This window comes from Podarcis muralis, chromosome 5, assembly GCF_964188315.1.
Source record: "Podarcis muralis chromosome 5, rPodMur119.hap1.1, whole genome shotgun sequence".
Lineage (NCBI taxonomy): Eukaryota > Metazoa > Chordata > Lepidosauria > Squamata > Lacertidae > Podarcis > Podarcis muralis.
In genome coordinates, this window is record NC_135659.1 from 100535461 (window position 1) to 100605452 (window position 69992).

The following is a 69992-nucleotide window of genomic DNA, read 5'->3' on the forward strand; positions in this document are numbered from 1 at the left end:
TATTGATTTTTATTTCTTTGGGGGGCAATTCTACCCCTGCCCTCCCTTGGCTACACCCATGGTGGAGCTCTGGTGGCAGAGACCCTCCTTCCTCTCCAAAATCCCTTCGGGTGTCTTCCTCTCTCATTGAAGTGCTGTTTCTCTCTGAACTGGCTCAAGTTGCAAATGGAAGATGTTCCTCCATCCCAAAGTAGTGCGCCAGGTGGTGACAGCCAAGGGTCCTGCACACCCCTGACCTGACTCTCTCCCCTGCTTTGCACAGAGATAAGATTCCCACCTTCGCACCTGTAATGTAATTTATTGGATTCCAGAGGAGCCAGACTTTGCTTTCTCAGAAGCGATAAAATTATTTTTGTTGTTTATTAATTGTTGTTGTTGTTTAGTCGTTTATTCGTGTCCGCCTCTTTGTGACCCCATGGACCAGAACACACGAGGCCCTCCTGTCTTCCACTGCCTCCCGCAGTTTGGTCAAACTCATGCTGGTAGCTTCGATAACACTGTCCCACCATCTCGTCCTCCGTCGTCCCCTTCTCCTTTTCCCTCCATCTTTCCCATCAGGGTCTTTTCCAGGGAGTCCTCTCTTCTCATGAGGTGGCCAAAGTATTTATTAATTACCTTCCATTAACGCTAAGGTCCGTGTGTGTGTGTGTGTGTGTGTGTGTGTGTAAGAGAGAGAGAGAGAGACTTCATGGTTGGTCAAGTAATAAAAAAGATTACTCCAGCTACTTCTGAAGTGAGAGGAAGAACAGTAGGTCCTCTGTGTGGAGAAGATGGAGAAATGCTATTGGGTGACAGATAGAAAGCAGAACGGCTCAACATTTACTTTACCTCTGTTTTTACCCAAAAGGAAGGTGATGTTCAACCTGGTGAGAACCAAATAAATGATGTAAGGAGAGAGCTGCAGCCCAGGATAGGAAAAGAGGTGGTGAGGGAACACCTAGCTACTTTAAATGAATTCAAAACTCGGGGGCCTGATGAGCTGCATCCAAGGGTACTGAAGGAGCTTTTGAGTGTAATCTCAGAGCCTTTGTCTATCGTCTCTGAGAATTCTTGGAGAACAGATGAGGTCCCTACAGACTGGAGGCAGGCAAATGTTCTCCCCATCCTCAAAAAGGCAAAAAAAGAAGACTCAGGGAACTACTAACTGGTGAGTTGACATCAATACCATGAAAGGTCCTAGAACAATAACAAAAAAGTCATGAACAGGCACATGAGCGGTGGATTCAGATTCAGTCTCAAGGAACGAGGCAGTTCCTTACTTGCTTGTGAAACACGGACCACTTATAAATGCCATCTCCAACTCCTTGAAAGATTCCCTCAACGGTGTCTCCGAAAAGTTTTACACATCACTTGCGAAGACAGGCAAACTAATATCAGTGTACTGGAAGAAGCAAAGATCACCAGTGTGGAAGCGATGATTCTTCAACATGAACTTCGTTGGACTGGTCATGTTGTGCGGATGCCTGATGATCATCTTCCAAAGCAACTACTCTATTCCGAACTTAAAAATGGAAAGCATAATGCTGGTGGTCAACAAAAGAGGTTTAAAGACTATCTCAAGGCAAATCTTAAAAAATGTAGTATAAACACCAACAATTGGGAAACACTGGCCTGCGAGCGCACCAGTTGGAGAATGGCCTTGACCAAAGGTGTCCTGGGCTTTGAAGACACTCGAACTCAGGATCCAAGGGAGAAACGTGCTAGGAGGAAGGCACACTTGTCAAATCCACACCGTGATCAATTCCCATCCAGAAACCAATTTCCCCACTGTGAAAGGGTGTGGGGATCCAGAATTGGCCTCCACAGTCAGTTACGGACTCATTGTTAAAATAGCATTTATGGAAGACAATCTTACTCGGCTACGAGTGATCACCAAAGAGAAAAAGGACTCTCCTTCTTAGGAGGTTTTCAAGTAGAGGTTGGATGGCCATCTGTCAAGGATTCTTCAGCTATGGTTTCTGCATTGTAGGGGGTTGGACTAGATGACCCTTGGGGTACCATCCAAGTCTGAAATTCTGTGATTCTATGATTCTACGCTGTGTAGAGTCCCCTGCCCAGCCAGTCTGCTGCCTTGCATTGTCCAGGATTGCTGAATTGGAAGATGGCGAAAGTGCTGGGCAGGACAGAGTTGGCACCTCTCCCCACACCCTCCTGCCCACAAGGTTTTGTAACAAACCATCCCAACAGCTGCAAAGATGTGGGTAACATGATTTCCACAGAGGTGCCTGAGTGAGGAGGACTGCTTGAAATGACACCCCCAAAGAAGAAGGGGCTTCTTGGCTTAAATTCTGCCAGCCAAGAATTCTGCCCACCCCGGACCTGGTCCTCTCCAGTGCTTTGCAAAGAGGCAACATTTCCATCCTTGCATCTCTGCCGTAGTTAATTTGATCCCAGAGGAACTAGGCTTTACTTTCTCAGGGGGAAAAATAAATATTGTTGTTTATTAATTACCTGCCCTGTGTGTGGAAGAGATAAAGAGAAATGAAATGGTTCTGGAGAAAGTTTGTAATGTTTTCCAAAAAATGTTTTTCTTTGAGATACAGTATTTCACATGGAACTATTTAGTGAGTTTGTAGAATACTTGAGTACAGTATGAGATATTATTTCACAGGATCATAGAATTGTTGCATTGGAAGGGAACCCAAGCATCAAGCTTCTGCAACCTTGGCCCTCCAGGTGTTTTTGGCCTGCAACTCCCATGATCCCTAGCTAGCAGGACCAGTGGTCAGGGATTATGGGAATTGTAGTCTCAAAACATAGAGGACCGAGGTTGAGGTAGCCTGATCTAGCCCAACCCCTTGGAATGCCAGAATCACAGATGACCACCCAACCGTTGAATGCCTCTTACTGGCAGAAATTTCATCTTAATGTTTAAGACAAGACAAGAATCTCCCTTCTTGTCATTTGAATCCATTATCCTCTGGAGCAGCAGAAAGCAAGCTGGCTCCATTTACTTGCATATATTCTGATCTGTAAATCTTACAGGCATCATCGTGATCCATGCCCCTAATTGCCCATCCGTTCTATGTTTGTTTGTTTTTTTGCATCTGCACATAGAACTCTGGGACAGATAGTACTTGTGAAAGTAGATGCCATAGAAAAAGCACAAACACAAAGACCTCTCTGACTCTCCAACGACAAGTCCTAGTTCGATGGCTCAAGCACATTCTCTCTCTGTTCTAGAGAAGCACCAGGAGCAGCAACTTGTTGTTCACATGGGGACTTGCTCTGCCTGAGCCGCACTTCTTGCGATTGGCACCAGCAAACCTTGCCAGATCTGGACAACAGGGGTGTGTGTGTAGGGCAGAGGTTCGCAGAGAACGTAAGAGCAAAAAGAGAACATCTCCTGGATCAGGCCAATGGCTCCTCTAACCCAGCATCCTCTGCCCACAATGACTAACGGGATGCCTGGGGGAACCAGGACGAGCTGGAAAAGTACTTTCCCCCAAAACCCAGAGTCCTTTCTGTTGGGGATAATTCAGATTGAAATTCCCAGGTGTCAGAAAAGGTTATTTATGTATGCTACAACTGCAGCCCAGGTTTGGTTAGCCCAAAAAAGGAAAACGAGTGAGGTTCCAACCAAAGAAGAATGGCAATTTAAATTGACAGAATATGCACAACTTACAGACTTAACAATTCTCTTATTCAATATGTTAAGAACATACATTTAAAGAAGATTGGAAAACGTTTATTGAATATATAGGAAATAATAGTGTGCACCTGAAAACATTGACAGCATTAAGATAAATCCAACAGTGTAAATAAGTTTTGATGGATGCAATAATGGAATACTGGATGGTTTAGTTTTTGTAAAATATGCAGGTATTTTTAATATGCAAAATGAACCATGGAACGGAAAGAAGGGAAGTCATTGATATTTTAAGTATGTTAAAATGAATATTTTAAATTGTAAAACAGAAAATTTAACAACAATTATGAAAAAAAGAAACATAGAAAGTTGCCTAATACTAAGCCAGACCATTGTTCCGCCCAGAGCTGACTCCAGGCTGTCAGAATTTGCAGGAGGGATTCCACCAACAAACCATCCCAACAGCTGCAAAGATGTAGATAACATTTCCACAGAAGATGGCTTGCTTGAAATGACACCGCCCTCCCCAAGGAAGAAGGGGCTTCTTGGCTTAGATTGGCAAAGTTGGATGTCCTTCCATTGGGTTCCCAGCTGTACTATCAGCAGAGAGAAAGGGATGGTGGAGCCCATGGGCGGAGCCAGGATTTATGTTAGGTGTGGGCAGAAACTCAGTTAGTTATTTTGCATTGATTTTTATTTAGGGGGGGGGGGAATTCCCAACCTGCCCTCCTTTGGCTACATCCATGGTGGAGCTCTGTTGGGAGAGACCCTACTTCCTCTCCAAAGCCCCTTTTTGGTGTCTTCCTCACTCACTGAAGTGCTCAGCCTATGTCCCTCTGAACTGGCTGGACCAGGGCAAATGGCAGTTGCTTGAAATGACGCCCCCTCCCCAAGGAAAAAGGGGCTTCTTGGCTTAGATTCTGCAAGCCAGGATGCCTTTCCCTGAGGTTCCTGTTGTACCATCAGCAGAGAGAAAGGGATGGTGGCGCTCTGGTTGGAGAGACCCTCCTTCCTCCACAAACCCCTTTCTGAGTCTCCCTCTCTGGGGTCTGTGAGACTCAGACCTGGCTGGACCAGGGCATGTTGAACTTGCCAGTGGAAGATGCTCCTCCATTCCACAGGAGGGGGCCAAGGGAGCCAAAGATCCTGCCCACCCCCGACCTGGCCCTCTCCAGTGCTTTGCCCAGAGGCAGCCTTTCCACCCTGGCATCTGCAGGGGTGCCAAGTGGAATGAGCTCTGCCCTGCATAATCCATCACGTGGCACGGGGCATGCACACCATCTGAATGCCAACGCTCATCGACTGCGGGGGGGGGGGTGTCATTCAAATATTTGGCTCCTATGTCCATCTTTAACATGATTTATTTGATCGCAGGGAAGTCAAACTTTTCTTTATCAGAAGAGATAGAATTGTTGTTGTTGTTTATTAATTACATTCTCTTAACCCTAAGGTCCCAGTGTGTTGTTTGTGGTGTGTGTGTGTGTGTGTGTGTGTGTGAGAGAGAGAGAGAGAGAGAGAGAGAAATGAATCTGGAGAAAGTTCATGCAGCTCTTATCAGTAGAAAGTTTTCCCAGTGTTTAGTTGGAATCTGGTCCTATCTTCTGAAGCAGCAAAGTGCAATTTCCTTGCATATATTCTTAGCCTTATATTCTGAGCTTTCACATGATTTGTATGTCTCTCGGGGCACATTCTTGGGGTTGCTATAGCAGGTTCCCCCCTGGTGGTGGATTGTTGAAAAACAATATGAAGCTGGATGGGGAGCGCAATGTGTGTGCTCTAAATATGGAACTGATTTTTGTATTTAGTATTTAGTATTTAGGAATGCGTAGGGACGCGGGTAGCGCTGTGGGTAAAAGCCTCAGCGCCTAGGGCTTGCTCGGTCCCAGCGCCTGCCAACCTAGCAGTTCGAAAGCACCCCTGGGTGCAAGTAGATAAATAGGGACCGCTTACCAGCGGGAAGGTAAACGGCGTTCCGTGTGCTGCGCTGGCTCACCAGATGCAGCTTTGTCACGCTGGCCACGTGACCCGGAAGTGTCTCCGGACAGCGCTGGCCCCCGGCCTCTTGAGATGGGCGCACAACCCTAGAGTCTGGCAAGACTGGCCCGTACGGGCAGGGGTACCTTTATTTAGGAATGCAGGAGGAAGAGAGCACAAGGGCTGGAGAAATAATAATAAATAACTCTTTCTTTGTGAGATCCTTTGGGGATAAGAAAAGTGGCCAATACCTCTTTCTTCAGCAGTGGTTCCCAAAGCATACCTGAAGGAGCGTATCCACCTCCATTGTTCAGCCTGGACACTGAGGTCCAGCGCCGAGAGCCTCCTGGCGGTTCCCTCACTGCGAGAATCAAAGCTACAGGGAACCAGGCAGAGGGCCTTCTCGGTGGTGGCACCCGCCCTGTGGAACGCCCTCCCCTCAGATGTCAAGGAAATAAACAACTATCTAAAGACATCTGAAGGCAGCCCTGTTTAGGGAAGTTTTTAATGTTTGATGTTTTATTGTGCTTTGAATATTCTGTTGGAGCTGCCAAGAGCGGCTGGGGAAACCCAGCCAGATGGGCAGGGTATAAATTATTATTATTATTATTATCATTATTATTATTATTATTATTATTAGTGCATGGCAGGGCCCCATCGTGGGGAATTAACTGGGGGTGGCAGGGGACACTGGAGGTGCAAATGATTATCAAACCTTGAAAAGCTGGCATCCTTGGATCAGGTTCATCCGTTTGGCTGATTTAATTAACCTATGTAGTTTGAACAAAAGCACAATTACATGTGCAACCTGAAAATTGCCACTATCCCTTCCTTTCCTTATTATCTTTTGTCTTCCCATTCTTTTCCCCATTCATAAAATAGCTGACCAATCAGGAGCCGTTATTTGCTCCGCCATCTGGTTACTCGCCCAATCAGAAGCACCATAGCTAACCCTAACAGGCTACTCGGGTACTGCAGGTGTCAGTGAAAAGTGTGAGCAAGCAATCGAAACCGGCTTCAGACTGGTATTTAGACTTCCTTTTGTTTTACTTCGGAACAAGAATGCAGGGTATTTTGAGTGACAGGCCGTCAGGTTTCTGCACAGATGTCACTCCTGTTCCATGACATGTTTATGACATATGTGTGACGTTTCCAACAAGGTGTTGTGGGTAACTTTGAGAAACCTCTTAAAGCGGGAGCATCTGTTGTTCGGGGCGTCTCTCTGCTTCCTTTACATTGTAGTTTGAGGTTTTGGTGCAACAATAAAGATCAGGCCTCCTGGCTGCTGTTTTGGTTCAGTATCTTGGCCGAAGCCTTTTGTTTGATGATCCAGCTCGAGCCTGGGGAACTCCCTGCTACACTGGTTACTGTTTGAATTTCAGGGCTATTATCTCCCTTAGTGGGCTGGCTCAAACGACTACTCTGAATATTGCTTTTTATATGGTGCGGTAAGGGGGAACTGGGGGTGAGTTTAAGGAACCAAGGGGGCAGTGACCAAAAAAGGTTTGAGAAACACTGATTATCCTCTTCCCTTCCAGGCCCCAGGCCCAAATCTCACCAGCCCAGCAGCTGAGGGGCTTTGAGAGATGCTCCCCCCCCCCTCTGGGGCAGCAGTGGATGTGGGGCTCCTCTTGAGGCCTCATGTCATGCAATGCAAGAACCAGACTCAGCACATGCCAGAAAGCTCAGGTTTTATTTGGGGATAGATGATCCCACAGCAGCCTCCCTAGAGATAGAAGGAGGGGGGCTTGGCAACACACTGATGTCTGCTCTGGGGTTGGGGTCTTCTCAGACAACGTGAGAATGTTGACCTATTCAGTCCTCCTCAGTTGACTTTCCTGCGGGTGGAAAAGAGAAAGAGTCAAGGGGGAGGCAGCCAAGTAATTGAGCACTGGCCCTTAGGGCAGGCAGCGGCATTGACAGAATCATACAATTGTAGAGTTGAAAGGGACCCCCAAGGGTCATCTAGCCCAACCCCCTTAAAGAAGGAACCACATTCCTCACAGACAGACAGCCAAACCCTGCTTATAAACCTCTAAAGAAGGAGATTTCACCACCTCCCAAGGGAGACCATTTCACTGTCGAAAAGCTCTCACTGCCAGAAGTCAGAATCTCCTTTCTTGTTACTTGAAGCCATTGGTAAACTCACCCATGGGTAGGGCAGGATAAGGCCAGCAGGGCAGCTGAGAGAGAACCCTGTGGACCTCCACAGTCTGCCCCCTGCCCTCCACATGCACACTTATAAATATTTAGAGACAGAGATAGATAGAGAGACAGAGAAGCGCAGACACAGATGGAGACAAGAATCTTACCTCTTTGCCCACAGACCATCATGCACTCCAGTTTGGTGGGAAACCGATTACCATTCCCCTTGCAGCCCCCATAGACAAATATCTCACACTTCCTGGTGGCTGAGTTGTAGTAGTAAAATTGTGAAAAAGCCTCACATGGACCAGGGTCCTTTGGCAGCTTGCAAACCTCTGAGGCCACAGAAGGGAGTGAAAGAGAAAGCAGAGAGGTTTTTCTTAGGGCAGGAAGGTGTCAAGAGTTTTTAATTCCAACTTTATGCATGCATTCCTCCATAAGAAGCCCCCCCCCCCCCGCTAGAGGGAAGGAATCACAGACCCTTCTCCTTCCAGGCAGAGAGGAATTGTGCCTGGGCTCTTTGGGCCAGCCCAGCTCAGGGACTGAATTTGGGGACCTCCTTGTGGCTGCTGGCTCAAATCTTTGCAGCCCTCTCGCCTCTCAACCCTTTGCCAAATGCTCCAACCCCAAACCCTCCTTCCAAGATATGCAAAAACATATGATTTTGGGCACAGACTAGGAGTCACCCTATGGCAAAGGTTGCTCATCACCAAACATGGAGCTAATACATGACTTCTCCTTATTCGGGGGATTTGCAAGGAGTGTCGTCCTCTTTTAATGAATCCTGAGGGCAACGCGTCAAATACACCGCAACTGCCAAACTGTCATTTCCACCTCCCAGAGAAGGACTTTGAAACTGGGGTGTCAGAATTTCTAAGGCAACCTTCATTCTTACAAGGCTCCCCACCGTTGGATTTTGAATCCAAAGTTTTGGCGTCCTATTTCAGACACCATCTCTTATCTTGAAATTTCAAATTGCTCCAATCACAAATGTCTATACAAAGATTATGGCACAAAGTGGTAATATTAAGAAGAACATAAGGTTCTGGATCAGGCCAATGGCCCATCTGGTCCAGCATCCTGTTCTCACAGGGCCAGCCAGATGCTTTTGGGAAATCAGCAAGCAGGATCCGGGCCCAAGAGCAGCCCTCTCCCTTCCTGTGGCTTCCAACACCCATATCCAGCCTCTGTCCAGCTAAGGAATCCCAACCGCTCCATCCCCTCAATTATATGAAACCTAAAGTCAAGAACAGAGCAGTGTACCCAGTCCTCCCAGAACTCTGGACCCCTTCTGGCCGGCTTCTTGGATGGGGCTGCCCGCCTTCCCAGAGGGGCTCTGCGGCCTTGCCTGGTGGTCAGAGTGTTGAACTAGGACCTGAGAGAGATGCGGGTTCAAATCCCCACTCAGCCATGAAGCTCACTGGGTGGACCTTGGGCCAGTGGCTTCCTCTGAGCTTAGCCTACCTCACGGGGTTGTTGTTGGGGTTAAATGAGGACGGGGAAGTTCAGCTCCTTGGAGGACAAGGGGATATATAAATGCAATCAATGAAGCCATGAATATGAAGTTCTGGTGGGTCCCAAACTTGGTACCTGGGCTGATTTTCCCGCAGGCTGCCTCACATGCCTCCTTTGTCTCAAAGTTGTTGCTGTTACCATCACAGCCACCATAGGTGAACAGGACGCACTTCTTCTCCGATGGGTTGTAGTAGTAACGGGGGAAGGCTGCTAAACATCGTCCGGTTTTGGGCGGCAGCTGGCACCTGTCACTGCGAACTGTTGGAGGCAGAACGGATGGAGGTCCATGGGGAGACGTTCTCAGTCTCCAGGGCACTTAGGTGCCCAGAGAAGAGAAGTAGGGAGGGTGGAAGGAGTCAGGGCCTTTGCCAGTACCTGAGTCCAGGCAGCCCCGGCTGCACATAGTGAAGCAGCACTTCTGGGTGAGAGGGCAGTCTCGGTCGTCTCTGCAGGTGTCATTGCAGGGGACAAAGGTATTCACCAGTTCCCTTTTGGGGCACACGCCAGGGTGCTCTGGAAAAAGGAGATGGAGAGAAGGGGACAGCAGTCAGTAGTGAGATGGAATTGTGTTTTGAATGCCAGGACTCACTCTGGAACGTGTGAGGATATCATCAAGAGGAAACAAACTCCTGAGCGTGTGCAGAGTTCATTTCCCCTCCTATGATCCTACCACTGGCAGCTGCCACCACCACACCGCTTGGCATGAGGGAGAGGAGACTCTTTGAGTGAGCCCCAGCACCTCTTCCTTGGCAGAGTCCTCTGCCAGCCATGCACATGTACACACAACTGCCCTCCCCACCAGGTCCCCATATCTCCCGCATCCAAGAGATACCTTCTTCAGCCGCTTGGCAAGTCTTCCCGCACCCATTGCTGCAGCACTTCTTGCGTGGCAAGTAGACTGAGCCACAGTCCTGGTCATTGTTGCAAGTCGCTAAGCAGTTTGTAGCCTGGCCTGGCTGGGGGCTCAGCCTGGGGCAGTATCCAGGGTAGACTGGGGATGAAAGGAGAACCTAAGAAGAGCATCTGCTGGATCAGGCCAGTGGCGCATCTGTTCTCACAGTGGCCAGGCAGATGAAGAACACTTTCTCCCCTCTGTGTTTGCCATGACCGGTATTCAGAAGCATTTATGGGGCCGTAAGCCAACACTGAGTGCACTCCCAACATTTGCTGATATTAGGCATATTTTCTTCAGCAGAAATCTTGTCTAGGACCGACAACTATCTGGCTGCACAAATTAAGTAAGAAGATGAACTAATAATTTAATTTGCAAATCATGGAATTGAGTGTTTACTTCAATCTTTACACAACTGAGGTAATTCAGCTTTGAATTTATGCATGTTTTTGGTTCTTTGTCAGTATTTCTGAACCGCACTGTGATCTTTGGATGAAGGGCTGTATAGACATTTCATAAATAAATAGGTCTGTTTTCATCTTTTAAAAAACCCCACATTAATACTTGCAGGGAAAGGAGCCAGTTCCTCTTTGCCTGGAATGAATGGGGTCCCCCTGACCTGACCTGCTTGCACACCTGAGAGCAGGTGAGTCTCTGGACTGAGGCTGTGCACAGCCTGCCTCCCACCTGTTGCTTGGACCCTGCTGGCAGTGCGCCAGGTGGAGGTCACCTGCCATGTCTGTACAAGCCACACCATGGTGGGTGGGATGCTGCACTGCAATGCCTCTTGCCTGACTATGAACTACAGCGTTAAAGCCTACATGGATCCAGGCAGGGCATGCACCAAAACCCTGTTTGCATGGGTGGCTGATCAAGAGCACATTTCAGTCAGAAGGTGAGGCAGATAGGAGGTTCCTGACTTCAATTCTCCCCCCAAAAAGAGGGGCTGATGCCCCTCTGCTTACCCTCACGTGGGAGCATGCACTGTTGCCCACAGCCGGTCTGGCAGCAGCGCTCGCTCCCTGGGCAGCTGTTGTCCCAGGAGCAGAACTGGCCGCACTGGGTGTCATTGTTTTGGATCAGAGTAGGACAGGTGCCAGGCTTCTCTGTAATGGAGAAAGAGAGAAAGAGGGAAAGAGAGAGAAATGGATTACTAAGCCCTTAATCAGTGCTGGAAAAGAAGGCATTTCAACTCCTCGCCGCTGTGAAAATCGAAAGCTCCTGCCGCTTAAAGAAAGAATGTAAGAGCAGCTTGCAGGATCAAGCTATTGTCTTCTCTATGCCAGCATCCTGTTCATATCTTCATCATTTCCTGGGAGATGGGCGGGGCTTGCTTCTAGGTACAAGGTGTGTCCTTAAGTCTCTCCTGCAGCTTACCTGAAAGTGGGTCTGGGCTGCAAAGGCAAGTGTTCCTCCTGCCCTGCCTCAGAAGCCCAGAAGGTGGCACCAAATCTGCACCCCTCAAGTCTGCTGCTCCCAAGGGGTGCTCCTCTTGGCCACAGCGGGGAAGGGGTGTCAGAAAAGGGCTGGCATTTCAGAGGCAATGGATTAGTGGACATCCTATGCCTCATCTTAATGTGGATTGGGAATCCCTTTTCATTAGTCACCTGCTCTTCACCCTCAGGCCCCAGGGAACATTACAACCTTAAAACAAAAGATTAAAAGCAGTTTGAAACAACTTACAACCACAAAAGTAAGGAGATTCTGATTCCCTGTTCTTTGAAAATCTGAACAGGAGAGCTGAATCATTGGCTTAGGGCAGTGGATTTCAAGCAGTGTGTTGTGGCACCCTGGGGTGCCTTGAATGATGGGCAACACTGGCCTCTGTCTCTCTTTCCTTCCCTCCCTCTTGCGTCTCTGCCTCCCAAAGGCTTGCACAGCTGTTTATTGCAGCAGCCCTGGCTATAAGCTCCACAGGCAAATGGCACCTATGGGGCTGACCGGGAGATGCTGGTTGCCAGGAACTGCGGCGGCCTCAGAGTAAGCAGGTGGGTGAGGGAGCCCAGCCAGGCAGTCCACCAGCCCTTGCTGTTGGGAATGGACAGACGAGTGGCAGGCTGGCCGGCCGACTGGCCGTCACTGCTTTGGTCTTTCTTGTGCTTGTGCTCTCGGGCAAGACCTGCCTGGGAGCTGAGTGCCCACTGCTGCTGCTGTTGCTGCTGCCTGCCAAGGTAAGGTGCTGGCCTCACGTTCACCTTCGACCAGTCTCCGTTGGGCCACTAAGGCTGAGTATATCCTCTTCCCAGGCTGTTGTGGGGCAGTGTGGGGAGGCAGGCACCTCTCTTTGGGGCAGGAGGGGCAGCTTAGAGACTGGGGCAGTGGCAGCGGCTGTCTGGAGGACTGCCAATGAGGGGGGAGAGGAGAGGAGGCTGAAGGAACACTCCACAAGAAAAGGCCAAAGCCAGGCTTTCTGTCACCCGGGTCAAAGACCCAGTCTGGCACGCGTGTACACACACACACACACACACACACACACACACACACACACTCAACCCATTTATTTATAGAAGCCCTGGCAAAGTCTCATTGCCAGGAGGGGGAGCAAATTATATAAGGAACACCTTGGCAAGAGGGGGAATCCCGTGGCACCTTGGCTGGTGGGAGGTGTCCAGTGGCACAGCAGAGTGGCAGAATGCCCCCCTCTCACCGAATTTCGGCATTCCCAGTGGGGGATGAAACCACACACCTTCTGCATGCAACTCAAGTGCTGTTCCCCTGAGCTTCCCCAGCTTCCTGAAGGAATTTTCATGACTGCACTTCTCTCAACAATTCCCAGAGAAATGCTTCTGAGACATGCGCCTGTAAGCAGAGAGGAGACAGGATCCCTTACCTGGAAGCCTCTGAACAGAGGCGGGTGTCAGCTCAGCCCAGAGGGCGAGGAGCCCCACAAGGATCACAAGAGCACTGGACTTCATGGTGGGTGAGGCTAAGTAGAGAGTCCACTGCCCTTCTTTATATTGCCCAGGATTGCAGAATCACAGCAAGCTCAGGAGGAGGGTGGAAGTGGTGAGCAGGACAGGGAGGAAACTCTTTCTCCCCCAGCAGGTTTTGTAACAAACGGTCCCAACGGCTGAAAGGTTGTGGGCAACCTTTCCACAGAGGTGCCTGAGTGAGGAGGATGGCTAGAAATGACAAGCCGAGGATCCTACACCCCCCCCCCCAAACTTGCTCTCTCCAGTTCTTTGCACAGAGCTAACATTTCCACCCTTGCACCTCTAACGTCATTTATTCGATCTCAGAGGAGCCTGACTTTGCCATCACAGAAGAGGTATAATTATAGTTATTGTTTGTAAATGACCTCTTGATTAATTACAGGTTGAAAAATTAAAGCAGAGTCTTATAAACAGTCTGAAACAACTTGCAATTATAAAAACAAGGTGGGTCCTAAAAACACACATCTCAAGTCCCCAAAAGCCAGGTAAAAGAGTTGCTTCTTCAACCAGCTCTGGAATCTGAGCCATGAAGATGCCATCTGCTGTGGAACCAGGTTCAAGCTCCTTGTATTGCTGGCAAAGCCCTGGACAACTTGGGTCCAGGATCCCTCAGGGATCACCTGAACCCTGATATTCCAGCTCGATCACTGAGATCATCTGCAGGAGCATCCTTGGTCATTCCTTGGGTTGCTGAGGCTTCTTTGACAACAACCAAGTTGTTATTGGCCCACTCCTGTGGAACTCCCTGCCACTAGAGACTCAGCAGGAGCCTTCTGTGCCAACATCTAAACACCTGCTGAAAACTTTTCTATTCTTCCAGGCCTGTACAGTCAATTGAGAATATTTTCCCCCACAATGGTCTGCTGGTGTTTGTTTCTAATTTGTTTTTTTGCTTTCAACTTTTCAACTTTTAATTATTATATTGCCTGGTTTTATGTCTTTATATTGATGTAAACCACTGTGAAACGTTTTATCAATCAATCTATCAACCAACCAACCAACCAACCAACCAACCAAACAAACAAACAGTACAGATTCAGATACAAAGAAACAGATCAAAATGCAACAGCATCAATAAAAAGGGACAACCCAAGCCAGGTAACTGCCAATCTACGTAGGTGTCCACCTGTCCCAGGAAGCAGACAGTGATCTCTGCTTGCCACAGGGGCATGGACACCCCATGTGGGGTCTTCCCTCCTCCTCTCAGCTTCCCACCACGTGTCTCACAGGAGGGAGGCTGGGTGCTGAGTCAGCCTGTGGTTGGTGGGGATGCCTCCCTCTAGCAAGCAGATCCAAACTTCAACCATGACGTCCCAGGGCCAGATCTGATCCCTGCCTGCCAGGACTCCTTCACCCAAGAGCAGGGAGAAAGCGATGTTTCCTCCCAGGAGAGGGAGAAACAGAAGCTGTTATCTGACCTGCTAGAAAGGAGTGGGAGAAACTTGGCCGAAGGATCCCTCATGAGGACGTTGTGAAAGGAGGATACAATGCCAGCTCAGTTGGTGGATGCTGGAAATCAGGACTCTTTCAGCTACCCATGAGGGGGTTCTCAACTTGGTGCCCACCAGACTCCACCTCCCATCAGCCCCAAGCCAGAACAGCCAAAAGATGCAGAGGCTCATGGGAATTGCAGCCAATTCAGAGGGAGGCTGCCTTAGAGAGTGTTTCCCATGGGGGCTTAGAAAGATGGAGATTGGGACAAGGGAGTCCAAGGAGACACTCACCTAGAGGCATCTGACCAGACACAGGTCCCAGCTCACCCCAGAAGGCAAGGAGCGCAACCAGGCAGAGGCCGATGGACTTCATGGCAAAGCAGGTCTGAGTCCCCTGCCTGCGCCCAGAAGGCTTTATATCCCATGCAGAAGAAACTGACAGCACATTTGGAAATCTCTCAGCTCCACCCAGAACGAACAGAAAGCAGAAAGGAATGGATTGGTTGGGAAAGGCTGGGGAATCTGAGTGACTGGAGATGAACCTTTCCAAGCCAGCACCCCATTCGTAGGCAGGCAGTGATGACTCTGTCCTAGGCGTGCCTCTTCTGTTATCAAAATGCAAAGGATCGCAGAAATGAGGAGCTGCCTCCAGGCGCTTCCAAGTGCCAGGGGAAGTGCAGCCAAAACCCAGAAGAGCTGATGCCAGCCTTGCGTCTGGGTGGGCTTGTGCCTGGGGCATTCAGAAAGAGGGCATCAGTCAGATGGAGGTGATGGACTATATGGAACTGGCAGAAATAACCGGCAGAATCCGAGACCAGGAAGAAGAGTCGGTGGAAGAAGTTTGGAAGAAATTTAAAGACTATCTACAGAAATATTGTAAAATTAATGAATGTTAGAATGATGTTGGATAAAAAGTTAAGTGGTTTTTAGCTATAACGATATAAGGAATATGAAAAAATGGATTATTAATAGGTAAAATTTAAGGTTACAATATTTTTAAGATTAAAGACTAGGATAAACAAAGAGGGAAAGGATTTGCTGAACTAGTAAATTGAATTGGAATACAAAAAAGGGAGGTGTGAGGAGGTCCGGGAAATAAGCAAATGAAGGATAAGTGATTGAAAGATGGAATTGTTTTTTAACTATTTTTATTTTGTATTTTTCTTTTTTCTTTTTTCATTTTGTAAAATTCTAATAAATATCTTTTAAAAAAAACAAAAAACAGAAAGAGGGCACCAGTCATGCCAAAGGTAAAGGGCCCCTTGGCTGCAGGAGGCAGGTGTATTCCCCTCTCCAGAGTGGATGTCATTGCCCACCTGAGCTGCTTTCATGAGAAGAGGAGGTTCCAGGTGAGGTGGGAACAGAGCAAAGTTACTGCTGGGGCTGACAAGCCTCACACCCCAAAGAACATAAGTAGTCCGCTGGATCAGGTCAATGGCGCATCTAATGCAGCATAAGGTAAAGGTAAAGGGACCCCTGACCATTAGGTCCAGTCGTGGCCGACTCTGGGGTCACGGCGCTCATCTCGCTTTATCGGCCGAGGGAGCCAGCGTACAGCTTCCAGGTCATGTGGCCAGCATGACCAAGCCGCTTCTGGCGAACCACTAGAACCTTCCCCAGAGAATCCAGGAATCCATCAGATTTCATAAGTCTCTGGAACACTGAATGGGTCTCCCACCCCTTCAGGGGGGGGATCATGACAGTGAGACCAAACTTCGTCAGGAAATGATCAGACCACAACAATGGGGCTAGTATGACACATGAACCCCAGTTTTCAGACCACCTTTTTCACACTCTCAGGCGAAAAACAAATCAAGATGCGCCACTTTGTGTTTTGGGTCTGTGACATCTGGAAACAGCCCCGTGTGGAGCTGGACTTCACAGAGTGTCCTCCACTAAAGGAACATTGAAGTCCTGCACAATCAACACCATGTGCCAGGCTGCCTTTACCAGGTTGGTCAACTCCAGCCCTCATCAGTCTCTTTGGCCAAACACTGGGTCAGGCCTTCAAAGATCATCCCAACTTGGAAAGGCTTTCTGGAGAGCAAAATGGTAAATCTGTGGACCTGTGATGGCCTGGGAATCTGATTCAGAAGCTGAACCTGAGGAGTCCCAGCCTGCACAGGAGTCCCCACCTCCAGGGCCAGCTGAGCCGGGGCAGGGGCTTGAATCTGAAGGGCCTGCACCTGTGCCGGTTCCTCAGGAGCAGACACCAGATGTATCCACTCTGGCTCTGGAGGTGACTGAGGACCCATTGCCTGCAGGTGCGCCTCTCCCAGCCCTGTCAGGGGAAGGGGAAGCTGCCCCTGGGTCCAGTAACCCTCCAGCCTCTCCTGAGCTGCAGAGGCTCAGGGCAGAGAGGCAGAGGGAACTAAGTTCTCTCAGGAGGAGTGCTTGCCTCCAGGCCAGGAGAGGTGAGTCACCTGAGGATCGGGGCCGCCCTATGCCTCGGGGCAGTTAAAAACCGGCCAGCCCCAGTCCCAAGTTGTGGGAGCAACATTGTTGGTTGCTTGTTCCTGCCTGAACCCTGTCCTGCTGTTCTGCCAGAGCTCCTGACCCGCCCTGGCTCCCTGCTTGCAAGCCTGTTCCTGACTTCACCCGACTCCCTGCCCTGCACCCAGCTTCAGCTACTACGGACTGCCTCCACGTTGCACCTTTGACCATGGACCGGACTTGGACCTTGCCTTTTGGGTAACCCACGGGACCAGCACAGTAGAGTTGGAAGGGACCCCAAGGGGCATCTAGTCCAACTGCCTCCAATGCAGAAATCAGAACTAACGAATCCCTGAAAGATGTCTTCTGCTAAAAAGCCTCCAATTTCGATGATAAATTTTGGAAGAGTTCCCTGCACAATTTAGTGGAAGAGTTCCCTGCAAAAGCAAGCCCAGCTGTGGGATTGTAAAGCCACTTGTGGAGGAGAAGACAGAGGCTGGAGAAAGGACTTTGAGGGGAAAGTGTCCTTTCCCCAACCTGGGCACCCCTTGAGGAGCTTGCCAAAGCTGCCACACCAGAGATTGGGTGTGAAGGGGGTAAAAGGTAAAGGGGCTCCTGACCATTAGGTCCAGTCGTGACCGACTGGGTTCTCTCAGGAGTGCTCACCTTAAGGCCAGGAGAGGCGGGTCACCTGTGGGCCAGGACAGCCCCTGTCCTCAGAGGAGATAAAGGCCAGTCAGCCCAGTCCCAGGTTGCGGGAGCAACGTTGTTGGAAACCTGTTCTTCCGGAGTTCCCGACCACGCCCGGCTTCTTGCTTTGGACCTTGGTGGACAGTCTCTTCTTGCTTCGCCCTTGGTGGACAGTCTCCAGACCCTCGACCCAGGACAGGACTCTGACCACCCCTCTCGGTAACCCCCCCCCCCGGGTCCAGCACAGGACCAATAGACCTAACTCTCTCCTTCTTCAGTGCTCCAGCCTAACTTGGTGCTTTATTGGACACCCAGGTGGACAGAGCTGAGTGAGAGCAATCACCTTCCCAGCTCATCTACCCAGGTCTTCGTAACACATGCCAAGTCAGGGCCCTCATCTACAACAATAGAATTACACAACTGTAGACCGTTGGGATCCCTTCCAACTCTATGATCCTATGGTTCTACTTCAAAGATTCCTGAGTAAGCCGAGCAGTCAAGGAGTAAGAGGTGAGGTCCTCTTGTGGATCTTGAACTGGTTAAGTTGTAGGAAGCTAAATAAATGGGCAGTTTTCCGAATGGGGAGGCATGCATAGATGGGTCAGCAAACTTTCTGTGAAAGGGAAAGGGTTCTGTGGAACTGGGAGAAGGAGGAGAAAGTGCTTACCTAGAGGGTGGCTGGAGGCAGGTGTCAGTTGACCCCAAAGAGCAAGGAGCCCCACGAGGAGAAGGCCACTCCACCACATGGTGAACAAGCTAGGTCTACTGGCCAGCCCATGACTCACTTATATCTCAGAAAACAGGTTCTCTGGGGAATTCCCAAAGAAGGAGGTGAAGGAAGAAGAAACAGAGGTCAGGACAGGAAGTGGGACAGAGAGGACATTCTTTTCTTTCTAAGAAGGTTTTGCAACAAACGATCACAAAGCAGCTAAAGCAACCTGAACTATTTAGTATCCTCAGCAATCTTGGCCACCTCACTGCTCATCCCATCTTTGGATTGTTTGTGAAAAAGTTGAAAAGCACAAGTCTCAATACCGGCTCTCGGGGAACTCTGCTTTCTATTACTCTCCACCTAGAGAGCTGTCTGGAGAGCAGTTCCTCCTCTGCTCCCCCAGGTTTCCTTATGATACACCTGTGAGCCTGCAAGAGCCCCTCCCATCCAGATCCCCAGATGGGATACACCTTCACGCCTTCCTCAGCCTCCAGCCTTCCCCGAGGGAAGAATGGTCCCTAAGGGTGATTCATGGCACCTTAAGGATGGAGGCAGCAAGTCTGGCTCAAGCAGAGGACGTGGCAGCTCTTATCAGCTGGCTCTACCTGTGCTCAGGCGTGCCAGGAAGCTCTGTAGTTAGAGCCCTCCTGGCACTTTTCCATTCTTATCTTGTGCAACAAAGAAGCATTTCCCAAAACTCTTTGGATAGTGCACTTCTGCTGATGCAGCTTAGAATAGCATTAGCCTTTTCCCCTTCCTGCGTCACAGTGTTGACTCATGTTAAGTTTGTGAGCTATTAAGACCCCTAGAACTGTTCCATGTGGTCAATGGAAACAAAAGCCAAAGAGAGATCTAGAACCAGGAGCAAGGTAGCATTTCTGCATTACAGGGGGTTGGAATAGATGACCCTCAGGTCCTTTCCAGCTCTATGCTTTTATGATTCCCCCTGTCCTGCTCTCTGCAGAGGTCATCCATCAGGCCTGAACCCAGGTTGGAATGGGTCCAAATATTCGGCATCATTCAAGAATGCTTGCAGCTGCCACTAGCACAGCCTTCTCTGGGAACTTCTCCATGAAGGACTTGCACCCTGGACTTTAAGAAGGCCAATTTCAAAAAACTGAAGGAGCTACTGGTTGAGACCCCATGGTCAGAAATATTCAGTGAGAAGGGAGTCCAAGAAGGATGGGAGTTTCTAAAAGGAGAAATATTGAAGGCAGACAATACTAACAAGAAAGGAAAGTGGGGGGCATCTAAGGAAACTGGTGTGGCTGCATAAGGAGCTTGCAGATGAGCTAAGAAGGGCATGTATGAGAAATGGAAGAAAGGGGAAATCACAAAGGAGGAGTAGACACAAGTAGCCAACAGTTGTAGGTTGAAGGTCAGGTGGGCTAAAATTCAGAATAAGCTCAGGATCAGTGGTTAAAAATAATAAAAAAGGGTTTCTTCGGCTACGTCTGAAGTAATAAATATTTTTTATTTATTTTCCAATATTGTTCCAATAGCAGCTCTGACTTCATGGTCCCAATTCCTCTGACTTCATGGTCCCAATCCATGGGGGTGGATGACTAAAGGGACAGAAGCAGCTGGCTCTGGGGCATTCCGGCCACAATTAATAATAATTTCAAGGGGTTGGACAAGATAACACTTTGGATCCCTTCCAACTCAGCAAGTCTATGATTCTGTGAAACGAATGTGCTTTGTTTTCCCAAGGAGGAGGAAGACCATTGATGGGAAGAGCGTTCTTCTGAGAAAAGGCACCTCCACTTCCCAGCTGGCAAGACCCATTTCGGGGAAAGGCTCCCCGGGCAGAACAAAACAGGCAGGCCTGGGATCTGCTGACAGGTGGAATGAAGTCTGCTCCCACCAAATCCTTCTGCCACCCCGTCTGGCCTGCTCAGCATTCCAGGATTCCCAAGTGCAGAACGGAGGACCACAAGGGCAGGCAGTGTAGGGCTGGAATGACTGGCCACTGGATCTTCTCCCCAACCCAAGTGCAGCTCCTGGGCAGTGTGGTTGGTTGCCTCAGGTTGGGTCTTGTAGAAACTCTGGCAGCTCCAAGGCAGCCACTTGCTCCAGCAGCCAAACTGAGCATTCTTGAGTCTCTGCCCCCCAGCAGATTATTCCGAGTTCTGCCCCCTTGAACAGTCCAACCCTCCCACCTAAAGGTGGGCCCTCCATGCCTTCCCACCTGCTGCCCCCTCTGGGCATTTGGCCAGTGAGGGGCTGTGGGAAGCACTTGGTTCCCAGGTTCAGTGGAAGGACCCTCCTGGCTCTGGCTTTGTAATGTGAACCTCACAGTGTTATTATTTTCTTTATGGGGTTGGTTCAAACCACTACTCTGAATGCTCCTTTTCACAGGGTAAACTCACTGGGGATGAGTTTATGGAACCAAGGGGGCAGTGACCCAAAAAGGTTTGAGAACCACTGATTATCCTCTTCAATTCAGCTTTGAGAGATGCTTCCCCCCCCCCCCAGTGGGGCAGCAGCAGATGTGGGGCTCCTCTTGAGGCCTCATGTCATGCGATGCAAGAACCAGACTCAGCACATGCCAGAAAGCTCAGGTTTTATTTGGGGATAGATGATCCCACAGCAGCCTCCCCAGAGATAGAAGGAGGGGGGCATGGCAACACACTGATGTCTGTTCTGGGGTTGGGGTCTTCTCAGACAAGGTGATCACGTTGAGGGACTCAGTCCTCCTTAGCGGGGTTTTCTGGGGGAAGAAAAGAAAAAGAGTCAGCCAAGTAATTGGGCATGTGCCCCTTAGGGCAGGCAGCAGCAATGATAGAATAATAGAATTGTAGAATTGTAGACCCCCAAGGGCCATCTAGTCCAACCCCCTGCAAGAAGGAATCTCATTTAAAGCATCCATGACAGATGGTCATCTAACCTCTGCTTATAAACCTCCAAGGAAGGAAAGTTCGCCATCTTCCACTGTTGAATGACTCTTACTTTCAGAAGGTTCTTCCTGATGTTTAGTTGTAATTTCCTTTCCTGTAAGTTGCAGACCTTGGTTGGAGTCCTACCATAGCTGTCAACTTTTCCCTTTTCTTGCAAGGAATCCTATTCGGAATAAGGGAATTTCCCTTAACAAAGGGAAACGCTGACAGCTATGAGTCCCACCCTCAAGAGCAGGAGAAAACAGGCTTGCTCCATCCCCCATTTGACAACCCTTTAGGTTTTTGAAGATGTCTATCATATCTCCTCTCAGTCTCCTCTTTCCCAGGCTAAACATTCCCAACTCCCCCAACTGTTTCTCGTGAGGCTTGGTTTGCAGACCCTCGATCATCTTGGCCGCCTTCCTCTGCACACCTTCCAGCTTGTCACTATCCTTCTGAAACTGAGGTGCCCAGAACTCAACACACAACTCCAAGTGAGCCTAGAGCAATACTATGACTTCCCTTGATCTGGACAATAGACTTCTGGTGAGGCATCATAGGATTGCATGAGCTTTCTTTGCTGTTGCATCACTCTTTTGACTCATGCTAAGCTTGTGGTCTATTAGGGCCCCTGTTTCCTTTTCACATGTACTGCGGTCAAGCCAGATGTCCCCCATCCCATGTGCTTCAAGTCTGGCTCCTCTTGAAGCTCCTCAAGCCCCCCTCCCTCCACTGGTGATATGGGGGAGATCCACCATCCTTAAGTTCGCCCATGCATAGGACAGGATGGTGCCAGCAGCCCAGCTGAGATAGACGCCTGTGGAGCCCCACAGTCTGCTCCCTGCCCACCACACACACACACACACACACACAGAATGAATCTTACCTAAGTTCCCGCAGACCATCATGCACTCCAGCATGGTACGAAACCGATTTCCATTCCCCCCGCAGAGCCCATAGACGAATATCTCGCACTTCCTGGTGGCTGAGTTGTAGTAGTAAAATTGTGAATAACCCAGACATGGGCCAGGGTCCTTTGGCAGCTTGCAGACCTCTGAGGCCACAGAAGGGGGAGAAAGAGGAAGCAGAGAGGTTTTTCTTAGGGCAGGAAGGTGTCAAGAGTTTTTAATTCCAACTTCATGTTCCCTGCATGCATTCCTCCATAGGAATAATGCAAAGCCCCTCCATAAAAGGCGAAGGAGTCATGGAGACTTCTCCTTCCAGGCAGAGCGGAATTGTGCCTTGGGCTATTTGGGCGAGTCCAGCTCAGGGACTGAATTTGAGGGACCTGCTTGTGGCAGCTGGTTCAGATCTCTGCAGCCCTCTTGCCTCTCAACCCTTTGCCAAAGCTCCCGCCCAAAGCTCTCCTTCCGAGGTCTGCAAAACACACCAATCCCGTAAAACCTCAATTTCAAGACATGACGAAGCTCATTGGGTGACTTGGGCCAGTGGCTTCTTCTCTTAGCCTCCCTCACAGTGTTGTTGTTGTGGGGATTAAAGGAAGAAGGGAGAGAACGACGCATGCAGCCATGAGCTCCATGGAAATGAAGGTGGGCGATAAACACAATCAACGAAGCCAATAAAATGAATTTCTGGTGGGTCCCACTTTCAGTACCTGGGCTGATTTTCCCGCAGGCTTCCTCGCAGGCCTCCTTTGACTCAAACATGTTGCGGTTGCCCGAGCAGCCACCGTAGATGAACTGGTTGCACTTCTTCTGTGACGGGTTGTAGTAGTAACGTATCAAGTGTGCGCTGCATATTCCATCTTCAGGCAGCAACTGGCATCTGTCACTGTGAACTGTTGGAGGCAGAATGAATGGAGGTCCATGAGGGGAACTTCTCAGGCTCCAGGGCACTTAAGTTGGCACTGTGGCTGCTGCCTCCACCAGTTGCCCAGAGAAGAGAGGGTGGGGGGAGAAGGGGTCAGGGGCTTTGCCAGTACCTGAGTCCAGGCAGCCCCGGCTGCACCCGGTGAAGCAGCACTTCTGGGTGAGAGGGCAGTCTCGGTCGTCTCTGCAGGTGTCATTGCAGGGGGCAAAGGTGCGCACCAGTTCCACTTTGGGGCACACGCCAGGGTGCTCTGGAAAAAAAGAGATGGGGAGATTGGGGGTGGGACTAATAATAATAATAATAATAATAATAATAATAATAATAATAATAATTTATTTATACCCTGCCCATCTGGCTGAGTTTCCCCAGCCACTCTGGGCAGCTCCCAATCGAGTGTTAAAAACAATACAGCATTAAATATTAAAAACTTCCCTAAACAGGGCTGCCTTCAGATGTCTTTTAAAGATAAGATAGCTGCTTATTTCCTTCACATCTGAAGGGAGGGTGTTCCACAGGGCAGGTGCCACTACCGAGAAGGCCCTCTGCCTGGTTCCCTGTAACCTGGCTTCTCACAGGGAGGGAACCGCAAGAAGGCCCTCAGCGCTGGACCTCAGTGTCCGGGCAGAACAATGGGGGTGGAGATGCTCCTTCAGGTATACAGGACCGAGGCCGTTTAGGGCTTTCAAGGTCAGGACCAACACTTTGAATTGTACTCGGAAGCGTACTGGGAGCCATTGTAGGTCTTTCAAGACCAGTGTTATGTGGTCTCGGCAGCTGCCCCCAGTCACCAGTCTAGGTGCCGCATTCTGGATTAGTTGCAGTTTCCGGGTCACCTTCAAAGGTAGCCCCACGTAGAGCGCGTTGCAGTAGTCCAAGCAGGAGATAACTAGATGACCCTTTGTAGCCCTTCCTACTTGACAGAGGCATGTGTCCAGCTTTACCTCTGGACAGGAAAGCCCATGGATGGCCCTACTAAGTCCCTCCATACTGCGCTGTGCAACATCACCCCCCTTAAGTCCAGGTTCTCTGACTTTCCCTGCTCACCCAACCACTCCATAAAAACACAAGAAGAGCCTTCTGGATCAGGCCAATGGCCCATTTTCTCCAGGGGCCAACTGGACGCTTCAATGGGAAGCCCACAAGAAGGACCCAAGCACGAGCCCTCTGCCCTCCTGGGGTTTCCAGCAGCTGGCCTTCAGAAGCATCGCTGCCTCCATCCTGCTAAAAGTCACTAAGAACCCTCTCCTCCTCCATGAATCTGCCTTCTAAAGCCATCTAGTGTGGAATCTAGACACGTATAGGAAAGGTTGTGAAAGTGCTTTTTGAAAAACAGTTTTGAAAAATATATGGAATTTGCCATAGCTCACCATCACCACCTAGTGTTACATTTGTATACTGCACTTTACAACACACTGAAAATGTTTTATTTGCGGCTGTAGAGCTGAGTCCCAGGTTGGTGGCCGCCATCACCTCCTGTGGGAGTGAGTTCCGTAGCTCAACTATGTGCTGCTGAGTGAAGACGTCCTTTCTCCTAATGAACTCCTGTGTTTACAGCTTATCATATGCATATCTCTGGATATTTCTGAGATGCGCTTGGTGGCCCATGCCACCAAGAAAAGCCCTGGAATTGTGTTTGGTATGCCAGGACTCACTCCTGGAACATGTGAGGAAATCATTGAAAGGGGGAAACATCTGAGCATGTGCAGAGTTCATTTCCCTCTGTTATTCTCCTACCACTGGCAGCCACCACCATACAGCTTGGCATTAGGGAGTGGAGACTGCGTGAGTGGAAGCCAAGTGGGCTTGAGCCCCAACATCTCTTCCTGGGCAGAATTTAACATTGGTTCTCCCATCCACAAGAACTCAGTTGGTCCCCTAGCCACCCCCATCAGTTCTGTGGGAATGTTCAGGGATGCAGGAGAAGATCTATTGTTTGATTATAGCCTTTCCAACTTGTGTTAACAAGTTCACACTTTAGCAGAGTAACATTCCTCTTTTTAAACTCACAGAGGCTGTGTTTGCTCAGGCTCGCTAAAGCCTCTAGAATAACTGTTCTGGTATTTTCCCCTTATTCCCTCATAAAAGATAAGACACGACACAGTCTTCTATAAAAGTATAAAAAGAGTTTACTCACATTCTGTTCACAATCAGATCCCAGAAGGCAGACTTAGCTTAGAAAAGTAACATACACCTGGAAACTATCTCATAAGGAGACAGTGCCTCTGTCCTCTCTTGGCTGGAAGCCGAGAAACATCTTTGGCTAAGCAGATGTTGCTTCTTCGACGAAAGTAGTCAGAGAGAGAGAGAGATAGCGGCCAATCCTATGCTTTAGTTACCTGCACAGGTGAGGCCACGCCCACCTCTAGTCACATACAGAGGAAGTCTGTCCCAGCCCAGGAGGAAACAGGAAATTTACCTGCTGGCTGGACAAACATTCCTCCCCACGTGTAAACATGTTCACTCTAGGAATGTTGTCCTTGACTGCTCTTGTGTTTCACATCCCACAAGGTCCCCATCTCTCTCCCCACCCAAGGGATACCTTCTTCAGCCACCTGGCAAGTCTGTCCACACCCGTTGCTGCAGCACTTCTGGATTGGCAAGTAGAGTCCTGAGCCACAGTCCTGGTCGTTGTTGCAAGTCGTTGAGCAGTTCGCAGCCTGGTCTGGCTGGGGGCTCAGCCTGGGGCAGGAGCCGGGCTGGTCTGGGGATGAAAGGAGAATGTAAGAAGCTAAGAAGGGCCTGCTGGATCAGGCCAATGGCCCACTTAGTCCAGCATCCTTTTCTCGCAGTGGCCAACCAGGTCACCCAAAGGGGATGCCTGCCTGAGTTTTCCACCCAAATAGACACCAACCCCCATTGTGTGTATGGATGGGTGGTCAAGAGCACATCTGGGTCAGAAGGTGAGGCAGATGGGAGGTTCCTGACTTCATTTCTCCCCCCAAAAAGAGGGGCTGCTGCTTACCCTCAAGTGGGAGCATGCACTGATGCCCACAGGCAGTCTGGCAGCAGCGCTCGTTCCCTGGGCAGCTGTTGTCTCTGGAGCAGAACTGGCCGCACTGGGTGTCATTGTTTTGGATCAGAGTAGGACAGGTGCCAGGCTTCCCTGTGATGGAGAGAGAGAGAGAGAGAGAGAGAGAGAGAGAGAGAGAGAGAGAGGAATGGATTACTAAGCCATTACTAAAATGGATTGTTGTTGTTGTTTAGTCGTGTCCGACTCTTCGTGACCAGAGCATGCCAGGCACACCTGTCTTCCACTGCCTCCCGCAGTTTGGTCAGACTCATGCTGGTAGCTTCGAGAACACGGTCCCACCATCTCGTCCTCTGCCGTCCCCTTCTCCTTGTGCCCTCCATCTTTCCCAACATCAGGGTCTTTTCCAGGGAGTCTTCTCTTCTCAGGAGGTGGCCAAAATCTTGGAGCCTCAGCTTCACGATCTGTCCTTCCAGTGAGCACTCAGGGCTGATTTCCTTCAGAATGGAGAGGTTGGATCTTCTTGCGGTCCATGGGACTCTCAAGAGTCTCCTCCAGCACCAGAATTCAAAATCATTAATGGGTGGACTAAAATGAATTACTAACCATTGATAATCTTAAAATTCAGGTGGGTCTGCAAAGCATACGCCTGAAGCATCGAAAGCCAGGGGAAAGAGATGCTTCTTCAACCTCCTTCCGAAGCTGCACCATGGAGGTGTCATCTGCTACTGAGTCAGGTTTCAGGTCCTGACATTGATTTACAAAGCCCTGAACAACTTGGGTCCAGGATCCCTCAGGGATCACCTGAACCCTGATATTCCAGCTCGATCACTGAGATCATCAGCAGGAGCATCTTTGGTCATTTCTTGGGTTGCTGAGACTTCTTTGACAACAACCAAGTTGTCATTGGCCCACTCCTGTGGAATTCCCTGCCACTGGAGACTCAGCAGGAGCCTTCTGTGCCAACATCTAAACACCTGCTGAAAACTTTTCTATTCTTCCAGGCCTGTACAGGAAATTGAGAATATATCCCCCACAATGGTCTGCTGGTGTTTGTTTCTAATTTGGTTTTTGTTTTTAATTTTAATTTTTTATGATACGATATGATAATCTTTATTGTCATTGTCCCATACAGAACAACGAAATTGAAAAAAAAAATCTACAACGGACATTCAAAAACCAACAAGCTTGCTATCCCATCTATCCCAGCCTGGTTAGCCCCCTAAAATCTCTGATACCCCATAATTAAATCCAATATACTCCCACAGAGACTACCTTACACTGCGTTTAAAACCAAAATCACATTTGGATAGAAACTGTTTCTCAGGGACTTCCGGGTTAGCGCCTCCGGTAATGGCTGAATTCCTCTGACCGGGAGGAATTCGCTTCGTGGAAATTAGGGTCCGACTGCCACAGCGAAGGCGGGGACCCACAAAAAATCACAGGTGGGTGAAGCCTGTGAACGTGGGATTCGGCTGGCACCTTTTGCGCCTCCCCTACTCGCGGGGAAACCCGGTTTCGGGGATCCGGAGCGACGTGGGGTGAGTGGCGCGGTGCTGCGAATTGACTGCTTCTTTCACGGAGTGAAGCCGCATTGCTGTTGCCGGAGAGCGCTGACTTTTTCCTGTGGACAATTCGATTTTAAAACAACTACCGGTGAGTAGAATGGAAAATTGGATTTTTAAACGTCTTAATTTGGTACCGAAACGGGGAGGTTTCAAACAGGAAGTCCGCCTTCCCCTTTTGTAAATAGACTGGAGCAAAAAAGCTGCAAGCTAAAGTCTTGGAAAGCTTTCCATAAAGGATTAAACTTCCATCGGCTAAAATCATCAAACCCCCCTTGGAAGCAGGAGGAGAGGGGGGAATTTTTAGACCGCGCAAGCCTGCAGGAGAGAGTGAAGAAAGTCAAATTACCACCGCCCTGAACCTGGAAACGGGCTGCTAGTAAGACTGAAGTTTTGGATATGTTCATTGACTGTGAATAGATCGTTTGTTGACAGTAAGTTAAAGAAGAGAAATACATTGTTTCCATTGTCTCCTTCTGTGTTTAAAAAGGAGTAAATGTAAAAATTGAAACTAACTTTATTGTTTGAACTGTGCTTAAAAGGATTGATACAAATAGAAATTGTTTCCCCCTAGAGGAAGCCTTTGAAATTGTTACATGAGCTGAGTGGGGAATTTCCAGCTGCAAGACAAGATCGTGAGAATCTGGGATTGACCTTGGACTGTTAAGAATTTTGACAGAAGAAACCTTAGTGGTTGCATTATGTAAGATTAATGACTCACTGGAACAGCTCCATAGGAAGACGGATGTGACGATTATAAAAATTGATAACTTGGAACAAAAAGTGACTAATTTTGGACAAAAAGTGAATACTAATACAGAAACTATTCAGGAATCGATACAGGGATCTACCTTGACATGGCAAATTGAGGAGAAGGCGGGGGAGAAAGTTGTTAGAGCCCCAGCCTCACAGATGCAACTTGATGACTATAAGGGGATGCCTTTTATGACGGAATCTAGAGAAAGCCAGACTTTGAGGATTGGAGCCCCGCTTGGACTGGAGAAGGAAAGTTGGATAGATCCCTTCATGCAGGGATTCACTGACTTTTGGGACTTGGGCCAGGAGGAGACTGGAGTTGTGGGGACTGCCAGACTTGGAGGAACTTTGAAATATGACTGGAAATACCTTGTGAATTTTAGTCTTAACTATGGAGATCTGGCTGATTTGTTGAGAAGGAATAAAAGCATTGCTAGGTGGGAATTTCCTCAAGATTTACTTTTCAACATCAGAGGAAGGAAAATAAGAACAAAACCAGGAGAAGACAAAGTAAAGTGTATGTATAAACATGAAGAAGACTCGCAGAAGGGACTTGGAAAAGAATTAAGAGCCTCGGACAGAAGATCACCAGGTTGATGGACTATATGGAAATGACGGAAATGACTGGCAGAATCCAAGACCAGGGAGAAGAGACGGTGGAAGAATATTGGAAAAAATTTAAAATCTATATATGGAAATAATGTAAAATTAATGAATGTTAGAAAAATGTTGGAAGGAAATTATATGGCTTTAGTAGAAATGCCTTAAGGAATTAAGCATAAATAAGTATTATAATTCTAATGGAAAATAAGATTAAAATATGTTAAGATAATCATATGACAGAAAATAGAGAAAGATGGAAAGGATTTGCTGAAACAATTAATAGAAATGGAATACAAAAAGGGAGGTGAGAGGAGTTCGATGAAACAAGGGAATGAAAGAGAGGATATTGAGAAGGTATGATGTGTGTTTTTTGAACTGTTTTTGCTTTTGCTTTGCTTAATGTGTTAATGTTGTGTTGTGTATTGTTTATATATTGTATTGTATTGTATGTTTTTTTCCCTTCTTTCTTTTTTGTAAGGTTTTAAAATAATAAATATTATTTATAAAAGAAAGAAAGAAAAGAAACTGTTTCTCAGGCGGCTAGTCCTAGTCTTTATAACCCTGGACCTTCTTCCAGAAGGCAGAAGCTGAAAGAGATCATTTCCGGGGTGCGCACTATCCTGCGCTATCTCTGCATCTTTCTTATAGCACCTGGAAGCATAGATTTGATCCAAGGTGGGAAGAGTGCACCCAAATATTCTCTCCACAGTCTTTACAACCCCGGACAACTTTGGTTTTTTCCCTGACCGTGCAGCTCCCAAACCACACACAGAGACCATAAGCTAGTACGCTCTCCACAGTACAATGGTCAAATGCCATCAACAGGTCCTTTGAGAGATTGTTTTTCCAGAGGATAATTATTTTATTGCCTGGTTTTATCTCTTTATATTGCTGTAAACCACTGTGAAATGTTTTATTCAACAAACAAGCAGTACAGATTCAGATACAAAGAAATAAGTGAAAATGCAGCAGCATCAGTGAAAAGGGACAACCAAAGCCAGGTAGCCGAATCAATAAATCCTGCCAATCTACGTAGGTGTCCCCCTGTACCAGGAAGCAGAAAGGGAGCCCAGCTTGCCACAGGGGCATGGACCCACCATGTGGGGTCTTCCCTCCTCCTCTCAGCTTCCCACCACGTGTCTCACAGGAGCAGAGGGAGACTGAGTGTTGAGTCAGCCTGTGGTTGGGGGGGGGGACGCCTCTCTCTAGCATGCAGATCCAAACTGACATGTCACGCATGGAGGAAATCCCCAGGGCCAGATCCTACGCCTGCCTGCCAGGACTGCTTCAGCCAAGAACAGGGAGTGAGCGATGGCTCCTCCCAGGAGAGGAAGGAACAGAAGATGTTATCTGACCTGGCAGAGGCAAGGTAGCTCAGGTGGAAGACTGTGAGACTCTTGACTTCAGGGTCATGGGTTTGAGCCCCACGTTGGGCAAAATATTCCTGCATTGCAAGGTGCCCTGGTGGTCTCTCCCAACTCTCCCATTCTCTGTTTCTATGATCCTATGAAGGCTCATGCTAGCCTCACCGTTAGGAGAGAGGCAGCGGGAAAACAGCAATAAAATGAAAGCAGATCCGGAGGAGGAGTGAGTCAAGCAACAAGAAGGTTTCTGTGAACACATCATAGACAGCGGGGCTCTTAAATAGAGGAAGTGTCAGATCATTGCTACACCTTGCCCAATATTGTCAGCACTGCCTGGCAGTAGAGTTCATGGGAGGCATTCTGCCCACTGAGCTTCAGTCCCATCCCAAAAGGGGAGAGAGGGAAAGACCAGGGGAAAACTATTAGCTTCTGATCACAGAATTATCAGAGGGTAGAGTTGGAAGGGACACAGAGGGTCATCTGGTCCAACGCAGGAGTGATGGCTTAACAGGACCACAACTTTAATACAGTTTGAAAAACCCAACCAAAGTACAAAGGGGAAAAAATGAATAAACACATCGTAACCATATGTAAAAACAGCACAGCTACAAAGTGACCCGTAATATCTATGTCTGACCAATAGCACTATTCTGAAATGGTTTGGGTGAATTATTATCATCAGGGCTTCTTTTCAGCCAGAACTCAGTGAGTTCCTCTCAGGTAGGTGCCATTGCCATTCTGAGAGAATGGGGGAGGTGTTCATGGTGAGTTCCAACACCTCTTTTTCTAGAAAAATAACAATTCTTCTTCTTCTTCTTCTTTGCAAAGCACCCTATACCTCAAGTCTCAGGGCAGTTCACAGGATAAAGTCACAACATAAAAACACAAAATAAACAATCAACCCCCCCCCCCCAATAAACACCAACCCAATAAACCACCCCCAAGGCGTTTTAAAAGGGCATTGGGAGGACAATCAGCTAAAGGCCTGGTTAGTGAGGAATGTTTTTGCCTGGTGCCTAATGGTTTATAATGAAGGTGCCAAGCGAACCTCCCTGGGGAGAGCATCCCACAAACAGGGAGCCACTGCAGGAAAGGCCTGCTCTTGCGAACATGAAGTTCTTTCTTAAATTCTGAAAACATAAGCTCATCGGCCCATAAGATCATTTCACCCACCTCAAGTCTTGCCCCTGACAGCAGGATCTATAGGGAAGGGGAAGCTATGGAACAAGAGACCGTGGTTTCCTGGCGCTGAGGACTCTTTCAGTTACCCATTCAGGGTTTCATACAGGAGCCCCAAGCCAGCACAGCCAGAAGATGCAGAGGCTCATGAGAATTGTGGCCAGTTCAGAGGCAGGCTGCCTTAGAGAGTGTTTCCCACAGGGGCTTAGAAAGATGGAGATTGGGACAAGGGAGTCCAAGGAGACACTCACCTAGAGGCATCTGACCAGACACAGGAGCCAGGTCACCCCAGAAGGCAAGGAGCGCAACCAGGCAGAGGCCGATGGACTTCATGGCGAAGCAGGTCTGAGTCCCCTGCCTGCGCCCAGAAGGCTTTATATCCCATGCAGAAGGAACTGACAGCACATTTGGAAATCTCTCAGCTCCACCCAGAACGAACAGAAAGCAGAAAGGAATGGATTGGTTGGGAAAGGCTGGGGAATCTGAGTGACTGGAGATGAACCTTTCCAAGCCAGCACCCCATTTGTAGGCAGGCAGTGATGACTCTGTCCTAGGCGTGCCTCTTCTGTTATCAAAATGCAAAGGATCACCAAAATGAGGAGCTGCCTCAAGGCGCTTCCAAGCGCCAGGGGAAGTGCAGCCAAAACCCAGGAGACCCGATGCCAGCCTTGCGTCTGGGTGGGCTTGTGCTTGGGGCATTCAGAAAGAGGGCACCAGCCGTGCCAAAGGGAAAAGGGCCTCTTGGCTGCAGGAGGCAGGTATATCCTCTTCTCCAAAGTGGAAGTCATTGCCCACCTGAGCTGCTTTCATGAGAAGAAAGGGTTCCAGGTGTGGCTGGGAACAGAGCTGAACTGGGAGAAGGAGGAGAAAGTGCTTAACTAGATTCTGGCTGGAGGCAGGTGTCATTTGCCCCCAGAGAGCAAGGAGCCCCACAAGGAGGAGAAGGCCACCCCACCACAGGGTGAACAAGCTAAGTCTACTGCCCAGCCCATGACTCACTTATATCTCAGAAAACAGGTTCAATGGGGGATTCCCAAAGAAGCTGGTGAAGGAAGAAGGGACAGATGGACAGCATCAATAAAAAGGGACAACCCAAGCAAGGTAACTGCCAATCTACGTAGGTGTCCCCCTGTCCCAGGAAGCAGAAAGGGAGCCCAGCTTGCCACAGGGGCATGGACACACCATGTGGGGTCTTCCCTCCTTCTCTCAGCTTCGCACCACGTGTCTCACAGGAGCAGAGGGAGACTGAGTGTTGAGTCAGCCTGTGGTTGGGGGGGACACCTCTCTCTAGCATGCACATCCAAACTGACGTGTCACGCATGGAGGAAAGCCCCAGGGCCAGATCCTACGCCTGCCTGCCAGGACTCCTTCAGCCAAGAACAGGGAGTGAGCGATGGCTCCTCCCAGGAGAGGGAGAAACAGAAGATGTTATCTGACCTGGCAGAGGCAATAAAATGAAAGCAGAGCAGGAGGAGGAGTGAGTCAAGCAACAAGAAGGTTTCTGTGAACACATCATAGACAGCAAGGCTCTTAAATATAGGAAGTGTCAGATCATTGCTACACCTTGCTCAATGTTGTCGGCACTGGCTGGCAGTAGACTTCAGGGGAGGTATTCTGCCCACTGAGCTTCAGTCCCATCCCAAAAGGGGAGAGAGGGAAAGACCAGGCGGAAACTATCAGCTTCTGATCACAGAATTATCAGAGGGTAGACTGCAAGAAGATCAAACCTATCCATTCCGAAGGAAATCAGCCCTAAGTGCTCACGGGAAGGACAGATCCTGAAGCTGAGGCTCCAAGACTTTGGCCACCTCATGAGAAGAGAAGACTCCCTGGAAAAGACCCTGGTGTTGGGAAAGCCTTGCGTCTGGGTGGGCTTGTGTTTGGGGCATTCAGAAAGAGGGCATCAGTCGTGCCAAAGGGAAAAGGGCCCCTTGGCTGCAGGAGGCAGGTGTATTCCTCTCTCCAAAGTGGATGTCATTGCCCACCTGGGATGCTTTCATGAGCAGAATAGGTTTCAGGTGAGGTGGGAGCAGAGGTGAACTTCGGCTGGGGCTGACAAGGCTTACACCCCTAAGAACATAAGAAGATTCTGCTGGATCAGGCCAATGCACCATCTCATTCACTCCAACATTCCTCAGATGAAAATAGGGACATTTCTCACTCCACCACAACTGACCCTCCTTGACTCCCCCCCATCCCCTCGCAAAATACTTCCTATCAGAAGAAGGGTGAGTGCCGCTGCTGCCAGTCTAGCTTGGTGATTTACTGGGTACTCACTTGGAGAAACCCTGGCAGCTCCAAGGCAGCCACTTGCTCCAGCAGCCAAACTGAGCCTTCTCAAGTCTCTGCCCTCAGGCAACTTTGCCCAAGGTCTGCCCCCTTGAACAGGCCAACGCTCTCACCTGAAGGTGGACCCTCCATGGCCTCCCACCTGCTGCCCCCTCTGGGCTCTTGGGCCAGGGACTGTGGGAAGCACTTGGTTCCTCAGGTACAGCAGAAGGCACCCTTCCAGGTGGCTGCTAATAATAATAATAAGAAGAAGAAGAAGTATTCTAAATAATAATAGTCATGATGATGATGGAATCTAGACTGCCTCTGGCACTGGAGGTCTCACCAAGGTCAAGGCTGCCTTGATTTCTAATCGGCAGTGTGTGTGCAGAAAAAGATTAAAAAATCAAAGTCCACTTTGGAAAGCAACTCCCCTGGAGGAAGGGTATTGCCCAAGGTGACCGCAGAGCAAACCAAACTGAGTAAATGGCAGGAGGAGTAAGGGTGACGCCAAGGAGGTGGGCTTGATTCCTATAGGTGCCAGCTGCGAAAGGTGGAAGGGACTCCCCAGATGTCATCTAGCTCATCCCTCTGCAAGGCAGGAATCATAGCTATTAAATCCTAGAATAACTGACAGGGAAAGGACCCTGAGGGTCATCTAGTTCATAGAGTGTTGCTTAGGGAATGCTATTCAGCCCCATGGAACCTTCAATGTGGGGTTCCGCAGGGCTCAATCCTGTTCCCCACATTAACAACAACAACAACAACAACAACAACAACAACAACAACGATGCTTAACATCTATGTGAAACCTCTAAGTGGGATTATCTGGAGGTATGGAGTCTGCTGTGAGCAATATGCTGATGACACTCAGCTCTGTTTCTCCTTTACATCTGCAGGTGAAGCAGTGGAAGTTCTGGATCAGTGTCTTGCCTCAATAATGGAGCCAACAAACTGAAGCTCAACCCAGATAAGACAGAGGCCCTGTTAGTGAGTGGTTCCCTAGAACAGATGACTGGGAGGTTGCGTGCTCTTGATTGGGTTACGCTTCCCCTGAAGGAGCAGGTTCATAGCCTGGGGGTCCTCCGGGATCCTTTGCTGTCACTTGTGGCTCAGGTGGCCTCAGTGGCCAGGAGTGCCTTCTATCAGCTTTGGCTGGTGGCCCAGCTACGCCCCTATCTGGACAGAGACAGTCTACCCCCTGTTGTCTATGCTCTGGATTGCAATGCATTCTACGTGGGGCTGCCTCTGAAGACAAGTTTGGAAACTTCAGCTAGTGCAAAATTCAGCGGCCAGGTTGCTCACCAGGGCAAGATGGTTTGAGCCTATTGCACCAATCCTGGTCCCACTGCTCTGGCTGCCAATTAGTTTTCAGGCCCAATTAAAAGTCCAATTTTGACCTATAAAGCTTTAAACAGCTTAGGACTGCAATACCTCAAGGGCTGCCTATTTCCATATGAACCTACCCAGAACCTTAGATCATCTTCTGAGGCCCTTCTTTGTGTGCCTCCTCCTTCAGCGGTCCAGAGGGTGGCAACACAAGAACGGGCCTTTTCTTTTCTTTTTGTGTATAATTTTTATTAAATTTTCTGTTTTACAATTTAGAATATTCATTTAAACAACCTGAAAATGTCAATGACTTCCCTTGCTCTCTTTCCATGGTTCATTTAGCATATCATAAATTCCTTCATATTTTACATAAACTGAACCATTCAGTAATCCATTATTACATCCATCAAAACTTGTTTACACTGTTGAATTTATCTTAATGCTGCCAACGTTTTCAAGTGTACACAATGCAAGAATCACAGTTATAAGAACATGGGGTGGTACAATAGGATGGGATGCCACGGGTCATGTAGCCCAAACTGCAGCAAGGCAAGAATCTCCAATAAAAGGATGGTCTCCCCGACCCCCTAGCAGGGTGGGGTGGGAGAGGAGGTACCCCAAAGGGCTACAGCAGCTGACTCCATTCCGCAAAAGGGCGAAAGAAAATCCTCCTTTACTTGGCCCATAGCTAAACCCTGGAACTCACAGCTGCAGGAGGTAGTTTTGGCCACCAACTTGGACGTCTTTAAAGGAGAGGTCGATAAATTAATGGAGGAGAAGAGGGATGAGGACGACTCTCAGCCATTATAGCTCTGTTTCTGGAATATCCCATTGGAGGTTTCCAAGCAGAGGTGAGGTGGCCATCTGTCCTGGAGGCTCAGGTGGAGATACCTGTCTCGCAGGCGGTTGGGCTGGATGGCCCTCGGGTCCCTTTCCCCCTTCCCCACCACTCTCGGCTCCCAGAATGAGGCCACTCTCGTCTCCACTGCCCAAGCCCTCAGCACTTTCGCCGCTCTTTGGCCGGCGACAGCAGGAGGGGCGAGGGGCGCCACTCTCGAATTCGAATCCTTTTCGGGCTCTGCAAAGCGCTTCCTGCTCAACCGAAGGCTGCTCTTGAGTTCGAATCCTGATTGCAATGCGCAAAGAGCCTCCCGCTCTCATGTTGTGTAAAGCGCTTCCTTGCCTCCGAATCCTGCAGCCTTTTGAAAGGCCCGCGCGCGCCCCTCCGGCGAAGATCCGACTTGGAGAGCCACTCTCCTATCCGACGGAACTCACCGCCACCTCTCCAGGATGGCGAAGAGCAGAAAGACCACCAGCAGCGGCAGGAAGAAGACCAACAGGCTGAGCGTCTCGGCGGCCAGCAGCCCCAGCAGGACCAACCGGTAGAGCCAGCGGCTGCGCCGCTCCAGCCGCTCCAGCCCCTGCACCATCCCGAGCGGGTAGCGCAGGCAGGGCAGGGCGCCGTGCCCGGGGCGGCTGGCGCGGAAGCGCATCTGGAAGCGGTGCTCCAGGCGGCCCCAGGCGCCGGGCCGGCGTTCGGGCAAGGGCTCGTATTCCGCGCGCCCGGCCGCCGATTCTTGCGGCGACTCGAGCAAGAGCATCTCTTCCTGCAGCTTCCGGATTTCCCACTCCATCACCGGCGTCTTCTGGCGGCACAGCGGGCAGCGCGCGCGGCCGATTTCGGCGGCGCCCGACGCCTCCAGGACAGCGCCCAGGCAGCGCGCGCACAGCTCGTGGCCGCAGTTCAGGCGCGACGGGCGGTGGACGTCGCCGTCGTAAAACTCTGTGCAGATCGGGCACTCCGCATCCTCCTCTCCGTCGGGGGACGCGCGGGGCAGCGCCGAAGGAGGCTCGTTCTCGCCCGTTCCCGCCGCGCCGTTCGCATCCTCCGGTCCACCGGGCGCAGGGAGAATGCAGTCGAACTCGCCTTCAGACACAGACGCCGGCCGCTCGGGCTCAAGCGCGTCCCCGGGGAGCCCTGGGGACTTTCTGGACGCGCCATCCTCCTCGTCGCCACTCGTCGCCGCGTCTTCGGGCACCACCCGGTCTCCTTGCCGTGTTGTCGAGGCGACAGCGGTGTCATCTTCCCCCAGCGCTCCCTCCTGGGCCTGGCAAAGGGTGCCGGTGCCTCGCGGGCCGCCCTCGCCTTCCTCCGGTGCGGCGAACCCCTCCGAACCGCTGGGGCTGGTGCTCGAAATCTCCGCGGGCGAACCAGGCCTGGGGCCCGCGACTCCGCCGCTCCAGGCCAGGCTTCGCTCCGTTTGGCGGCGTCGAGGCTCCGGGTTCGAGGTCAGAGAGCTGCGCCAGGCGGCCCCTAGCGATCCTCGGGGGCCGGTTCGGGGGTCCGCGCGCCCCACCGGTGGGTGCGGCTGAGCGTCTCGGAGTTCGCCGGCGTCTTTTTGCCCGTGGAGCGGTGAGCGCTTTCGGCTGCCAAATAATACGAGGACAGATTCTCGACGGACCGGTTTGGCGACTCGCAAGGCGGCTGTTTCCGTATCTGGAGACAGGCGCGACCTGCTCCACAGAGGAGGCCTTCCAGGTGGGCGGCTGCTCAACCGAAGCCACCCACGAATCTTTCGACAGAACGACCTGGCGCCCTTGGGCTGTTGGCTTGTTTTTGACGGAAGGAAGAAGAGGTCGATCCGAGGACGGAGTCCCGAGGATGAAAATGTGGCTCTCTCTGCCCCGCAAGCCACTTCATGGTTCGAGGAGAGGAAATTGTAGAAGGGGAGAAGAGGAGAGGAGAGTGGGAAAGGACCCGCTGAGGATCCTTCAGATATAAAAGCATAGAGGGGTACAATAGAATGGGATCCCAAGGGTCATCTAGCCCAACCCCCAGTGGGGGAAGAATCAGAGAGATAAAAACACAGAAGGGGAGAGTTGGAAGGGACGCCCAAGGGTCATCTAGTCCAACCTGCTGTAAAGCAGGAATCAGAGCTATAACCTTCTAGAAGGGAACCCTAATGGTCATCTAGTCCAACCCCCCTGCCCATAGGAGTGCCTCGGTTGGCTCAAACCACCAACCTTCTGCTTAACAGCCAGACACCCTTACTCATTGTGGCACTTTCAGGCAAGGTAAAATAATAACAATGTTCTTGTTGTTTAGTCGTGTCCGACTCTTCATGGCCCCCTGGACCAGAGCATGCCAGGCACTCCTGTCTTCCACTGCCTCCCGCAGTTTGGTCAAACTCATGCTGGTCTCTTCGAGAACACTGTCCCGCCATCTCGTCCTCTGCCGTCCCCTTCTCCTTGTGCCCTCCGTCTTTCCCAACATCCGGGTCTTTTCCAGGGAGTCTTCTCTTCTCATGAGGTGGCCAAAGTATTGGAGCCTCAGCTTCAGGATCTGTCCTTCCAGTGAGCACTCAGGGCTGATTTCCTTCAGAATGGAGAGGTTTGATCTTCTTGCAGTCCATGGGACTCTCAAGAGTCTCCTCCAGCACCAGAATTCAAAAGCATCAATTCTTCGGCGATCAGCCTTCTTTATGGTCCAGCTCTCACTTCCATACATCACTACTGGGAAAACCATAGCTTTTACTATATGGACCTTTGTTGGCAAAGGTGATGTCTCTGCTTTTTAAGATGCTGTCTAGGTTTGTCATTGCTTTTCTCCCAAGAAGCAGGCGTCTTTTAATTTTGTGACTGCTGTCACTATCTTAGAATTACAATTCTATTATTCTGGGGTCACTAGGATGTAAGTTTGAATTGTTTATTGCACAGATGGATCCCTTTACAGACTTAACACTTGATGATCTTATTGGACATTTAATATAATGTGTAGAGAGAGAATAGCAATCTCCAAAAAGGAGTTCAAGACATTGTAACTCAAGCTATGTGTCCCAACTGAAAGAGGGTGGGGCAAGGCTCAACCCAGAAAAGTCATTTGCTTTAATTGCAACAAGGAAGGACATGTGATAAAGTTTTGTAGAGCCCCCAAAGCAGGGAAATCTTCTGAGAGTAAACAACCAAACCAGAACACACGAATCTCACTGCAACCAGTAGTGATGAGAAATCAGACAGATGGTTGATAAATTTGGGGTGGCCACTTCGTCGTTCATAAGCAATATAGAGTTAGGGTTGAACGCTAGATTGCTTATGAACCGGGGGGGGGGGAGCACATGTCCCAAAAGTGATCCTTGGGGGAATCCACTTTCTTCACCCCTCCATTGCGGGAACTGTCCATTTATTCCTACTCTCTGTGGAGATACATTTCCACAGCTACTAACACTACATGTGATCTTCCACACAGGGTTGTTGTGAAGATCCTAGGGGAGAATGATGAACATGAACAAAGAGCTGAACTGAAGCCACTTCCTCTTCACTTTGTTCAGCCTCCAACTGGCTTCAGTCACCCACAAAATATTTTTAACCCTGCTTAAGTACTTGCAGTCACTCTAAGCACTGAAAGCACTTGCCGTCACATTTCGTATTGCACAGAGCCATCTAGTGGATGCCTCTGAAAATTCACAGCATTCCTTCTGCAGAATCAAACTGAACTTACTCTGCATAACTGTGGCAGCAGTTTGCTTCCGTGAGCTTTATCGGGGCAGGAAATTTTCAACTGCTTCTCAGAACTTTGCCTAATTAGACCCAGCACTAACATATCCCCCAATTGTACTTGTGGAAGACTCTGGAAGGTGGTTTTGAGGGGGTGGGGGAGATATTCAATGAATTGATTAAACAATTACAGGTATGACTTTTCCTATAAGGGCAGAACCTCTTCGTCAGCTTTAACTATATATCTCTCTCTCATCTACAGCAGAACCCAGGTGGAGACCCAGGATCATTGTTCCATCCTGCATGGTGTCTAATGCTCTAGAGGTTAAGGCACATCTTCAAATCACTATGCCATAAACACAAAATCAAAGAGGCTCTTCTCTTCTCTCATTCCAATAAAGAATAGTCATCCCACCCCACTTGGTCTCCTTCTTGAGGGTTTTCCCTTCTCCTCTGAAACCAGCTCCTGCCTTTCGCCATATTGCTGCTCGCAAGTGGAGAGAGAAGGGGCTGAGAGCAGGGGCCACTTTCAAGAGGAAATTACTCAATGAAGTCAGGGTGTCCTTTTGGCATCCTGCAGTTAAGGCTGCAATCATGCACACATATGATTGATCAAACATCATCATCATCATTTATTATCTATACCCCGCCCATCTATCCCCAGCTACTCTGAGTGGCTCCCAACCAAATATTAAAAGCACGATAAAACATCAAACATTAAAAACTTCCCTAAACACCGGAGGTTTGATCAAACCTTCCACATCCCTCAAAGTGGCTTCTGAAAGTCATGGTAGCACCCATTGCCACTGAAAATGGCAATCAATCAGGTTGCATGCCACCCCGACCTCCAAGCAGTGCAAGAATCCAGGGGTACCAGACACTTACCCAGGCACTGGTTTCCTTGGATTCAGGGACAGTGGAAACTATGGTGCCTTTAAGGTAAAGGTAAAGGTACCCCTGCCCGTACGGGCCAGTCTTGCCAGACTCTAGGGTTGTGCGCTCATCTCACTCTAGAGGCCGGGAGCCAGCGCTGTCCGCAGACACTTCCGGGTCACGTGGCCAGCGGGACAAAGCTGCATCTGGCGAGCCAGCGCAGCACACGGAACGCCATTTACCTTCCCGCTAGTAAGCGGTCCCTATTTATCTACTTGCACCCGGGGGTGCTTTCGAACTGCTAGGTTGGCAGGCGCTGGGACCGAGCAACGGGAGCGCACCCCGCCACGGGGATTCGAACCGCCGACCTTTCGATCAGCAAGCCCTAGGCGCTGAGGCTTTTACCCACAGTGCCACCCGCGTCCCACGGTGTCTTTATGATATATTTATTTACACATATACACAACTTAGCAACTCTGCAAGTCTATGATTCTGTGAAATGAATGTGTCTTGTTCTTACATGGAGGAGGAAGGGCATAGGTGGGAAGAGCATTCTTCTGAGAAAAGCCACCTGCCAGGCACCTCCACTTCCCAGCTGGCAAGACCCATTTGGGGAAATGGCTCCCCAGGCAGAACAAGACAGGCAGGCCTGGGATCTGCTGACTGGTGGCACGAAGTCTGCTCCCACCAAATCCTTCTGCCACCCCGTCTGGCCTGCTCAGCTTTCCAGGACTCTCAGGGGGAGACAACATAAGGCTGGGATGACAGGCCACTGGATCTCTCCCCATTCCCAAATGATTCTCCAAGCCAATGCTGGGGGCTGCCTCAGGTCAGTGTTGAGATTTCCATTCCACCTTAAGGAGCAGACGTGTGGAACTGTTGCGTGTCACATGTCTGTTTACATTCCAGCACAGCCTGCTGGGAACTTCCGTTGTGTATATAGCTTTTGCTTTTCCATGTCTCTCTGAGAAGACGAAAAGAGAAAGACGACATGTTTCTTTGTCCGTAGTTGTAGTATGCTTTCACAAGCCTCATGCCTATTTTGTGTGTGCAGTTCACTCTGCTGATAGTGTGCCCTGGCTCTGAAGCCCAGGTTGCTGATTTACGTTGGAGCAGAGGCCGATGGGTCTTCACAGCGGGATGGCTGGAAGGAGACAGCCAAGCTGGGGCTAGCCGGCTGGCCTTGCGGCCCTCTGCATGTCTACAGTCAGGTCCTGTAGAAACACTGACAGCTCCAACTCAGCAGCTTGTTCCAGTGAGCCAAACTGAGCCTTCCGAAGTCTCCGCCCCCAGGCAACTCCTTCTAAGCTCTGCTGCCTTGAAAGGGCCAACCCTCTCGCCTGAAGGTGGACCCTCCATGGCCTCCGACCCATTGCAACCCCTGTGCTGGTTGCTGGGGTGATTTGGGAGCCATCCAAAGTGGGCTTTGCGCAAGCTGCACCCTATTTCTCAAGGCTGCCCATACCTGTATCACATCACGTCCTGGACAGGGGGGTATGGCTTGCCCCAAATGACCTTGAGGGCCAAACATGGAAGGCTGGTGGGGCAAGATTGGCAGGTGGGTTGAAGGTCCTCAGCCCTGCTCCATTGGGACAATAAAGTTGGGGACAACACTGGAGAAGGAAGCAGGGAACACAGACACACACAGTCTAGCATGCAAATGAGTCAATGCCTTTATTGTGCAAAAGAAAAAAGAGGGTGCCGGATGGAGCAAACTTTGCTCAACCACCAGAAACCTGGCAAGCTGGTGGAGAGCCAAGGTCTCTGATCATGGTGCCTTGATTGCCATATTTGGAGAGGTCAGCAGGTCTTCAGATGATACAGTCTAAGCTCCACTCAATGTTTCTGGGCATCCGGTCCAGGCAAGGTCTGCTGCAGAAGAAGAGAAGAGTTTGGATTTGATATCCTGCTTTATCACTACCCGAAGGAGTCTCAAAGCGGCTAACCATCTCCTTTCCCTTCCTCCCCAACAACAAACACTCTGTGAGGTGAGTGGGGCTGAGAGACTTCAGAGAAGTGTGACTGGCCCAAGGTCACCCAGCAGCTGCATGTGGAGGAGCAGGGAAGCGAACCCGGTTCCCCAGATTACGAGACTACCGCTCTTAACCACTACACCACCCTGGCTGAAGGGAAGAAGACCAAGAAGACCAAGAAGACAATGGACAGCTGCAGCTTCCACACACAAGCTCAGTACTAAAGTCCTTTGAGCCATTGCAAGTGCTCTCCACTGCACACGATGAGTGGGCAGGGAGAATCATCCCCTCGTCTTCTCTAAGGTGGCCAATAGCAGAGTCAACCACTTAGGGTGTGTGGATTCCGGTGGCAGATGCACCAGCCCTGGCAGGCAGAAAAGCCAGAGGAGCAGGGCAGCTGCTGCAGTCTGCTGTGTACCCTTGTGGGCTGCTCATTCACCAACTCCCATGATGCCTGCATCAAGCTTGCAACTCCACCTTCCTGTGGCCACACTGCAGTGTGGCAACATTTCACTATTTCATATATTAGATTGATATTGAGAGCCATCTACAACACCTTCAAATATATACATTAAACAGAAGAAATTCAGGAAAGAAGGAAAGGCCAACACATATTCTGAGCTCTCAGTCAGGCTAAGGATCCTATCCAGATGTATGTGTTTGAAAGAGTATGTGAAAGGTCATGCATTTAAGTTCTGGGTGGCAAAGCATAGACAGATTTACAGAGGAAAGGCTACTGGATATTTTGAGCTCTGAGACTCCAAAAGCTTCCACAAACCCCAGCCATTTTGGCTCCTGCATTAAAGAAAAAGTCTGTGGCACTGCACCCCACCCTCCACCAAATTCAAAATCATCTCACCTTAGACAGGATTACTGCAATCTCGTGGGCAACTGCCACAGCACTTCTGAACACCGGGGCAGGACCAGTCATCTTTACACCGTACAATGCAGATTCCCACACCTGGATCCTGGGGGCATCATCCAGGCTTCTCTGCAAAAGAGCAAAACTTTTGGTGCCCCTTGGGCTCCCTTCCAACCTGACAGTTCTAGGGTTCTGTGGCTGAGAGATGCCTTTTGGCCAGAGAGACCCTCCCTGTGGAGTTGCAATGGAGTTCTCTCGTGTCTGGAACCCAGAGGAACCCAGCAATCCTCAAGTGGGCACTGTCACCTTCAGAGGTCTGCCTGGAACTCCCCCAAAACAAGACACTCCAATGACACAACCACCCGCTTCTCCTTTGCTGTTATCTAGAGAAGGAGAAAGGAAGGCATTTGTCGATGGGTAGACAATGCTGGAGATCTTGCTAGAAGCTGATGTTCATGCCAGCACGTTGGAGGAAGAACTGCCTTGGGAAGAAGAGAAGAAAGTTCTTACTTGGTTTCTGGCTGGAGGCAGGGGTCAGTTGACCCCAGAGAGTGAGGAGCCCCACAAGGAGGAGAAGGCCACCACAACGCATGATGGACAAAACAAAAAAAATTCCTTCCAGTAGCACCTTAAAGACCAACTAAGTTAGTTCTTGGTATGAGCTTTCATGTGCATGCACACTTCTTCAGATACACTTCGCATGCACATGAAAGCTCATACCAAGAACTAACTTAGTTGGTCTTTAAGGTGCTACTGGAAGGAATTTTTTTTGTTTTGACTATGGCAGACCAACACGGCTACCTATCTGTAACTGGCATGATGGACAGGCTTTGTCTGCTGCCCAGCTGACTTCTTGATCTCAGGAAGCAGGTTATATAGGGAACTCCTGAAGCAGGAGGTGAAGGAAGGAGGGACAGAGGAGGGGACTGCAAGTGGGACAGAAGGGATATTCTTTTCTTTCCAACAAGCTTTTGCAACAAACCATTGTAAAGAAGCTAAAGCCATTTTGTGACCCGCAGGCAGTATTGGACTCTAGGAAGTGCAGCAGGAAGTGCAAATTGTCCTTTGTCATCTCCCTGGTAAAAATCCCCCATAACTGAGATTCTTTGGCCTTAGGAAATATCTGTTCTCCCAGGCCTTCTAAGACCTTTGTGGTACAGGTGGCAGTTAGACCTGTCTATGCATTTAATTACTAGCTTCCTTTTTCATTTTCAGTTCTGTGCTGTGTATTACGCTTTCCTGTGCTAGTTTTCTTGAACTGTTATTTTATTTATTTATTTATTTATTTATTTATTTATTTGTTTGTTTGTTTGTTTGTTTGTTTGTTTGTTTTCAAATATTACATTACAATACAGATGTACCAAAGCCAAACCATTTCTTCCCCATCCCCCCATACATTTACATTTCTATTTCCTCAATCCATCATATTATCCTTTTCTCCTTCCTCCCACTTCCCTCCGCCCCCACTCGATTTCCTCCACATTATACAATTTACAATAATTTTGCATTCTACAATCTTCTCAAATCATCTATATATTCTTATTATCTTTCCTTACTAATTTTTCTTCCATCCAGTACTTCACATTTTAATCTAGGCATGTTAACGTATATTTTTTTTAGCAATATTTTGCCATATATTCATCAAAACATTTCCACTCCTTTTAAAATTTTTGACTTGACTGATTTCTTATTATAGCAGTTAATTTTGCCAAATTAAATATTCATTTAGTTTACAAATCCATTCCTCCTTTGTGGGTATAGTTTGTGACTTCCACCAAGCAGCAATCACTATTCTAGCAGCTGTACTTGCATATAGAAAAATCCCCCCCCCCCCGTGGTATCTCTTCATCTATCAATCCAAGGAGATATGCCTCTGGTTTCTTTGTTATTGATATTTTCAACATCTTCTTTAGTTCTTCATGTACTACTATCCAAAATTTCTTAATTTCCTCACACCTCCACCACATATGTATTGTTGTTCCTATTTCTCCACCACATCTTCAACAGCGGTTGGATTTCAATTTATATATCTTTGCCAACTTAACTAGCGTTAAGTACCACTTATAGAACATCTTTACAAAATTTTCTTTAATTATATATGAGGCAGTAAATTGTATATCCTATTGCCACAGGTTATCCCGTTGCTCTAGATAGATAGTATGTCCGAGATCCTGAGACCTTGAACTGTTATTTAAGTACATTTTAATAACAGGCTTTGCCTGCTGTCCAGACCACAGGCTCACTTATATCTCATAAAACAGGTTCTATGGGGAATTCCTTGAGCAGGAGGTGAAGGAAGGAGGGACAGAGGTAAGGGCAGCAAGTGGGACAGAGTGGACATTCTTTTCTTTGAACCAGGTATTACAACCAATGATCAAGGAGTAAGCCATAGCACTTCTTGTGACCTTGCTGCAGGGATTTCCGGTCCCTAGGAAGGAAGTGAAAATTTCCCCTTGTCATCTCCCTGGTAAAGCAACAACAACCCATCACTGAGACTCTTGGGTCTTAGGACATTTCTGTGCTCCCAGACCTTTTAAGACCTTTGTTGTACGTGTGGAGGTTAGACCTGTCTATGCATTTTATTACTAGCTTTCTGAAATATACTCAGAGTCCTGCAGTGATTTCATGCTCTTTATTGCAGCTTGTAAAACAGTGATTGAATTGCCCCCCAAACCTCAGGCTTTTATATACATTATTTACACAATGAGTCCCGTCTGATTGGCTGATTCTGCTTCCCTCCTGGAGCCTGATTGGTCTTTTCCTGCAGGCCAATCAGTTGTTGCATTCTAGGATCCTACCTGCCTATTGTTCTAGGATCCAAGCTTAGTACGTAACACTTTCCTTTTTCATTTTCAGTTCTGTGCTGCATATTATGTTTTACTGTGATGAGGGGAGGGAGACTTTGTGCTTCTCCCACCTGCCTTGCTCCACCCTCAGCCCAAGGAGCCTTTCATGGAATCATAGAATCATAGAATTGCAGAGTTAGAAGGGAGCCAGGGGTCCTCTAGTCCACCCCTTCTTGCAATGCAGGAATCTTAGCTAAGCCATCCATGACTTTCCCCGACCCTGACTTTAGGAACAGCAGAAGCGGCTGGGAAGAGAGAAGAGGCGTTCAGGGATAGAGCAATAATTTTATAAGTCTTGTGTCTTTGCTTGCCAATTTATTTTGTGTTATTTTATGCACTGTGACATGCTGTTGTTATTACTGATTATAGTTTAGAAATTATTGGCTGTAATTGTTAAGAGTGAATTGCTGCTTAATTATTATTTGCTGGTATTTAGTTTTATCGCGTATCATTACGTTTTAATTGATTATTGAATGTTATTTTATTTAATATAAGTGGTTTATTTTAAAGTTATGTTTTTATTATGACATTTTTGTATTGCATCAGGTTGTTATAAGGTGTGTAATCGTTGTTATTTCTTCAGCTTGTAAACCCCCTTTTGCAGTGTACAGTGATATAGAAAGGCAGTATTCAAATTCATAGAACCATAGAATTTAGGCTGGGAAGGGATCTAAGGGTTATCTAGTCCAACCCCAGGGACGCGGGTGGCACTGTGGGTAAAAGCCTCAGCGCCTAGGGCTTGCTGATCGAAAGGTCGGCAGTTCGAATCCCCGCGGCGGGGTGCGCTCCCGTTGCTCGGCCCCTGCTCCTGCCAACCTAGCAGTTCGAAAGCACCCCCGGGTGCAAGTAGATAAATAGGGACCGCTTACTGGCGGGAAGGTAAACGGCGTTCCGTGTGCTGCGCTGGCTCGCCAGATGCAGCTTGTCACACTGGCCACGTGACCCAGAAGTGTCTGTGGACAGTGCAGGCTCCCGGCCTCTAGAGTGAGATGGGCGCACAACCCTAGAGTCTGGCAAGACTGGCCCGTACGGGCAGGGGTACCTTTACCTTTACTAGTCCAACCCCCTGCAATGCAGGAATCTCAACTAAAGCATCCATGACAGATGGCCATCAAACTTCTATTTTAAAAAACCCACCTCCCAAAGGAGACTGTTCCACTGTCAAACAAACCTAACTATCAGAAAGTTATTCCTGAAGTTTAGTCAGAATCTCCTTTCTTGTAACTTGAAGCCATGGGTTCAAGTCCTACCCTCCAGAGCAGGAGAAAACAAGCTTGCTCTGTCTTCCATGTGATATTTGAAGATGGCTATTATATCTTCTCTCATTCTCCTCTTTTCCAGGCTAAATACACCTAGCTTCCTCAACCATTCCTCTTAAGGCTTCGTTTCCAGACCCTTGATCATCTAGGTTGCCCTCCTCTGCACATGTTACAACTTGTCTGTATCCTTCTTAAATTGTGGTGCCCAGAATTGGACACAGTATTCCAGGTGTGGTCTGACCAAAGCGAAATAGAGTGGGACTATGACTTCCTTTGATCTGGACACCAGATTTCTGTTGATGAAGCACAGAATAGCATTAGTTGTTAGACCCCTAGATCCTTTTCACATGTACTGCTAGTAAGCCAGGTGTCCCCCATCTTATATTTGGGCACCTGGTTCTTCCTGCCTAAGTGCAGAAGCTGACATTGGTCTCTATTGAAATTCAAATTAAAAGTGAAATGAAATGAAACATTTAAGCACATTTTTATATTGTTGTGACCCACCCTTCATCATAAGGTCCCTGGTAGGGTAACAACAACAACTACTACTACAAGTACAAAAAAAACAGCAGCAGCCCTTTCTTCATTTACCTGCTTACTCTCACTTAAAGCTAGCAGATTATGGATCTCTCTGCAATTTTGGCAAAAGCTGCTAATACTTGATTAAATCCCAAAGATCAGGGGTGGGATTCTTTTCCAGCTGACAGGCGGGATCCTGGGCTCCCCGATCCCTGGCAGGTCACTTTGACAGGTGAGTGAGGCAGTGGTGGTTACGCTGCCAGGGACCTTATGTTGAAGGGCAGGTCACAACAATTTTAAAATGTGCTTAAACAAGGGACAATTTTCACTTCTGCCCTGCTGCCCTTTCTAGAGTCCAGTAATGCATGCAGGTCACAAAAAGCTTCTTTGTTGGAAAGAAAAGAATGTCCCCTCTGTCCCACTTACAGTCCCCTCCTCTGGCACTCCTACTTCAGGAGTTCCCTATATAACCTGCTTCCTGAGATCAAGAAGTCAGCTGGTGGTCTGGGCAGCAGACAAAGCTTGCCCATCATGCGTTGTGGTGGCCTTCTCCTCCTTGTGGGGCTCCTCGCTCTCTGGGGTCAACTGACCCCTGCCTCCAGCCAGAAGCCAGGTAAGAACTTCCTTCTCTTCCTCCCAAGGCAGTTCTTCCTCCAAGGGGCACCAGGAGTTTTGTTCTTTTGCAGAGAAGCCTGGACGATGCCCCCCGAATCCAGGTGTGGGATTCGGAAGGCCAAATCCTCCTCTTTGAATTTTATCCGTTTAATAACTTGAATTTTATCCGTGGCTTCTTCTTCTCCTTTGGGGTGGAGGAGCATCTTCAGTTTGCCCCTGAGTTTTGCCATGGTGCATGTTATGTACTGAAGTTCTCGCCCTGGGCCAGCAGGGGGATACTGTAGATAGTTATGCAAATGAAGGATCGAAAGTGACGTTCAGTGATTGGATAGTTTGTATGAAAATGAAGGATCGAAAGTGACGTTCAGTGATTGGATAGTTTTAGAAAGTTGCTACAGTTAAGTTGTTCTGGAGCTCTATATAAGCAGGCTGACTGAGCTCTTCAGTTCAGTTCTGTTCCAGCTTACAAATAAAGAGCTGTTTTGGAAGAATCGCTGTGTCGTCTGATATGTTCACCCACAACTTAACAGTCCAGGCAGCTTTCAGGGACCCAGGCTGAGCCCTTCAGGGGACTTTGGGAGGGCAGAAGAACCACCCCCCACTAGAGCTCCACCGCAGAATCACAGAATTGCAGAGGCGGAAAGGACCTTGAGGGTCATCTAGTCCAAGCCACTGCAATGCAGGGATCCCCTTGCCTCCCTCTCTGCTGCCAATGCAACGGGGAATAGCATGGAAGGGCATCCTGGCTTGCAGAATAGCAGCCCAAAATCCCCTTCTCCCTTGGGAGGTGGCAGTTGTGGTTTCAAACCACCCTCCTCACTCTGGCAGCGCTGTGGAAATGCTGAATAAATAAATGTGGAATAAATATAACAAGAAATTAAAATATTTAGAACAGGCATGGGCAAACTCCAGCCCTTTAGATGTTTGGGACTACAATTCCCATCACCCCTGACCACTGGCCATGTTAGCTAGGGATGATGGGAATTGTAGTCTCAAACATCTGGAGGGCCAGACTTTGCCTATGCCTGATTTAGAACAAGAGAATTTTAACAAATTAAAGAAAGAAATTGAGGAAAAGCTAGAGGAATATAAGAAAATTAAGCTTTCATGGTTTTGAAGAATAGAGATTATTAAAATGAAAATTTTGTCTAGAATATTTTGTTATTTAGAATGTTACCAGTTAAGATATCAGAGACAGAGATAAAGGGTTGGCAAAGCATGATGAATAAATTTTGTAATGGGGATAAGAAACCTTGAATTTATAAGGCTGTGAAGGACTTGCTCACAAATGTATTGACAGCTGCACAAATTATTATAGCTAGGAAGTGGAAGGGGCAAGCAGAATATAAAATGGAAGAATGGTATAAAGAGGTGTGGGATACAGTGGTACCTCGGGTTACAGACACTTCAGGTTACAGACTCCACTAACCCAGAAATAGTACCTCGGGTTAAGAACTTTACCTCAGGATGAGAACAGAAATCGTGCAGTGGCGGCGCAGCAGCAGCAGCAGCAGCAGCAGTAGGCCCCATTAGCTAAAGTGGAGCTTCAGGTTAAGAACAGTTTCAGGTTAAGAACAGACCTCCAGAATGAAAGTTCATCACCCGAGATATCACTGTATAGCTGTTAATGATAAATTAGCATGGGCCATTAAGGTAAGACGGGGAATATGCAGGAGAAATTATTTTGAGGAGATATGGAGGGTGCTTGTACAATTTGTGCTGTTAAAACGGAAAAGGGGTCAAACCACCGCAAGAAATCTTGGGAAATTGGATAGTTACAATGGAATGGTCTCGGGGGTTGGGTGCACAATGTTTATTTATGACTATTACTTGTCCCCCCCCCCCCCAAAAAAAGAAAAATTTTAAAGGGGCTCTTATGGGGGAGGGAGGACAAAGAGGTAAAGGGTCTGGAAACAAAACGTTCTGAGGAATGGTAGAGGGAGTTGGGTCTGCTTAGCCTGGAGAAGAGACGACTGAGAGGAGGTAGGAGAGCTATCTTCAAATACTTGAAGGGCCACCACATGGAAGATGGAAAAAATTTGTTTCCTGCTGCCCCGAAAGGCAGGACTTGTTCTGCTCCTGAGCTGCTGAGAGTGCAGGGACCACCCTACAGCAGGGGTGCGGTGTCATTGGGAAGTCTAGTTTTGTGTGACACCTCGGACCCCTGAGCAAAACAGAGGCCACCTTAGGCATCCTGGGCTCCTCTGGCCACTGGATGCAAAGGAGCCCCATCCGACAGGAAGAGAGAGAGAGCTTCTCTGGCCAAAGACATCTCTCAACCTTGGAATTCTGCTCTGTTGCAGGGAAGCCTGGGCAATGTCCTGGGGCTCAGCCAGGTATGGCCGGACCCTGCGTGGTTTGGTGTGAGAATGACTGGTCATGCCCTGGAGCTCAGAAGTGCTGCGGGAATTGCCCACGAGCTTGTGCTAATCCTGTCAGAGGTGAGACCATTTATTCTGCGGAGGGTGGGGTGGGATAGGAAGCTCCTCTTCTTCATGAACCAAAGCCATTGTGACTTATGAAGAATTGCAGAATCTCTATACTCAGAAGTGCTTACCTGGATTCTGGCTTGAGGCAGGAGTCAGTTGAGGCAAGGAGCCCCACAAGGAGGAGAAGGCCACCACAACGCATGATGGACAGGCTTTGTCTGCTGCCCAGACCATCAGTTGACTAGAACTTTCAGGTTGGAAAGGGAGCCCAAGAGTCAGTGAGGGTTTTGCTCTTTTGCAGGGAAGCCTGGACGATGCCCCCCGAATCGAGGTGTGGGAATCTGCATTGCACGGTGTAGAGATGACTGGTCCTGCCCCGGTATTCAGAAGTGCTGCAGTGGATGCCCACAAGATTGCCGTTTTCCTATCTAAGGTGAGATGGTTTTGTTTTTTGTTTTTTTTAAATATTTTTTATTACATTTTCAAATACACAAACAAGAATATAGATTTCACAAAGAAGAAATAAAGAAAACAGATACAGAAAAAAGAAAAAATTCCAATTTCAGAAATATTTTTACATAACCAATCAGACTTCCTCACATCTCCCCTACCATGCATTCTTTACCATAAAAATGTCAGCAAATTATTACCTTTTTTCACATCTTAATTTGTACCTTTCAAATATTTTAAATTTAAAATACTCTTTGTCAGTTACTTGTACCTTAAATCACCCTTAGTAATACTTTAAATTTCATCCTTTTCTTGCTTTTAACTTAATTTCCTGTTTCAAAAATCTAATCGCTGAAGCCCAAACTTCCAAATCGTGCAGTTTTTAACATTCATACAACTTATAGTATTTTTGTAAATAGTCCTTAAATTTTTTCCAGTCCTCCTCCACCGCCTCTTCTCCCAAGTCTCGGATTAAGGTGAGATGGTTTTGAATTTGGTGGATGGTAGGTTGCAGTAGGACAGACTTTTTCTTTAATGCAGGAGCCAGAATGACTGGGGTTTGTGGAAGATCTTAGTGCCTTAAAACCCAAAGTATCTGGTAGGCTTTCCTTCTTTCCTCAATTGCTCGATTGAATGAACTAATGCTTCTGTTTAATGTATGTACAGTATTTAGATGTATTGTGGATGACTGCCAATATCTAATACCTAATATATAAAATACCTAATATATAAAATGATGAAATGTTGCCACACCGCAGTTTGTCCACAGGCAGGTGGTGTTGCAAACTACAGAAGGTTGCTGAGATGTGGCAGTTGGGCAACCCAGACAGGCCTGGCAACAGACTGAAGCAGCTGCCTTGCTCCTCTGGCTCCTCTGCCGGCCATCTTATGCAGAAGTGACTTGTAGTTTTAATATTTTGTTGGGAGCAGCCCAGAGTGGGTGGGGTATACCCACCGATGGGTGGAATATAAAATAAAATTAATAATAATAATAATAATAATAATAATAATAATAATTTCAAAGCAATCCATTGCAATCCATTGCAGCCTAATCGGACGGCCCGTCTGAATTGCTCACACAAACAGGCACACAGCCTTGAATTTGTAAATCTGTCTATACTTTGCTACCCACAATCTAAATGCATGACCTTTCACATACCCTGTCAAACACATACCTTTGGAAAGGATCCCTAACTTGGCAGAGAGAGAGAGAGAAGCAAAAATACAGGACAAACTGTGTCCTATTGAATCAATACATGATGTAACATTTAACATCAAAATATGGAAGGATCCTTTATTATACAGGATGGGTGGCAACTCTAGCAGTGTGTGGGAATGTTGTGGATAGTAGGAGAGGATACCTTGACTAAATATTATCACGCTACTGAGTCAGGAGCAGAATACATTCCCTGGTATATAGCAGAAAGCTAGTAGGTAGATTCGTTTGAATCTCTTTACTTAAGCAATCCAATCTGGCTTGTTCAGATTGGGTTTGACCCTGGTAAATTCCCCTTTAATCCCTCTTAAAAAGAATAAAGACACAACAGTCTTCTTTCAAAAGGAACGATAAGAAGTTAACTTACATTCAGTTCACAGTGAGTTCCCTGAAGGAAGGCTTTAGCGTCTGGTTACAGAAAAAAGTGTGGCTTACACAGTGGCGTAGTGTGGGTTGTCAGCACCCGGGGCAAGGCAAGTAATTTGCGCCCCCTAACCCGCGGATTTGCGCCCCCTAACCTGTGGATTTGCCCTAACCCCAGATGTTGCGCCCGGTGTGGCCGGCCCCCCCTGCACCCCCCACGCTACGCCACTGGGCTTACATCCTTTGTGAGGATGACCCAATCTGCTGCTGGGTGAGAGCCTGTAGACAGCAAAATATATCAAGATAAGAGCATCAAGAGAAAGATGGCTGCATGACCAGCCTTTCTATGGGGTCTCTCAGGATCATGCCCATCTACCTGGTCACATGCAGGGGGAGGATACTCCAGACCAGGTGTGACAGGAAGTCCTCCTGGCTGGACCAACATTCTCCTGCAAGTCCCTTCTAGGCAAACAGGAAATGTTGCACTTGACTGCTTATGTTACATCTCACACAGTGAAGGGCTCTTGCAATGGCCAAAAGGACTTCAGTATTGAGCTTGTGTGTGGAAGCTGCAGCTGTCCATCGTGACCCTCTTGGTCTTCTTCCCTTCAGTTTCTCTGCCACAGAAGACCTTGGATGGACCGGATGACCAGAAACAAGGAATGGAGCTTAGCCTGTATCATCTGAAGACCTGCTGACCTCTCCGAATGTGACCATCAAGGCACCACGATCTGAGACCTTGGCTTTCTACCAACTTGTCAGGTTTCTGGTCGTTGAGCAAAGTTTGCTCCATCCGGCATCCTCTTTTTCTTTTGCAGAATAAAGGCATTGACTCATCTGCATGCTAGACTGTGTGTGTGTGTGTTTTCCCTGCTTCCTTCTCCACGTTGTGCCCAACTTTGTTGTCCCAATGAGGCAGTGTTGAGGAACCTTCAGCCCACCTGCCAATCTTGCCCCACCATCCTTCCACGTTTGGTCCACAATTCCATTTGGGGCAAGCCATACCCACCTGTCCAACACCTGATGTTATACAGGTATGGGTGGCCTTGAGAAATAGGGCGCGGCTTGCGCAAAGCCCACTTTGGACGGCTCCCAAATCACCCAGCAGCCAATTTGCTGTCCGGAGCCACTGACACACGGCCAAGTGAAGAACAGCACCAAGCAGAATTGCACTCCCTTCCCATCAGCTGATGCACTGATGCAAAGGGAGAGTGGTCCTGCTTAGCACTGGATTCACAAGAGAGCTCTGTACACCCAAGCCCAGTACTAAGCAGAATTATCCTCCTTCCCCAATCAGCTGATGGCAAGGGAAAGTGATCCTGCTGAGTGTCGGCCCACCAGAGAACTCCCTGCAGAGGAGCTCCAGAGCCCAGTGAGGACCCAGAATCTGAGTCAGGGTCTCCAGAGGCTCCTGCTATGGAGTTCAACGAGGCACAGGGCTCTGAGCTTTCCACTGCAGACTGGGAGATCACTGAACCAGATCCTGACAGACTGGACCCCAGGGAGCAACTTCTCATGGCAAAGCCACAGCCAGGATGGGTGTCTTCCCCTTCCCTGTAGAAACCAAGTGTTTCCCACAGTCCCTCACTGGTCCTACAGCACAGGGGGTGCAGCAGGTGGGATGTCATGGAGGATCCAGGTGAGAGGCTTGGCCCTTTTTTAGGGGGCAGAGCTTGGGAGAAGTTGCCAGGGGGCAGAGACTCCAGAAGGCTCAGTTTGGCTCACTGGAGGAAGCTGCTGCCTTGGAGCTCTCAGTGTTTCTAACATCACCACTTATGGACTCATTGTTAAAACCGTGTTCATGTAAGACAATCTTACTCGGCTACGAGTAATCGCCAAAAAAGAAGAAGACCTGAGGGAGCCCCCAGCACTGCTTTGGAGAATCATTTGGGAATGGGGAGAGATCCAGTGACCTGTCATCCCAGCCTTCTGTTGCCTCCCCTTGGGAGTCCTGGGAAGCTGAGCAGGCCAGACGGGGTGGCGGAAGGATTTGGTGGGAGATAACGTCCATCTGAGCCCCCAAGCCGGCTGCCGGACGATCCATTGACCTCCCGTAGTCACGCAGTCACGCAGTATCAACAATTAGCGACACGAAGCCTGTCCTAGGCTGGTGCACACTCTTTCAGCAGACTCCACACAGCAGAAGTTGCACAGCAGGAGAGCATATTTACAGTTTATTCAACGTTGGTCAGAACAAAGGAAAGACATGACCGTCTGCTTCAGCGTTCAAGCACAGACAGAGAAAACGAAAGCAATAGCAAACATAAACATCCTGCAACAGGAAATACGCAGACTCTGTGACTCACAAGCCTGCTCTCTCTTAAGGTGGAACGGAAATATCCTAACAGCCTCCCCCTTTCCGTGTAACCTGTAGTACCTGTGGTTCAACCCAATTGCAACCTCTGTACGTAAACCTTAAGTTGTTCTCTGTTAACAACCTTAGACAACAGATCAGCAGGAATTTCATTTCCTGCCATGTAGGACACCCGAATCAGTCCTTTTTGAATACACTCTCTTGCACGATGTAGCTTAATCTGCAAGTACTTGGTTCTCTGCTTGCAACTCTCCGAGTTCAGCAAAGCCAAACAAGATCTATTGTCTTGATACACTTGTATAGGACATTTCACAGAAACTCCGATGTCCTTAAACAGTTGCATCAACCATTCACAATCCATGAGTGAAAATGACAAAGCATTGAGTTCTGCTTCACAGGAACTTAGGCTCACTGTCGTCTGCTTCTTGCACAGCCAGTCAAACAGACAGTGGTTGTACATGTAGCATACTCCAGAAGTGCTTGTACCATCCGTGGTGTCACTTCCAAAACTTGCATCTGCAAAGATTTCAAGACCTCCAGTCTTCTGACTGGTGAACCTCAGCCTGTAGTGCATAGTCCCTTTCAAATAGCGGGCTATGCGCTTCAGAGCTTTCCAATCCTGAACCGTAGGATTGTTGGCATGTCTGCTAAGCAGATTACAGCTTACAGCTATGTCAGGTCTTGAGCATCTAGCAATGAAATTCAACTTGCCTAGAATGCATCTGTACAGCGTTGTGTCAGAAAACGCTTCAGCAGTACTATCTACCTGGTAACCTGTCACCATGGGTGTGTCTGCTGGGTTTGCATCAACCAAATTCAACCTGGTTAATACATCAGCAATTTTCTGTGTTTGGTGTACCAGAAAATTACCTGCTTGGTCCCTCTCCACCTGCAGAGAAAGATAGTTGGATACCTCACCAAGATCCTTCATGTCAAAGTGCTCCTTCAGTTGAGCTAGGGTGCTTTGGTAAAAAGCCTGATTCTTCCAAAACATCAGAAGATCGTCAACAAAACATAAACAATACAGTTTGTTTTGCCCCTCCTCCTTGACAAACACACATGGATCAGCTTTGCCCTGGTGAAAACCTAGAGAAAGCAATTATCAGTGAGTTTTGTGTTCCAACACCTGGCACTCTGCTTGAGACCATATAAGGATTTCCGCAGTTTACAGACCATTCCCTTCTGTATCTGCATTCCATCAGGTGGAAGCATAAACAGCTCCTCGTTCAAAATCCCCTCCAAAAAAGCTGTATTAATGTCATGGTGGGAAACATGCAGTTTCTCCTCCGCAGCGATCTTGAGCATCAGCCGAATGCTCTCATATTTGACGGTGGGTGAGTAGGTCTCGTGGTAAAAACTCAGCAAATTGTCCGCAGCTCCTGGAACATACAGTACATTACTGATGGTTGTATGCAAACTTGCAAGTTTCACAGTCCCTTCTCCTGCAATTTGCAATGTCCTTCCATCAGCCAGGTGGATCTCTCCTTCTTGAGGTGTGAAGGAGATAAAGAGGTGCTTATCCTTCGTCAAATGGCGCGTGCAGCCTGAGTCAACAACAAACCTGGCTTTAGCCTTTGGAGCAGTCTTTGCAGCAAGCAAAACCTTGTTTTCCACCAGCGTGGGCTTTTGCAGCTTGCCCCCCTGCTCCTGGCCATGAGACTTGCCTTTAGCCTTTGGTGAAGCAATGCCAGCTAACAAAGCCTTGTTTTCCACTGGCGTTGGCTCTTCACCCCCCCTTCTGCTTCGGGCCATCTGCAGGCATCTTGCTCTGTTTACCTTTGGCCTTCCGGCCTCTGCAAAGGCGATGACCTTGGTTCCCACGAGAAACAGAGCTCTCAGCTGCCGACTCCTTGGCTCCCCCTGGAGACTGGAATGCTGCCTGGGATGACGTGACAGTCAACTCCCCCTGCAGCTTGCAACTGGTGCCCTCGGCATCCCTGCATTCATTCGCATTCTGGGAAACAGCCAGGACCTCCGATGCAGTCAAACTCTGGGCATTCAAACTCTGAGCTGGGATGACTGGCAGATGAGCTATCTTCAAAGCATTCCACATCTTACGTGCAGTCACGTTGCCAGCAAGCGTAGCAATTTCCTCCAGAGAGACGGATAAGACTATTATGTCAATGGCCCTCAAATTCTGGGCCTCCCATTTCCCTGTCAGAGGGACTGGAGGGGCTTCAGACACGGTATGCCACACTCCGAACTGACGTAGCAAACTCTCACACCACACAGCCCAGGTCTCATAATTGTGCTGATTTAACTTTGGGCACTCAGTGGCCTCTGAAGCTTGGAAGAACTCCATCTCAGGTTTTGCCTTGAGCCCGAGTCTTTATGCCTTCAAAGACTCCTTATCGTGGCAGCTCATTAATCACGATGCCTTTTGGCTCGGCTCCCAGGCCAATTAAGCCTTGCTGGACATCAAAGGCTCTTTGCGTCGGCCCAACAGAATAACCTCTGCTTTCGCTTTTCCAACATACCTTAGCAGTCTGTTGCAATTGTCTTACTCTCCTGTAAGTGCCGTGAATCTGGGCCCAAAACCTTGTTGTTGGGATACTGCCAGGGAGATAACGTCCATCTGAGCCCCCAAGCCGGCTGCCGGACGATCCATTGACCTCCCGTAGTCACGCAGTCACGCAGTATCAACAATTAGCGACACGAAGCCTGTCCTAGGCTGGTGCACACTCTTTCAGCAGACTCCACACAGCAGAAGTTGCACAGCAGGAGAGCATATTTACAGTTTATTCAACGTTGGTCAGAACAAAGGAAAGACATGACCGTCTGCTTCAGCGTTCAAGCACAGACAGAGAAAACGAAAGCAATAGCAAACATAAACATCCTGCAACAGGAAATACGCAGACTCTGTGACTCACAAGCCTGCTCTCTCTTAAGGTGGAACGGAAATATCCTAACACAGACATCATGCTCCCTGTCAGCAGATCCCAGGCCTGCCTGCCTTGGTCTGCCTGGGGAGTCTTCATCTCCAACATCTCTCCATCTCCCCTTCTATAGCTCTGCCTCCACTACATGTGGGATGTAAACACAGGAGCAGTCAATGACAACATTCCTAGAGTGTACATGGTAGAACATGGGGGGGGATGTCTGTCCAGCAAGCAGGTAAACTTCCTGGGGACGGACTTCCTCCGCATGTGACCAGAGGTGGGTGTGGCCTCACCTGTGCAGGTAATGACAAAAGCACAGGGCAGGCAGACACTCTCTCTCTCTCTCTGCCATTTTCCTTCGATGAAGCAACATCTAAGGATGCTCTCTTGGCTCCCAGCCAAGAGAGGAGATAAGGCCTATCTTGCTACAAGATAGATTCTAAATGTATGTAACCTTTTTAAGCTGTGCCTTCTGGGATCACTTTGTGAACAGAATGTGAGTAAACTCTTTTATACTTTTATGAAGACTGTGTCGTGTCTTGTATTTTAAGAGGGAACTAAAGGGGAAATTACCAGGGTAATTATTATAGAGGTTCTAGCGAACCTGTGCAAGCGTTACCGTTGCGCACTTAAAGGGGAATGTGTATAAACTCTGCTGATATTTTGGGAACTTGTTAGCACAAGTTGGATAAGGATATAATTAGTCAATATATCCTCTCCTGCACCCCAGAACATTCCCACACTACAGACCCTCTTGTCTGGGTCAAGAGGGAACACCCTCACCCCTTGAGGATAAAAATGGAATGGGTCAATTATTTTATGTTTTTATTGTTTACAAAAGAACCTTTATGTTCTGCCAAACCATTTCAAATTAGTTGTTGGTCAAATATAGATATCACTGGTCACTTTTTAGCAACGAAGTTGTATTGTTCTCTTTCCACATGTTTTTATGATGCATTTTTGTGCTATTTATGCTCCTTTTCACTGCTTGGGGCTTTTAAAATATTATGAGCAGCTTGCTAACCCTTGGCTGTCACCCCTAAGCTCCTGCCACCCACTCCTTTGGGGTGGAGAAGCATCTTCAGTTTGCCCCTGAGTTTTGCCATGGTCCAGGCAGCCTTGAGGGACCCAGGCTGAGCCCTTCAGGGGACTTTGGGAGGCCAGAAGAACCTCCCTCACTGGAGCTCCACCGCAGAATCACAGAATTGCAGAGGCGGAAGGGACCTTGAGGGTCATCTAGTCTAAGACACTGCAATGCAGGGATCCCCTTGCCTCCCTCTCTGCTGCCAGTGCAACAGGGAATAGCATGGAAGGGCATCCTGGCTTGCAGAATATCAGCCCCAAATCCCCTTCTCCCTTGGGAGGCAGCAGGTGTGGTTCCAAACCACCCTCCTCACTCTGGCACCGCTGTGGAAAGGCTGACCACAGCTTTTCAGCCGTTGGGACGGTTTGTTTCAAAACCTGGTCAGGGAGGAAAGAAGATCCGCTCTGTCCTGCTCACCACCTTCCTGGGCGTGTTGTGGTTCTGCAATCCCCTGATGCTTCTGGGAGATATAAAGAGAGAGAAGCCAGGCTGGGCGATGGATTCCCCACTTAGCCTGCCCCACCATGAGGTCTGCTGGCTTGGTGCTTCTTGTGGGCCTCCTCGCCCTCTGGACTGAGCTGACACCCACCTCTGGTCAGAGGCCAGCAGGTAAGAGATTGGGTGAAGGCAGGTGGTATGTGTTGTGAAGAGGGAGCCTAGACAGGGTTAGTGGAGCCAGAGGGACTGCAGAAAACTCACTTCCTGGTCCCTGCTAAAACTGCCAGGCATGTTCTTTGTCAAGGAAGCAGCAGAATGGGTGACAGGACTAAGAAGGCCAGGAATTGTTTGGAGAAGCCAATTAGTCCAAACCAGAGATGATGACATTTAACTATGAGGAAGATGAAACAAGAAATTTTTTGAAGGAAATAAAAATAGATGTAAAAGTAAGAAATGTAATCAAGTACTTGGGAATAAATATAACAAGAAATTAAAATATTTAGAACAGGCATAGGCAAAGTCCAGCCCTTTAGATGTTTGGGACTACAATTCCCATCACTCCCGACCACTGGCCCTGTTAGCTAGGGATGATGGGAATTGTAGTCCCAAACATCTGGAGGGCCGGACTTTGCCTATGCCTGATTTAGAACAAGAGAATTTTAACAAATTAAAGAAAGAAGTTAAGGAAAAGCTAGAGGAATATAAGAAAATTAAGCTTTCATGGTTTTGAAGAATAGAGATTATTAAAATGAAAATTTTGTCTAGACTATTTTGTTATTTAGAATGTTACCAGTTAAGATATCAGAGACAGAGATAAAGGGTTGGCAAAGCATGATGAATAAATTTTGTAATGGGGATAAGAAACCTTGAATTTATAAAAGAAGATTGTATAAAAGATTGGATTAAAGCTAACTGAAAGTCCAGAGGTAGCATTATTATCAATTGACGATGGGGTGGGAGGTTCACAGGCTGTGAAGGACTTGCTCACAAATGTATTGACAGCTGGACGATTTATTATAGCCAGGAAGTGGAAGGGGCAAGGGGAATATAAAATGGAAGAATGGTATAAAGAGGTGTGGGATACAGTGGTACATCGGGTTACAGACACTTCAGGTTACAGACTCCACTAACCCAGAAATAGTACCTCGGGTTGAGAACTTTACCTCAGGATGAGAACAGAAATCGCACGGCAGCGGGCGGCCCCCTTAGCTAAAGTGGTACCTCAGGTTAAGAACAGTTTCAGGTTAAGAACAGACCTCTGGAACGAATTAAGTTCTTAACCCGAGGTACCACTGTATAGCTGTTAATGATAAATTAGCGTGGGCCATTAAGGTAAGACAGGGAATATGCAGGAGAAATGATTTTGAGGAGATATGGAGGGTGTTTGTACAATTTGTGCTGTTTAAACGGAAAAGGGGTCAAACCACCGCAAGAGGTGTTGAAATCTTGGGAAATTGGATAGTTACAGTGGAATGGTCTTGGGGGTTGGAGGCACAATGTTTATTTATGATTATTACTTGTCCCCCCAAAAAAGAAAATTTTAAAAGGGAGGACCAAGACGTAAAGGGTATGGAAACAAAACGTTATGAGGAATGGTGGAGGGAGTTGGGTCTGCTTAGCCTGGAGAAGGGACGACTGAGAGGAGGTAGGAGAGCTATCTTCAAATACTTGAAGGGCCACCACATGGAAGATGGAAAAAAATTGTTTCCTGCTGCTCTGAAAGGCAGGACTTGTTCTGCTCCTGAGCTGCTGAGAGTGCAGGGACCACCCTACAGCAGGGGTGGGGTGTCATTGGGAAGTCTAGTTTTGTGTGACACCTCAGACCTCTGAGCAGAACAGAGGCCACCTTAGGAATCCTGGGCTACTCTGGCCACTGGATGCAAAGGAGCCCCATCCCACATGAAGAGAGAGAGAGCTTCTCTGGCCAAAGACATCTCTCAACCTTGGAATTCTGCTCTGTTGCAGGGAAGCCTGGGCAATGTCCTGGGGCTCAGCCAGGTATGGTCGGACCCTGCGTGGTTTGGTGTGAGAATGACTGGTCATGCCCTGGCATTCAGAAGTGCTGCGGCGGTTGCCCACGAGATTGCCGTTTTCCTGTCTAAGGTGAGATGGTTTTGAATTTGGTGGAGGGTGGGGTGCAGTGGGACAGACTTTTTCTTTAATGCAGGAGCCAGAATGACTGGAGTTTGTGGAAGATCTTCGAACCTCAGAGCTCAAAGTATCTGCTAGGCTTTCCTTCTTTCCTCAATTGCTGGATTGAATGAAGTAATGCTTCTGTTTAATGTATGTATTTAGTTGCATTGTGCATGACTGCCAATATCTATGTAATACAGTGGTACCTCGGGTTAAGAACTTAATTCGTTCCGGAGGTCCGTTCTTAACCTGAAACTGTTCTTAACCTGAGGTACCACTTTAGCTAATGGGGCCTCCCACTGCTGCTGTGCCGTCACCGCACAATTTCTGTTCTCATCCTGAAGCAAAGTTCTTAACCAGAGGTAATATTTCTGGGTTAGCAGAGTCTGTAACCTGAAGCGTCTGTAACCTGAGGTACCATTGCATATGAAATGATGAAATGTTGCCACACTGCAGTTTGTCCACAGGCAGGTAGTGTTGCAAACTACAGAAGGTTGCTGAGATGTGGCAGTTGGGCAACCCAGACAGGCCTGGCAACAGACTGAAGCAGCTGCCTTGCTCCTCTGGCTCCTCTGCCGGCCATCTTATGCAGAAGTGACTTGTAGTTTTAATATTTTGTTGGGAGCAGCCCAGAGTGGCTGGGGAAACCCAGCCAGATGGGTGGGGTATATAATAATAATAATAATAATAATAATAATAATAATAATAATAATAATTTCAAAGCAATCCATTGCAATCCATTGCAGCCTAATCGGACGGCCCTTCTGAATTGCTCACACAAACAGGCATACACACTTTGCTACCCACAACTTAAATGCATTCACATACCATTTCAAACATGCATTTGGAGAGGATCCCTAACTTGGCAGAGAGAGAGAAAGAGAAAGAAGCAAAAATACAGGAGAAACTGTGTCCTATTGAATCAATACATGATGTAACATTTAACCTCAAAATATGGAAGGATCCTTTATTATACAGGATGGGTGGCAACCCTAGCAGTGTGTGGGAATGTTGTGGATAGTAGGAGAGGATAGCTTGACTAAATATTATCACGCTACTGAGTCAGTAGCAGAATACATTCCCTGGTATATAGCAGAAAGCTAGTTGGTAGATTCGTTTGAATCTCTTTACTTAAGCAATCCAATCTGGCTTGTTCAGATTGGGTTTGACCCTGGTAAATTCCCCTTTAATCCCTCTTAAAAAGAATAAAGACACAACAGTCTTCTTTCAAAAGGAACGATAAGAAGTTAACTTACATTCAGTTCACAGTGAGTTCCCTGAAGGAAGGCTTTAGCATCTGGTTACAGAAAAAAGTGTGGCTTACACAGTGGCGTAGCGTGGGTTGTCAGCACCCGGGGCAAGGCAAGTAATTTGCGCCCCCTAACCCGCGGATTTGTGCCCCCTAACCCGTGGATTTGCGCCCCCTAACCTGTGGATTTGCCCTAACCCCAGATGTTGCGCCTGGTGTGGCCGGCCCCCCCTGCACCCCCCACGCTACGCCACTGGGCTTACACCTTTGTGAGGATGACCCAATGTGCTGCTGGCTGAGAGCCTGTAGACAGCAAAATATATCAAGATAAGAGCATCAAGAGAAAGATGGCTGCATGACCAGCCTTTCTATGGGGTCTCTCAGGGTCATGCCCATCTACCTGGTCACATGCAGGGGGAGGATGCTCCAGACCAGGTGTGACAGGAAGTCCTCCTGGCTGGACCAACATTCTCCTGCAAGTCCCTTCTAGGCAAACAGGAAATGTTGCACTTGACTGCTTATGTTACATCTCACACAGTGAAGGGTTCTTGCAATGGCCAAAAGGACTTCAGTATTGAGCTTGTGTGTGGAAGCTGCAGCTGTCCATTGTGACCCTCTTGGTCTTCTTCCCTTCAGTTTCTCTGCCGCAGAAGACCTTGGATGGACCGGATGACCAGAAACAAGGAATGGAGCTTAGCCTGTATCATCTGAAGACCTGCTGACCTCTCCGAATGTGACCATCAAGGCACCACGATCTGAGACCTTGGCTTTCTACCAACTTGTCAGGTTTCTGGTCATTGAGCAAAGTTTGCTCCATCCGGCATCCTCTTTTTCTTTTGCACAATAAAGGCATTGACTCATCTGCATGCTAGACTGTGTGTGTGTGTGTGTGTGTGTGTTCACTGCTTCCTTCTCCAGCGTTGTGCCCAACTTTGTTGTCCCAATGGGGCAGGGCTGAGGAACCTTCAGCCCACCTGCCAATCTTGCCCCACCAGCCTTCCACGTTTGGTCCTCAATGCCATTTGGGGCAAGCCATACCCACCTGTCCAACACCTGATGTGATACACGTATGGGCGGCCTTGAGAAATAGGGCGGGGCCATCACAGAGCCCACTTTGGGGAGCTCCCAAATCACCTAGCAGCCAGTTTGCTGTCCGGAGCCACTGACACACTGCCAAGTGAAGAACAGCACCAAGCAGAATTGCACTCTCTTCCCATCAGCTGATGCACTGATGCAAAGGGAGAGTGGTCCTGCTTAGCACTGGATTCACAAGAGAGCTCTGTACACCCAAGCCCAGTACTAAGCAGAATTATCCTCCTTCCCCAATCAGCTGATGGCAAGGGAAAGTGATCCTGCTGAGTGTCGGCCCACCAGAGAACTCCCTGCAGAGGAGCTCCAGAGCCCAGTGAGGACCCAGAATCTGAGTCAGGGTCTCCAGAGGCTCCTGCTATGGAGTTCAACGAGGCACAGGGCTCTGAGCTTTCCACTGCAGACTGGGAGATCACTGAACCAGATCCTGACAGACTGGACCCCAGGGAGCAACTTCTCATGGCAAAGCCACAGCCAGGATGGGTGTCTTCCCCTTCCCCTTAGGAACCAAGTGTTTCCCACAGTCCCTCACTGGTCCTACAGCACAGGGGGTGCAGCAGGTGGGATGTTATGGAGGATCCAGGTGAGAGGCTTGGCCCTTTTTTAGGGGGCAGAGCTTGGGAGAAGTTGCCAGGGGGCAGAGACTCCAGAAGGCTCAGTTTGGCTCACTGGAGGAAGCTGCTGCCTTGGAGCTCTCAGTGTTTCTAACATCACCACTTATGGACTCATTGTTAAAACCGTGTTCATGTAAGACAATCTTACTCGGCTACGAGTGATCGCCAAAAAAGAAGAAGACCTGAGGGAGCCCCCAGCACTGCTTTGGAGAATCATTTGGGAATGGGGAGAGATCCAGTGACCTGTCATCCCAGCCTTCTGTTGCCTCCCCTTGGGAGTCCTGGGAAGCTGAGCAGGCCAGACGGGGTGGCGGAAGGATTTGGTGGGAGCAGACTTCGTGCCACCAGTCAGCAGATCCCAGGCCTGCCTGTCTTGTTCTGCCTGGGGAGTCTTCATCTCCAACATCTCTCCATCTCCCCTTCTATAGCTCTGCCTCCACTACATGTGGGATGTAAACACAGGAGCAGTCAATGACAACATTCCTAGAGTGTACATGCTAGAACATGGGGGGGATGTCTGTCCAGCAAGCAGGTAAACTTCCTGGGGACAGACTTCCTCCGCATGTGACCAGAGGTGGGTGTGGCCTCACCTGTGCAGGTAATGACAAAAGCACAGGGCAGGCAGACACACTCTCTCTCTCTGCCATTTTCCTTTGATGAAGCAACATCTAAGGATGCTCTCTTGGCTCCCAGCCAAGAGAGGAGATAAGGACTATCTTGCTACAAGATAGATTCTAAATGTATGTAACCTTTTTAAGCTGTGCCTTCTGGGATCACTTTGTGAACAGAACATGAGTAAACTCTTTTATACTTTTATGAAGACTGTGTCGTGTCTTGTATTTTAAGAGGGAACTAAAGGGGAAATTACCAGGGTAATTATTATAGAGGTTCTAGCGAACCTGTGCAAGCATTACCGTTGCGCACTTAAAGGGGAATGTTTATAAACTCTGCTGATATTTTGGGAACTTGTTAGCACAAGTTGGATAAGGATATAATTAGTCAATATATCCTCTCCTGCACCCCAGAACATTCCCAAACTACAGACCCTCTTGTCTGGGTCAAGAGGGAACACCCTCACCCCTTGAGGATAAAAATGGAATGGGTCAATTATTTTATGTTTTTATTGTTTACAAAAGAACCTTTATGTTCTGCCAAACCATTTCAAATTAGTTGTTGGTCAAATATAGATATCACTGGTCAATTTTTAGCAACGAAGTTGTATTGTTCTCTTTCCACATGTTTTTATGATGCATTTTTGTGCTATTTATGCTCCTTTTCACTGCTTGGGGCTTTTAAAATATTATGAGCAGCTTGCTAACCCTTGGCTGTCACCCCTAAGCTCCTGCCACCCACTCCTTTGGGGTGGAGAAGCATCTTCAGTTTGCCCCTGAGTTTTGCCATGGTCCAGGCAGCCTTGAGGGACCCAGGCTGAGCCCTTCAGGGGACTTTGGGAGGCCAGAAGAACCTCCCTCACTGGAGCTCCACCACAGAATCACAGAATTGCAGAGGCGGAAGGGACCTTGAGGGTCATCTAGTCTAAGACACTGCAATGCAGGGATCCCCTTGCCTCCCTCTCTGCTGCCAGTGCAACAGGGAATAGCATGGAAGGGCATCCTGGCTTGCAGAATATCAGCCCCAAATCCCCTTCTCCCTTGGGAGGCAGCAGGTGTGGTTCCAAACCACCCTCCTCACTCTGGCACCGCTGTGGAAAGGCTGACCACAGCTTTTCAGCCGTTGGGACGGTTTGTTTCAAAACCTGGTCAGGGAGGAAAGAAGATCCGCTCTGTCCTGCTCACCACCTTCCTGGGCGTGTTGTGGTTCTGCAATCCCCTGATGCTTCTGGGAGATATAAAGAGAGAGAAGCCAGGCTGGGCGATGGATTCCCCACTTAGCCTGCCCCACCATGAGGTCTGCTGGCTTGGTGCTTCTTGTGGGCCTCCTCGCCCTCTGGACTGAGCTGACACCCACCTCTGGTCAGAGGCCAGCAGGTAAGAGATTGGGTGAAGGCAGGTGGTATGTGTTGTGAAGAGGGAGCCTAGACAGGGTTAGTGGAGCCAGAGGGACTGCAGAAAACTCACTTCCTGGTCCCTGCTAAAACTGCCAGGCATGTTCTTTGTCAAGGAAGCAGCAGAATGGGTGACAGGACTAAGAAGGCCAGGAATTGTTTGGAGAAGCCAATTAGTCCAAACCAGAGATGATGACATTTAACTATGAGGAAGATGAAACAAGAAATTTTTTGAAGGAAATAAAAATAGATGTAAAAGTAAGAAATGTAATCAAGTACTTGGGAATAAATATAACAAGAAATTAAAATATTTAGAACAGGCATAGGCAAAGTCCAGCCCTTTAGATGTTTGGGACTACAATTCCCATCACTCCCGACCACTGGCCCTGTTAGCTAGGGATGATGGGAATTGTAGTCCCAAACATCTGGAGGGCCGGACTTTGCCTATGCCTGATTTAGAACAAGAGAATTTTAACAAATTAAAGAAAGAAGTTAAGGAAAAGCTAGAGGAATATAAGAAAATTAAGCTTTCATGGTTTTGAAGAATAGAGATTATTAAAATGAAAATTTTGTCTAGACTATTTTGTTATTTAGAATGTTACCAGTTAAGATATCAGAGACAGAGATAAAGGGTTGGCAAAGCATGATGAATAAATTTTGTAATGGGGATAAGAAACCTTGAATTTATAAAAGAAGATTGTATAAAAGATTGGATTAAAGCTAACTGAAAGTCCAGAGGTAGCATTATTATCAATTGACGATGGGGTGGGAGGTTCACAGGCTGTGAAGGACTTGCTCACAAATGTATTGACAGCTGGACGATTTATTATAGCCAGGAAGTGGAAGGGGCAAGGGGAATATAAAATGGAAGAATGGTATAAAGAGGTGTGGGATACAGTGGTACATCGGGTTACAGACACTTCAGGTTACAGACTCCACTAACCCAGAAATAGTACCTCGGGTTGAGAACTTTACCTCAGGATGAGAACAGAAATCGCACGGCAGCGGGCGGCCCCCTTAGCTAAAGTGGTACCTCAGGTTAAGAACAGTTTCAGGTTAAGAACAGACCTCTGGAACGAATTAAGTTCTTAACCCGAGGTACCACTGTATAGCTGTTAATGATAAATTAGCGTGGGCCATTAAGGTAAGACAGGGAATATGCAGGAGAAATGATTTTGAGGAGATATGGAGGGTGTTTGTACAATTTGTGCTGTTTAAACGGAAAAGGGGTCAAACCACCGCAAGAGGTGTTGAAATCTTGGGAAATTGGATAGTTACAGTGGAATGGTCTTGGGGGTTGGAGGCACAATGTTTATTTATGATTATTACTTGTCCCCCCAAAAAAGAAAATTTTAAAAGGGAGGACCAAGACGTAAAGGGTATGGAAACAAAACGTTATGAGGAATGGTGGAGGGAGTTGGGTCTGCTTAGCCTGGAGAAGGGACGACTGAGAGGAGGTAGGAGAGCTATCTTCAAATACTTGAAGGGCCACCACATGGAAGATGGAAAAAAATTGTTTCCTGCTGCTCTGAAAGGCAGGACTTGTTCTGCTCCTGAGCTGCTGAGAGTGCAGGGACCACCCTACAGCAGGGGTGGGGTGTCATTGGGAAGTCTAGTTTTGTGTGACACCTCAGACCTCTGAGCAGAACAGAGGCCACCTTAGGAATCCTGGGCTACTCTGGCCACTGGATGCAAAGGAGCCCCATCCCACATGAAGAGAGAGAGAGCTTCTCTGGCCAAAGACATCTCTCAACCTTGGAATTCTGCTCTGTTGCAGGGAAGCCTGGGCAATGTCCTGGGGCTCAGCCAGGTATGGTCGGACCCTGCGTGGTTTGGTGTGAGAATGACTGGTCATGCCCTGGCATTCAGAAGTGCTGCGGCGGTTGCCCACGAGATTGCCGTTTTCCTGTCTAAGGTGAGATGGTTTTGAATTTGGTGGAGGGTGGGGTGCAGTGGGACAGACTTTTTCTTTAATGCAGGAGCCAGAATGACTGGAGTTTGTGGAAGATCTTCGAACCTCAGAGCTCAAAGTATCTGCTAGGCTTTCCTTCTTTCCTCAATTGCTGGATTGAATGAAGTAATGCTTCTGTTTAATGTATGTATTTAGTTGCATTGTGCATGACTGCCAATATCTATGTAATACAGTGGTACCTCGGGTTAAGAACTTAATTCGTTCCGGAGGTCCGTTCTTAACCTGAAACTGTTCTTAACCTGAGGTACCACTTTAGCTAATGGGGCCTCCCACTGCTGCTGTGCCGTCACCGCACAATTTCTGTTCTCATCCTGAAGCAAAGTTCTTAACCAGAGGTAATATTTCTGGGTTAGCAGAGTCTGTAACCTGAAGCGTCTGTAACCTGAGGTACCATTGCATATGAAATGATGAAATGTTGCCACACTGCAGTTTGTCCACAGGCAGGTAGTGTTGCAAACTACAGAAGGTTGCTGAGATGTGGCAGTTGGGCAACCCAGACAGGCCTGGCAACAGACTGAAGCAGCTGCCTTGCTCCTCTGGCTCCTCTGCCGGCCATCTTATGCAGAAGTGACTTGTAGTTTTAATATTTTGTTGGGAGCAGCCCAGAGTGGCTGGGGAAACCCAGCCAGATGGGTGGGGTATATAATAATAATAATAATAATAATAATAATAATAATAATAATAATAATTTCAAAGCAATCCATTGCAATCCATTGCAGCCTAATCGGACGGCCCTTCTGAATTGCTCACACAAACAGGCATACACACTTTGCTACCCACAACTTAAATGCATTCACATACCATTTCAAACATGCATTTGGAGAGGATCCCTAACTTGGCAGAGAGAGAGAAAGAGAAAGAAGCAAAAATACAGGAGAAACTGTGTCCTATTGAATCAATACATGATGTAACATTTAACCTCAAAATATGGAAGGATCCTTTATTATACAGGATGGGTGGCAACCCTAGCAGTGTGTGGGAATGTTGTGGATAGTAGGAGAGGATAGCTTGACTAAATATTATCACGCTACTGAGTCAGTAGCAGAATACATTCCCTGGTATATAGCAGAAAGCTAGTTGGTAGATTCGTTTGAATCTCTTTACTTAAGCAATCCAATCTGGCTTGTTCAGATTGGGTTTGACCCTGGTAAATTCCCCTTTAATCCCTCTTAAAAAGAATAAAGACACAACAGTCTTCTTTCAAAAGGAACGATAAGAAGTTAACTTACATTCAGTTCACAGTGAGTTCCCTGAAGGAAGGC

General features: G+C 48.3%; 3 protein-coding genes and 1 long non-coding RNA gene across 4 annotated transcripts in view; 1 reads left to right on the top strand and 3 right to left on the bottom strand.

The window, feature by feature from the left end:
* Positions 1-7378: 7378 nt before the first annotated feature.
* LOC114599870 (papilin-like) lies at positions 7379-13086 on the bottom strand. Its single transcript, XM_028735661.2, has 7 exons — positions 12946-13086; positions 11081-11221; positions 10056-10214; positions 9599-9736; positions 9299-9481; positions 7876-8043; positions 7379-7401 (listed from the first exon to the last, which is right to left on the bottom strand). The coding sequence occupies exons 1-7, from the start codon at positions 13028-13030 to the stop codon at positions 7379-7381; spliced, it is 897 nt and encodes a 298-aa protein (XP_028591494.2). The 5' UTR covers positions 13031-13086.
* A 7776-nt stretch (positions 13087-20862) lies between these two features.
* LOC114599871 (uncharacterized) lies at positions 20863-32154 on the bottom strand. Its single transcript, XM_028735663.2, has 7 exons — positions 31709-32154; positions 25985-26125; positions 25562-25723; positions 23135-23272; positions 22808-22990; positions 22079-22246; positions 20863-21026 (listed from the first exon to the last, which is right to left on the bottom strand). The coding sequence occupies exons 1-7, from the start codon at positions 31788-31790 to the stop codon at positions 21004-21006; spliced, it is 897 nt and encodes a 298-aa protein (XP_028591496.2). The 5' UTR covers positions 31791-32154; the 3' UTR covers positions 20863-21003.
* A 2807-nt stretch (positions 32155-34961) lies between these two features.
* LOC144327888 (ring finger protein-like) lies at positions 34962-48725 on the bottom strand. The gene is made up of 2 exons (XM_077929528.1): positions 48545-48725; positions 34962-37824 (listed from the first exon to the last, which is right to left on the bottom strand). The coding sequence occupies exons 1-2, from the start codon at positions 48723-48725 to the stop codon at positions 36326-36328; spliced, it is 1680 nt and encodes a 559-aa protein (XP_077785654.1). The 3' UTR covers positions 34962-36325.
* A 17921-nt stretch (positions 48726-66646) lies between these two features.
* Positions 66647-69992, top strand: part of LOC144327877 (uncharacterized) — a 4172-nt gene continuing 826 nt past the window's right edge. The window contains exons 1-2 of the long non-coding RNA XR_013393058.1: positions 66647-66741; positions 68536-68673. This is a non-coding gene — a long non-coding RNA (uncharacterized LOC144327877). The remainder of the gene's footprint in view (positions 66742-68535; positions 68674-69992) is intronic.

Excerpts from the sequence above, each read along its gene's own strand:
- LOC114599870 (XM_028735661.2), bottom strand. The coding sequence starts at position 13,030 with ATGAAGTCCAGTGCTCTTGTGATCCTTGTGGGGCTCCTCGCCCTCTGG. Across the intron at positions 8,044-9,298 it reads CTGCGGGAAAATCAGCCCAG|AGGTTTGCAAGCTGCCAAAG; the intron begins GTACCAAGTTTG and ends CTGTGGCCTCAG. Across the intron at positions 7,402-7,875 it reads GATGGTCTGTGGGCAAAGAG|GAAAGTCAACTGAGGAGGAC; the intron begins GTAAGATTCTTG and ends TTCCACCCGCAG.
- LOC114599871 (XM_028735663.2), bottom strand. The coding sequence starts at position 31,790 with ATGAAGTCCATCGGCCTCTGCCTGGTTGCGCTCCTTGCCTTCTGGGGT. Across the intron at positions 26,126-31,708 it reads GTCTGGTCAGATGCCTCTAG|GGAAGCCTGGCACCTGTCCT; the intron begins GTGAGTGTCTCC and ends TCTCCATCACAG. Across the intron at positions 23,273-25,561 it reads TTGCCAGGTGGCTGAAGAAG|AGCACCCTGGCGTGTGCCCC; the intron begins GTATCCCTTGGG and ends CTTTTTTTCCAG.
- LOC144327888 (XM_077929528.1), bottom strand. The coding sequence starts at position 48,725 with ATGGCAAAACTCAGGGGCAAACTGAAGATGCTCCTCCACCCCAAAGGA. Across the intron at positions 37,825-48,544 it reads GCAAAAGAACAAAACTCCTG|GATCCTCAGCGGGTCCTTTC; the intron begins GTGCCCCTTGGA and ends TTATATCTGAAG.